The sequence below is a fragment of the Rhipicephalus microplus genome, unplaced genomic scaffold (genome assembly GCF_043290135.1).
Source record: "Rhipicephalus microplus isolate Deutch F79 unplaced genomic scaffold, USDA_Rmic scaffold_241, whole genome shotgun sequence".
Taxonomy (NCBI): domain Eukaryota; kingdom Metazoa; phylum Arthropoda; class Arachnida; order Ixodida; family Ixodidae; genus Rhipicephalus; species Rhipicephalus microplus.
Genome location: NW_027464812.1, coordinates 37885 through 109973, shown reverse-complemented (window position 1 = coordinate 109973; position 72089 = coordinate 37885). Strand labels below are relative to the sequence as shown.

At 45.2% G+C, this 72089-nt stretch overlaps 1 protein-coding gene across 2 annotated transcripts; it reads right to left on the bottom strand.

The window, feature by feature from the left end:
• Nucleotides 1-26033: 26033 nt before the first annotated feature.
• Nucleotides 26034-67065, bottom strand: LOC119171904 (Zona pelucida superfamily protein qsm). Of its 2 annotated transcripts, none has more exons than XM_075885679.1 (8): nucleotides 66964-67065; nucleotides 50689-50786; nucleotides 47855-48015; nucleotides 46312-46466; nucleotides 45317-45395; nucleotides 43193-43343; nucleotides 40354-40504; nucleotides 26034-26229 (listed from the first exon to the last, which is right to left on the bottom strand). In XM_075885679.1, the coding sequence occupies exons 1-8, from the start codon at nucleotides 67031-67033 to the stop codon at nucleotides 26165-26167; spliced, it is 930 nt and encodes a 309-aa protein (XP_075741794.1). In that variant the 5' UTR covers nucleotides 67034-67065; the 3' UTR covers nucleotides 26034-26164. The 2 variants fall into 2 exon arrangements, with proteins under 2 accessions (XP_075741794.1, XP_075741793.1); XM_075885678.1 differs by lacking the exon at nucleotides 26034-26229 and adding an exon at nucleotides 31213-31950.
• Nucleotides 67066-72089: the final 5024 nt, after the last annotated feature.

The following is a 72089-nucleotide window of genomic DNA, read 5'->3' as shown; positions in this document are numbered from 1 at the left end:
AATTTTACGAGATTATACCGTAAACAATAGAGGATATTCTATTAGCCGCGCCTGCTGTTACCGAGTTAATCGGCTTTCTTCTCAGACTCCATGGCCTGATCGCACCTCAGTATAAGCATGAAGTTGTAACAGTGGGACCGTAATTTGAACGAGAAAATTGGAGGATTTTGTACTACTTCATTTAAGCAAACTGTTCGTCCTTACTTTTCAGATCTCATATTTATTATGGGTAATATCTGCTGTATTCAAAAGCTGTCAAATTCACAGCCAACCGGAGGCGTAACGCGCCATGAGTACTAGCAGAGTGAGGATGAAAATGTTGAAGCGCTTTATAATCTTTTACTTAAGTAGGTTTTTTTGGCTTGCATTTTATATTTTCGATGAATGCCATCTAACATTCTCTCTGATTAGCCGACTTTGTTCGTCATTAATTAACACAGTGTTTGTTAATGTGATTTAGTTCTAGTCATCTCGTAATTACCTTCACGTAATGATGAGACGATGAGAACTAACAGTGTGTGGTAACGTATAAACTTGAAAAACCATAAAATTAGGCGTACGCAGTTAAACCTCATCTCATACCGTTCCTTTTGTTCTATTCCTTAGACTAAGCTCCGCTTGGAAACATCAAGTTGCACAAACTGGGGAAACAAATATTTTTTCACAAAGGACCCATGAAAGCTGCGGCCTGCTATTCTGCATCGCGTGCTATCAACGTGTATATAAAGTGGAGTGGTTAACTTTAATCACACACGTGGGCGTGGCTTACCATGTCCAGTGTTCGTAACTCGGTTCCAGCTTATAGGCTGTTCCAGAAAGCAGATTTTTTTTGCGAGAATTTAGAAACCGCTGTGAACCCCCAAGTATGGTGATTGTTGAGACCGCATGTGCAATAATCCGCTTAGTAAATTTGATTGCAGTCCCCACGCTCTTGTATTGGTTAAAATAGTTTTTGCTAACGGGCAATCACTTTAACCCATAACTAGAGCAACAGACACGACAGAAGAAAAACAGCTGTGCGGTGTACCACACTTCGTGGTAGCTCCCGTATGACCCATTTCTGGTATGGTAACGCGCACGACGGCAGTTCACCTATGACTCACCGAATGAAAGCTATATTCCTGCGACCTACTACATGAACACACAACATTTATGTAAGAACTGAATGGGTGGAGTTCGGTGATTGTTCAGTCAAGGATGATATAATATCAAGCCAATCGGCAGCAATGCACGTTACACAAAGACAAGAGTGAAATTGTGGTCGCGGTATGAAACGTAAAGGACGCCACGTGGGTTGGTTATTAATCTTTTGTCCTATTTCTTGCACCCGTGGGAAGGAAGACGAGGTGCTTTTCTTGAGGAACACATCTTGCCGTCTATGCTGTATTTTCTCCGTTCCACAGCGCAACAGTGGGGTCTTTCGCCCCCTACATCGCAGCGATGCATGTACAATCCCCACAGATCCCGCCCGGTACTGGTTCATCCGTGGACATTGCTTCAAGAAATCGTGGTAATGCATCTAGTGAGAGCGAGGACACCTAGCTGTACTCCGCATCAGAAAACGAGTCCTCGGAAGACGGCTTCGAACCTGTGCTCTACCGCAAGGCCAAACGAAGAATCATGAACACATCATCGGCATCAAGCCCAGCCACTGTGAGGACAGCGCCCCAGCAATGACTTCACTCCATTCTGTTTATGCCGCAGACCACTACTGACAATCTACGCGTCCTCAACAGGCAAGCACTTTTTTTGTATCTTGAAAACATTGTGCCTAACTAGATTAAGGACAGCAGGATAAACACGAGGAAGAATATTTTGGCAATCAACGTGGGGAGCCCGAGTGCACTGACAACGCTACAGCTTGCGTCGGAGCTGGGAAACATCAAAGTCCGATCCATCATACCAGCAAATAGCGACACCGTAGCAGGAGTTTTCTATGATATAGACACTGAAATCGCCAATGAGGATTTTCCTGTACTGATAAAACCAGTGAGGGAAAACAACGTCATTGTGCAGGCTGGTCGCCTAGACAACTCTCGTTGTGTGCGAATAACTTTCAAGGTAGATGGTCTTCTCTACTATGTGAAGGTCGGCCATTTTCCTCACCAGGTTCGCCCATTTATTCCGAAGCGTGTGCAGTGTTTCAAGTGCTAGAAGATTGGTCATGTAAAGGGTGTTGGCAGAAATTCCGCCATGTGCCCCGATGCGCTGAACACCACTTAAAAGACAACTGCAGTGAAACTACGTTGAAATGCCCCAACTGCGACGGTGCTCACAATGCTTCCTCCAAGGAGTGTCCTCAGATTAAGAAGGACCTTTCTTATCTAAGGAAATGGGGCGAGGCAACTCGACTCACAGAGAAGCTGCGAAAAAAGTGAGGCGAAGACACCATCATCGTTGAAGGTCCTCACGAAGTACAGTGCAAAATAACACGAGAAAGTCAGAAACTCAAATGAAATCGAAAGGTGCGGCTCCTAGCACGGCAAACATCTGCGCCGAAAGGGACGAAACTGAGACATCTCTCTCACCAAAAGAATGACCACCCCTTCAGCCTACACGATCTGTTGAGCCTCAACAGAAGCTGCCTGCACGACCTGTTGAGCCTCAACAGAAGCCGCCTCAAGAACAAGCACAAGATGCTGCAACGGCCGGGAAGCCAGATCATCGCGTGTTGGTGATGCTGCTTTCCTTAGTGGACACCATTCACGTGTTGTTAAGCAACATGAATACACCTTCATCCAAAAGTGCCCTTCAAGTACTGGACGTGCTGAGTCCAGTGCTTGCAGCCCTAGAGATAGACCATGACTATCCTGCCACTGTCTTTCAGGGATGAGGTTCGTAAAGCAGCAATACTGCAGTGGAATTCCAGGGGATTAAAATCGCACATTGTTCATTTTCGTCGATTTCTGTACGTCTGTACGTTTCCCGTAACCGTCATCTGTGAGCCGAACCTATAGAGTGCAATAAGACTCTTGGGATACGAAACTTTTATGTCGTCTACTCTTACTGAAAGCAGCAAGGTTCTGGTGTTCATTTGCCGAGACCTCACTTGCATCCTTCAACCTGTACCACCTCATCACGGAAACCAATACGTATGCTTAAGAGTGAAAAAGGGGAGGCTCAACATCACTGTGGTTGGTGCATACCTATCACCATCAAGTAGGTTCGATCAAAGACTGCGAGACATCATAGCGTCAACACCTGACCCGTGTGTTATCATCGGGGACTTTAACGCTCATCATACATTATGGGGAAGTCAGAAGACTAACAATAAAGGCAGAAACTAGTAGTCTTCTACGTCTGACAATGAACTTTGCTTACTGAACGATGGCAGTCCTACATTTTCACGCGGCTCCACATACAGCAGATGTCTCGACTTGGCTTTCATGTCTCGAAGCCTAGTGAAGTATGCTGAATGGTTTACGGATATAGAAACGCATGGGAGTGATCACGCTCCAACATACTTGAGAGAGAGAGAGAGAGAGAGAGAGAGAGAGAGAGAGATAAAGATACAAGGAAAGGCAGGGAGGTTAACCAGACGCACATCCGGTTTGCTACCCTGCACTGGGGAAGGGATAAAGGGGACAAAAGAGGTTGCAGAAAGATGAGAAGGGTACAGAAAGATGAGATGAGAAGAAAGCTGAGAACATACTTCAAGATCAGCGAATTGTCGCCTCCTAAAATTCACGACACGGTTAAAAGAGTGGACTGGAAAAAAATCAGTCTCGTATGGAAGACCAATGCCAAGAACACATATCAGATTTATAAGAGACCATCAAGAGCAATGTACAAGAGACTGTGTGTACGATCCCGTGCTCTGTAAAAGTCACGGACATCGACATAAACCTGGAGCGGCTTCGAGCCTTACGACGACAAGCTGAAAGAAGGTACCAGCGCACTAAGGGCATACAAGATTTACGGACTGCTAGACGTATGCAGAAAAAGATCGAACGTTGGTTGGAGAAGATAGAATTCCAAAGCTCGATCACTGCAGACGGGTCACTCGACCTTCGTAATCCTTTATCACAGTTATGGAGGATTGTACGAGGTTTAAGGTCATCCCCCATTTAGAGGTCACCATTCAAAGCCTTAGCCCTTTACCAAAACCAACCAGATGTTCACGTTGCTGAAGAGTTCTGTGCCGGATTATCAGGGCAAACTACAGCACTTCAGAGCTAAAAAACTTTCGAGCAGTCGTCCGCCACCTCGTGATTCCTGTATTGACCTCCTGTTCACCATTCATAAGCTCAAGGCAGCACAGGCTTCATGCAAACGTACCTCCGCACCAGGACCTGACGGAATCTCCTACAGAGCCAGTGTCATCTGGGTGAGCGTGCGAAAATAGCTCTGCTTCAACTATATGATAATTGTTGGCTAGAGGGCGCTGTCCCCTTAAGTTGGAAAACTAGTATTACTGCTAAAACCTGGCAAGTCACCATTGGATCTGTCTTCCTAACGCCCGATCGCATTGGCTAGTTGTGTGGGTAAAGTGATAGAGAGAATGATCTTCGACCCCCTGGAGTGGTACTTGGAGTATCATGAGATCTACCCAAGCCGTGGCTGGCTTTCTTAGTGGTCCATCATCGATCGATAGCGTCGTCGACCTAATCAAATACGTTGAACATGCAAAATGCCATAAGCGTCATTGCGCCTCTCTATTCCTTGATGTCAAAAGGAACCTATGATAACGTTACTCATGAAGTCGTCCTTGCCGCACTAAAAGAGATTGGAGTGGGTGGCCGAATGTTTAAGTGGATTAGTAGCAACCTCCAAATGCGATTCTTTTTCGTGAGTACGGAGGCCGGGAACACCTCTGCCCATTTATGTTGTCGTGGCGTCCGTCAGGGTGGTGTATTGAGCCCCGTGCTATTCAATGTAACGCTGATCGCACTCCATACACACCTAGCAAACAATATTTGTATATCAATATACGCAAATGACATCTGCATCTGGACATCTGCGGTAACTCGCCTGCAGTTACGAGCGAGAATACAGAAAGCTGCTACTGCAACTGCTTTGTATCTCCGCAATCGAGGCCTGGAAATTTCCTCCGGAAAGTGCGCTCTTCTGGCATTTACGCGCAAACCCATGACGAATTACAGGGTGTCGATTACTGGTTAAAATACACCATATTGTCGATCTCACAAATTTTTGGTGTCGAATTTCGACAGAGACGTATTTCGACATGTGTTGTATTTGAAAAAGCGATTGACGGGCATATGCCATCTTTTCAAGTTTCTCGCTTGAAAGACTTGGGGGAATGCAGCCCAATGCTATGTTACCACTGTACAGGGTGCCTTTCTTTGGCTTCCCAGGATACAGTCTGTCCGCATTATCAAACGCCAGCAAAACATGTCGACGCATGATACAAAGCGTTCAGGCACAGGCGCTTCGAATCTGTCTAGGTCTGAGTCAGGGTGCCTCAACATTGACAACTATAGCTTCAGCTGAAGACCACCTCGTGCAGACCCATATTGAAATTGAAGATCTGACAACACACATAAGGCATGTGGCCCGGACTCCCCGTCACCACCTAGCCTCTCTACCAGCGGATAGGCCTCATACTTTCTTTTGTCGAGCAGTAACTTCCCATTGTGACTCTCTACAAACTGGTTTTACGCCCGCGCCGAGACCTTCAGTTCCTCCATGATGCCTGTAACAGCCACTCATCAACCTAACAATACCAGGCATCTAGAAAAAAAAACGATATTTGTCAATACCAGCTCTCAAGCAGCTCACCTTGCTTCTGCTGTACGGGAAGTACCAAGACTGCACCCACGTCTACACCGACGGCTCCGTCCTGCCAAACAGCTGAACGGTGGTGGTCGTTATTCCAACGCACGCCACAACCATCAAACTCAGGACAGCTCATACAACCACATCAACGGCAGCAGAGCTTGCAGCGCTTCATCTGCGTTGATTTTCATTAACGACCAAAGCACGCAACGGTGGACGCTCTTCTGCATGCGACTGCAAGGTGGCACTGCAGTCACCTCTGTCAAATCTATGCCATGGTCCACAAGAGTAGTTGGTATTTGAGACAGCACAAATGCTACATTATGTAACAGAGAAAGAGCACCACGTTATTATTCAGTGGTTTCCAGGCCATTGTGGAATTATCGATAATGAACGGGCTGATCAAGCTGCCCGTTCAGCTCATACAGAAGACAACGATCATTCGATACCCCTCTCTAGGACGGACGCTGCTAGGAGGCTCTGCGCACTTGCTCGCCAACGCTTCTAGTCAATTTGCATTAGGCTCTTTTTACGCATGCAGGATTGCGATCCCTTGATCCTACGTAAAGCTTGCAGCTTCCAACAAAACTTCAACGAGGTGACGCTACTGCACTTTTTGCAGACTATGGTTTGGAGTCTCGTTTACCCGTGCATACGCGTTCCGCATGGGGATGGCCGACACCACTGCCTGTGCACACTGCGGAGACGAAGAGACAATTCGACACGTCCTGTGGCAGTGCCCAGAATATAACCTAGAAAGACAACACCCTTCTAATATACTAAACAAGTTAGATGACCAGCTGCGTCAGAAGAAAGTATACTGCGCTATAGTCATGACTCATCATCACGGAAAAAGGCCGTGCAAGCGCTACTAGGCTTTTTGCGAACTACTGGCCTGTCGGAGCCCCTCTGAGTGGACTGATTTTGTGTGTGCGTGTGTGTCCGTGTTTTTTTTCTTATTTATTTTGAACTCTCTTTCTCTCTCTCTTTCAACCCCCTATTCCCTGACCGTAGTGTATTGTAGCATACTGGATACTAGCATCTGGTTAACATCTCTGCCTTCCTTCTTTCTTGTTTCTTGCATTCATGTTTTCACATCTTGCCTTATAAATATGCTGCTGCAAGCCTTAAAATTGCCATATCTTTGTACCTTTCTGCGGTGTTCTGTTTCATTTGGATTCCACCCGTGCGCGTTTTATATGTAATATGGTAACTGTTATGTCGGTGCTCGTAAAGTGAATGAGAGAGCCACCGCTAACGTAGCTCAACCTTTAAGATCAGATGGAGCATTGAAACTGGTCTGTCCCCGAAACCCTTACATTCAAAATTAAATTAAACCTTCATAATTCAACCTTCACAGCTGGCATTATGCTTGAACCACTATTCACTGGTCTTCCTTCTGAAAAGATCGTCATTTACGAAGAGAACAGAAATGTTACTCTTAGCAAATAAGCTTTCCCGGGGCTTAATCCGCCACTCTTATATAGCAGGGTGATCTTGGACGAGGGAGGAAGCGAGGTGACAGAAAAGCCCCTGAGACTTGTTTGCTCAGCCGAATCTCGGTCGCTGCGTTCACGTGGACGCAAAGTACGCCGCAAGATGAAGACATGGTTGTCCTCATCGCCGTCCAAGCCCGGGTTAAGCACTAAGGGGCCCACTGACGTCGTTTGCGAGAACGTTCTTGGCTGGTCCACCTCATTGCGGCCTCTTCCTTTTATTGTTTTTTATTATTACCGGGTACTTCCATCCTCTCATTCCGGCGAACTTCGTTGGGTGGGTGAGTGTAATCTCAACTTCGCGGTTCTTCGCTTGTGTTCCACTCACGATCGCTTCACTCCCGGGAAGCTATGAGATCTCTCGTAAGCTCCCTAAAAGCGATGAATGGCGTCTTTGAACAAATGCTGAAGGCTTCATCGTAGTTGACGAGCGTGGAAATCAATGTTGTGTGCCAAGTCTTTCTTCTCCGTGTCACGCATAAACTACTGTCGTAGTTCCTCTCTCTTCTTGGCTACGTGTGGTCCTACATCACTTTCATTGTAGTGCTTGTATGCGACTTTACGAAAGTATGCAGCATGACTCAACCGTTGAATGGAAATTGAGTGAAGAAGACATTGCAATAACGTTGAACTTTCCTCACCTTTTTGACATCACTTCCTGTTTACAGATATTACTTCTGCATAACACCTAGCTTGCGTTATGCTGCTTCCAGTTTTTAGTTCGCTTCCGCTTTGATCTTTCAAATATAGGCACCTTTTGCTGACATCTATTGAAGGTTCTTTAAACACCCGTTAGAACACGACATCAAATGCACTTGGAAGGGAGAATACTTTATAAACTAGATGTGAATAAACCGTCATGGAATAGAAAACCTCATCTCAGTATCCTATTCTGTATAATTGAACGTATACAGGACTCGTGACAGCCCAACCGAGAAAAAGGTTACGAAAATTGAATAATTTTGTTCATTCACATATCACCAAACTAATCGCTGCAAAACAATGCATATACGACATCGTTAAGTAGGATACGATACAAATTATTTGCGAAGTTGTTTGCCAGCAGGTCGCTAGTGTTAATGAGTGCTGGATATATGTACCAAATATACTAAACAATCAAAGGACGAATCAACTAAGAGCAAGGCATACAGCTACTCTCTTTTCTAAATGGTAACGGCTATCATTTACCCTAAACGATGGAGACCAGTAATAACATGCTTGGCCGGAAACTGGGTTGCCGAGAAAAATATAGCTACCATAACGCACATCTGTATTCGAGACAGCGCAAACATTGCGAGCTGCTCATCAATCTTTCGGGTGCAATACAAAGCGCGGCCACCTAATGGTTTCTACGACGGTGCATCACAGTCATTTGCAGCTAAAAAGGAACGCGTAGAAATAACAAAAGAAAAGAGAATGAGGTATAAAGCGAGAAACAATGGACAGTAACAGATGGCAGTAAATTATAGACTGTATTCTAGCCCCGCCACGGTGGTCTACTGGGTAAGATACTCGGCTGCTGACCCACAGGTCGCGGGATCGAATCCCGGCTGCGACGGCTGCGTTTCCGATGGAGGCGGTAATGTTGTAGGCCCGTGTGCTCAGTCAGATATGGGTGCACGATAAAGAACCCCAGGTAGTCAAAATTTCCGGAGCCCTCCACTACGGCGTCTCTCATAATCACATGGTGGTTTTGGGACGTTAAACCCCACATATCTATCTAGACTCTGTGTTATAAACAAGATACCCATGCACGGCGTGTTCTGAAAATAGTTTTTCAGCCGAATCTGTTCAACGTTTTGCGAAGTTGGTGCCTTTAACGCCAGAAACTGCTGAGATAAACCACTGGGCATCTAAGCTTTGTAGCTTACGTAAGATAAGAGAGTGAATAAAAGGATTGATTGATTTATTGATTTTTGGGGTTAAACGTCCCAAAACCACGATATCATTATGAGAGACGCCGTAGTGGAGGGCTCGGGGAATTTTGACCACCTGGGGTTCTTTATAGTGCACCTAAATCTGAGCACATGGGCCTACAACATTTCCGCCTCCATCGAAAATGCAGCCGCCACAGCTGGGATTTGATCCCGTGACCTGCGGATCAGCAGCTGAGTACCTTAGCCACTAGACCACCATGGTGAGGCGTGAAGGGAATAAAATGAGAGAAAGGCAGAGGGTTAACCAGAAATTTTAGCATCCGGATGGCTACCCTGCACTAAGAGAACGGGGAATGGGGAATAAAGATGGGAAAGAAAGCGAAAAGCGAAATAGACGCGCGAAAAAGAAAAGAAAAAAAAGTCAGCTGGAGTGCTATAGCCTATTCAATAGGCCACTATTACGCAAAAAGTTCAATAACACCTTCACTGATTTTCTGTGCGAAGACAGATTACGTAAGACAAAAGCGTACAAACAGCTTATGTGATCTTCAAAGTAAAATGAAACAGCACACAGGGAAGTACTGCAGATCGCTGTATTATTAAATTATATCCACGATATCTTTTTCCGTATTATGCATGCCGAAATCAACTACACGCGAAAGTAACTAGAAATAAGGAGTCTCGTTGAAAGGTCCTGTAACCCTATTCAAGCTCGCATTCTTTACGTGCGGGATGCGTAGACTTAAGGGTGGCCCTGACAGGGCACACAATCAGAAGTTATTCAGACTAGAAAATTTAAATGGCGAAAAAATAATCCCTACCCTCAACTCGACTTTAATGAGATCCCGTGACCCCAATTCACTCTTCACTGATGGTGCGAAGTGCTGCCAGTAGAACGTGTTGACAGGTTCTACTGTAATACGGAAAGCTTGCACATCTTTGCACATAAGATGTGTTCGACAGCCCCTTTCAAGCCATGTTTTAGCTTTTGGTGGTTGTATGATAAAATGCATATATAAAACTAACAACGATCTAGTTTAGTGCTGTTATAGCAATGAACGGGTTATTCACTCAAACACAAAACAACAAATGCACATAACGGCAAACCAAAGAAGCAAGTTATCAAAACAGAAACAATGCACGCTTATTATATTCTTTCACTACCGAAGTTGAAAGTACCTCAGTACCAAAAAAAATTAAAAATGACACTTCTCTTCGTTGAATAGTGGCACACTTAGGTTGGAAGGAAGACGAACAAACATTTTTGAAGCCGGGGAGGTTAACCAGGCAGATGCCTGCTTTGCTACGTTACGCTTGTGGAAGGAGAAAGAGAAGTATAAATATGAAAGATACGGAGAAAGAGATGCAAAAAGAATTTTCAGTCAATGGGCTGACGCGTATGCAGCGTTAGTACTACACAAAATTAAAGGCGTTCACATATTTTCCCGTAATCCTCAAAATGCGCAAGAAAACTTTGACTGCATTTTGATACAATTAATGAAAGATGACAGCGCTTCAGCAGCATCTGTACAAGATAATGGCCGATCCTCCAATGGCCACAACCCGACACAAAGTCTTTGTCTCTCCGAGGTGAATCGAGGGCAACGGCACAGCAGATAGTCCATGTCTTCTTCGGGGCCACAGACGTCGCTTTGTGCACTGTCTGTCACTCTCAAGAGGGTTGTACATGCTTTTGTGAAGGCGATTTTCAACCAAAGCCGACAGAGAAACGAAGCTTCACGTCAACGAAGTCCGGATGGAGGTCGAAGTTCCAGTTGAAGGTATATTTCATGGAGTCTGGTATGTATTATGCTTGCGGCGTTCCTATATGGGAGACACAGACTACGTGCCAGGTGATAAAGTTGACTTGCAGCGTCTCTACTTGACAGAGGAATCAAAAGGTGCGCTCTTTTTGGTGGGATGTGTGAGCCGTGTTGTCTGCGGAACCATTGCCACTTATCCCACAAAGATCAGGACGCCGCTGAAAATTTATCTCGTCGTCTCTTTCTGTGACTCGGTGAAGAAGCTTTACAACCTCTTACGTTAGCTGTTCGCGCAACATCTTCGAAGCTTGACTGCATGTTCTCTTAGGCAGGTTCTGAGTCTGAAAACAAACAGCCCATATACTCGGGCTCTGGAATGTGGTGTGCTCTAGAGCACCAGGCAGAGTCACCAGTTTTGCCTCCGTAGACGTAGTGACATGTGACAGCTTGATTCGCAGGATTATTCCTCGAGCTGGTTTACCACCACGCTGCCAGAATAGACTCTGTGGTTGAACCATCGGTGTATATGTGCACGTGCTTACTGTGCATCTCTTGCAAGAGGAGCCGGCTCAATTGTTTTATGGCTGACTAACACCAATTTGATTTCGTCTGCATTTCTGTAATTGTAAGGTACTTGTAGAACAGTCATGCACCACTGAAGATACACCGGCTTCTCCGCAGGCGTATAACTTGACGTAAACAATGCGCGCAGACAATCCGCAAAATATTCTGCGAGGCCTTTCAGTAGCGAGGCTCGCCAAAGGGTGAGAAGGGTTTCTAGCACATAGCCTGAGGCACATACGCATCGTTTCAATGGTGATGTGCGTCATCATTGGGCAGTCCTGTGCAAAAACAATAGGGTTTCAGCCGTCGATGCACAGCGGGGTAAAACATATATCCTAAAAGCCTGGGCTAGAATGTTTTGGACTGTGCAAAACTAACCTGCGCACTTCGGCAGTATTCCGAAACATAGTTAGAATGTTCCGACTCCCACTTCCTTACAAACGCAAATTAACATGGCCCGAACAAACTAAGTTCCTGTAAAACTATCGCCAAGAAATAACACAACTGAATGTAAATGGAGTACAACCCGCCGGAAGTCAGCGCTCTGACGAAAAGCAAGGGAATAAAAAGTGCCAAAGTCATTTCATTAGCGCTTAGTGACGCTGAGCTTGTGCACGGCGGCTATTTTTATCAAGCGCAACATGGGAATAACGATGCCCAAGAACAAGGATAAAAAAGAAAAAAAAGACTTTTGTCATTTGGAGCTTTTTGAGTGTTCAGAAAGTTCAAATATCCCGCTTGACAGCACGTGGCTTGAAATGGCATTAAAAAAGTAACAACGAAGTAAGACTAATACCAAAACAAACAATGCGTCGCCAAAAAAGCAGTCCTCGAAATGCGTAGCGCTTGTGCTGGCGCAGTGATGCGACTGGAAATACAGCGACGCATGGCTGACGGCAGGTAATTAGAATTGAGGGTTGTATTCGGTGAACGGCAGCCGACACAGATTCGGCCATGCTCGGACACGGGCGCACACACGCGGACGCACGCACATGTCCGCAAGCTGCACCGACTGTGCAGGCAAATCGAGTTTCCGCGAGCGTTCAGCAGCCGTCAGCATCTACGGTGCGCAAGCTATTACGGTCCTTCGCGAAATACGCACGTAACCAAAGTAAAACTAGCGGGTCAGTAAGAGCTCGATTTCTTAATGCCTTTTTTTCATATATATGCAAGATGTCACGATGAAATGGTTGTTTTGATTGCCATGGTATGTGAACGTGTAATTCAAGCGTACTGAAAACGATGCTATCAAAACATTTTTTGTGGTTTTTATTCATCTTTTTTTTAAGTTTCTTGTGTTTTCATGAAGGCAGAGGAGAGTGGAGGAGGGGAGAAGGAGGAGAGAAGCAGATATGGGGCTCCTTAGATTGGGTTAAGGAGAGAGAAGTGGTCTGGTGAGCACAATTCGAGATCTCCGGCCACTATAATAATTATAGCTAACGGAATATTCGCAAGAGAATGCAGCGCTGCTGCTTTCGTCGTTCTATTTTGTTGTCGTCGTCGTCGTCGTCGTCGTCGTTGTTGTTGTTGTTGATGATGATGATGATGATGATGATGATGTTGTTGTTGTTGTTGTTGTTGTTGTTGTTGTTGTTGTTGTTGTTGTTGTTGTTGTTGTTGTTGTTGTTGTTGTTGTTGTTGTTGTTGTTGTTGTTGTTGTTGTTGTAAGCCTCACCAGAGACAGCAGTCGAACTTAAATCAACCGTAAGAATTGACGTAGTTCCAATGTGGGGCGTATAGAAGTAGAAAGATGTATTTCGACTTTCACATGAATAAAGACGGCTGAGAGTCGCTACACAACTTGTGCTTGATTTTTTAACTTAATCAAAACTCTTTATAGACGTTTTAGGTGGTTATCTTCTACACTCCAAACATAATTATGGCAATGAACTAACATATGTAGAGCGTGCTTGCTAAAATATGCATGGTATGCTGACAAGTTTCAATGAAATAAAAATATTACTGCAAGTTGTGCGTCGTGTTTTCACTGTACTAAGCAACATTTTGAGGCACTCAACTCCGTGTAGCATATATCTGGTACGCTAGCATTTCGTGGTTAGCCCTGCATTGAGCAGCGAGAGAACAGCTTCGAGTGTATGAATTTACTACAAGGTAACTAAAAATGTGTTTCCACTTCGCCATCACACATTTAGAACTCATAAAATTGAATAAAATAACAAAAATATAGTGAAATTTCTAAGTCGAATGTAGCAGCAATAAAGGCCACCTACACACCACCATTGTTTATTTATCTAGCTTGTGCTACTGCGTCGCCAACAAAAGAAGATTTCGGCATTGTTTCTCCAGCCTACTTTGTTTTCCTTGTGGAAAAAGTCACGCGCACCCTGGTGGGTCCAAGCTTCTGGGACAGCACTTAATTAATTGATCGATTGATTAATACACTGACCAACTGATCCCGACCATGAGAGGGAGGGACGCACCTCCCCCCCCCCTACAAACACACGCACCAAAATTTGCCATTCAACCTCAACACACGCACCCTAAAATTTTGCCATTAAGTTTCTTCAGGACATTATGTAGCTATCATATAACATTCTTGTGAAGTAGCAGCAAAAATTTGAAAAATGAAATAAAGCAGCCATTCGTTCTAAACACATGCCACGCGCTAAGCCCTAAACGACTAGCTTCTTTAGCATATCACGTTTTCTGGGCAGCCGTCGCTCATTGAGGGCGCGCCTCCTTCCAAGCTTCGAGTGCGGAGAGGGGAGGAGGAGATACAATATTATGTGGGTAGAACAGAATCACTAGGACAATTCAAACGCACCGCTCGAAAATTGATCTTCAGCGGGGCGTCGTTACGCGAACGGGCTGAAAGTGCACCTTATACGGCCTAAAATCTCCTCCCTTTTCGCACAATTTTCCTTCTTTACTCGCTCGTGGTTTCTCGTATTTTACGGTCACTGCTGAACGGAGTCAGTGGCCTCAATCGCCCGCCATATTAGCCATGCCTCATGCAGGCCCAATTGCCAGCTTTTGTGGTAGTAACGGCGGAAATAAATAAATAAATAAATTATAACGTGTCTGAGAAAAGTTGTGCAAAAATAAAAACGTTGCACAACTCTCGTTTAAGTTTGCCTCCAGGTTTTTCGAGTGAGTATACGGTTCAGAGAGACGATTGAGGCGCCCATTTCTGGCTCATTGCAGCAGTGGTTACGAAGGAAATGAAAGCTGTGTTATCAAGTTCGAATTACTCGTGTATAAGTGCTGCTGCCATTATGTGACCTTCCCAGTGGTCTAGGCACAGTTAGCTGAACAAATGAAAATAAAAGCGTGTTTTTCAATGCAAAGACTCTCTTTTGCTATCTATCCCTTCGTATTTGGTATATTTCAGTAAAATGCAAATTTATTTATGTGTTCTTTTTCCATAATACCAAATTTTGCCTGGCTCGGTAGGGCCTACGGTTGTGCGTGACGCTTCCATAGGCGGCCTGGCCCTGACGCGGTTGTGGAAAAAAGTATTTCTTTACGCTATCGAGAGCATTTCTTAGCCGATTTCACAATTGAAATTGTAACTATGGCTAATTATGAAATCGATAGTCTCCCGTTCATCAACATCTGCGAGATTAACTGGCAAATCACACTATAGGCACTGGAATGTATTTGGAACCGCACGCACACGAAGCAGATATCTCACCCATTGCACCACAATGCCGCCGCATGATGGCAAGCCTTACTTTGCGGAGGTGACAAGATTTATTATAGATACGTGCGTCAACGTGCAAAGGTCTTTGAGAGAAACACCCGGATATTCGTGCGTTCTTGTTCGTGAAAGGAGCAAATGGCGAAGCTTCCCATTCGTCGTTTTTACAGCACAAGCAATCAATGTAGCCCATCGGTACGTTGGCGCGCGGTGGAGATTGTGGTTGTGAAGATGCAGCAGGTGGGGTTAGCATGGGCTACAAGTCTGAAAATCGTTACGCCCAAACATCTAATGAATTTTACAGGCGTCTGTCACCACGCGTTCAACAGCGCGGTTTTTCGCAGGAACGCCGTCAAAACTCGTCTCACGCTCCTCCTCGTTGCAGCGGGCCCTTCAGGACAAAGACACAACGATGTTCCGCTTCGCGCACACCCACGACACGGCGAAGCTGGTTGCGTTGTCGAAGTTAAGTGAGTGCATTTCTGTGTTCTGTAAGTCCTCCAGATGTGTTGCCTCACTCGTCTTTGTTAAACGCTCTTTGTTAAGCTTGAAGGTGATAGTACAGTTTTATTGCATCGTGGACCCACCACTTATATAGAGGGGTTTACAAAGAAGCTTAAGATTATCCGATATGCTGTATAACTGTGCTTTATTAAACACTGATAGTCTTTGAGGTGGTAGCATAGCCACTACCTCTTATAACCACCAAGTCTCCCGTGACTATACTAGCGCGCACGCCAGTTGCTGGGTGGTTAACTTCTTCCTATTCAGTGCAAGTCGTGCGCAGTGCGATTGACCCCATTTCTTTGGCTCATACGCATTCATGATTATGATGCTTTATGATAGGCCTCGCAGATATCTGTGGCGCATACCTGTTTGCTGGGCTAATTGTTGCCTTGATTTTTAGTACCTCTCTCTCTCTCTCTACTTATCTCTCTCCTTACGGCTGGCCTATAGACCAGCCGTAAGTAGAGAAGTTTACCCAATGTCTGTGACGCCTACCGGTTTACGTATCTCGAACATGAAAGGCTCGGCCAGGGTCAAGTCAGCTCTTAAAATGAGATCTTCAGTTGTCTAGGGCCTATGACGACTCCTTTTAAAGCTGCGTACCATCGCCGGTTTTTCTATACTGGGCTGCAATCGCCGCGCGCTGCATCTACCACAAAGCAATAGCGATTACGGACTGACCGACAGGCTCGGATTAGAGACAGGCTTGAACCTGAATATACCTAAGTGGTGTGTTCGTTATGCTGCGCAAACACATCGTGTGCTCAGTTAGCTCCTAATTGAAGGTAATCAATGAAAATAAGTCTGATCAACTGTACTATTCGACTTACGCGCTCGTTTGTGAGATAGAATGTTTTACGATAATAATAATAATATTAATAATAATAATAATATGCAGCAAGGTTTCTTTGATGATGACAATAAAGATAACAATATAACAAAGACGGGGAGGTAGGCTATGGGCTGAGAAGAGTAGGTTAACTTCCACCAGAGGGAAGAAAAAGGGAACGGAAATTTTGAATGGAAAGAAGGTCGCATCGTTGCCACAGACTTAATAACAGCTCCTTGTCACCGCAAACGGTCATTCAGTTTGGGCACCTTCAAGGAAACATACCAACTGGTTTCTTCAATGGCAACCAATTTACCTACAAAAGCAGCGAAGTAGAAAGTTAGTGCCTATGGGGTACTTGCAACTTCGTCATCGAATTAAAAGCGACAGCCTGCACTACTAAACGAACATTTTACCCGACCCCATCTACTTTTTCTTCATTAGTGATTCCGCTCCATTTCTGCTTCATTCAAAAGCTCGACGCAAAGAAAAAATGAATAAATGAATAGGGATCCGCACATGTTTGGTCAAGATTCAGTGACACGGAAGTGCTTATGCCGGGGCTACTTCGAGCGCAATTTGCGCACTTATACATTACGGAAAATTATATATCCAATGCAACACTCATTCACTATATGATAAAAGTTCAGAGAACAGCGAGTCGCTATTACTGGTGAATTAGTCGATCACAAGCGTACAAGCCATGGTCTGCGAGAAAATTGAATGGCCAAAGGTGCGGGGGAATATAATTTACGCAGGAGAGCGTCTTTTCTTATAATGAGTCTTCACTTTTTTAATTACCTTTTCCAATTGTTTCAGGAATACTTTCGAGGCATGAAGATTTTTTTTGTGCGGTGGTCTGCGTCTTGATCCCTCATTAAGGTTTCGGTAATTTCATCCTAACTTTCCCTTTGTACTTTCATCCTTCTTACCTTCAATAATTTTTTGTCTCTTTTGTCACTTGGTCTGGAGTCAGCTGAAGCAATCATTTTGACCGCAGGCGCCTAGGCCAGCTAAGCTACTTAATGACCGACTCGGTGCGAATCCCACAAATTCGGCGTTTTCGTTTGGGGACCATTAGTTCAAACCTAAGATAAAATTTCGGCGTTCTAGCACAGTCGTATTACGCACAACACAGACACAGAAGAGTTATTTACCATAGTTTCACATTTATGCACGCCCGGCAGCTATAAAACGATGCCTAACAATAGCAGTGGCGATGCCGACTTTTTGCAATGCTGCAGTTTTCTATGGGGGGGGGGGGGTACTGGAAGGGCCTGTAATAAAAGCGCCTGTAATCTTACTTGTGTGCATTATGTATGTCGTTTAGAGGGGCGTTCACATCATTCATTACCCGATCAATAGGGCCAAATGCGCGCTGGACCAATGCTCTGGACTAATAATGCTGCTAGGAATGATTATGGAAATGGTTTGCAGGAAATCGTTCTGCTTGCTATAAAGAGCCGAGAAAGACGCAAATGTACGCTGGCTTGTCCGTGCGTACATTCGATGGAGAATATTCCCGGTTTTCCGAGTACACAATTCACCAACCTGTACCCAACACTTATACTTCAAATGTCATCGGAAGTATCCCGATCGAAAGAATCATTCTCTGCCGCGTGTTACTTCGAGTGTTAACTCTATATTGCGTGCGTGCGTGTGTTTGTGTGTGTGCGTGTCTGTGCGTGTGTGTGTATTTGCACGTGTGCGTGCGCGCGCGTGTGTGTATTTGGGCGTGTGTGTGCATGTGTGTGTGCGTGTTTGTGTGAGCGTCTCTGTGCGTGTGTGCGTATGTGTGCGTGCGTGTGTGTGTGCGTGCGTTTTTGTGTGTGCGTCTGTGTGTGTGCGTGCGTGTGTGTGCGTTCGTGCGTGCGTGTGTGTGTGTGTGTGTGTGTGTGCGTGTGTGTGTATTTGCGCGTGCGCGTGCGCGCGCGCGCGTGTGTGTGTGTATTTCGGCGTGTGTGTGTGTGCATGCGTGCCTGTGTGTGTGCGTGTTTGTGTGTTTGTGTGAGCGTCTCTGTGCGTGTGTGCGTATGTGTGCGCGCGTGTGTGTGTGCGTGCGTTTTTGTGTGTGCGTGTGTGCGTGCGTTTTTGTGTGTGCGTCTCCATGTGTGTGTGTGTGTGTGTGTGTGTGTGTGTGTGTGTGTGTGTTGCGAAATTTTTGATGTAGCTTTTCACAAAAACAAGTCACCCTGTCTTGCTTTCAATTTCATTGAATCTTCGTGGTCATTTTAGAAAAAATTATCCTTAACACGCACAAGGCGGACTGATGGCACGAAATATGGTGGTGAACCAACGTTTCGGGATTTCTTGTATTATTTGAGGAGAGCCGCAGTCACTCGTACACTTTCTAGGAACTATAACTGCAAAGACAGCAATTATTAAGCCACTGCTGGTCACTCGAACACCTCGATATTTTGTTAGCTTCAAACTTTTCTGAATTTGTAATGTTCATTGAGTTCGTAGCATGATTTTTCCACTCTCATAAGACAAGAGAGAGAGAGAGAAACGAGAAAAAAAAAGAAGGCAGGGAGGTTAACCAGATGCTAGTATTCGGTATGCTACCCTACACTGGGGTTGGGGAATAGGGGGTTGAAAGAGAAAGAGAGAGTTTAAAAAACACCGACACACACGCACACAAAAAATCAGTCCACTCAGAGGCGTTCCGACAGGCCAGCAATTCGCAAGAAGCCCAGCTAGTAGCGCTTGCACGGCTTTCTTCTGTGGTGATGAGTCATGACGATGGCGCAGTATACTTTCTTCTGACAGCGGCTGGTCATCTAACCTGTTTAGTGTATTAGAAAGGTGTTGTCTTTCCAGGACGCCGAAGTAGATTTCGGGCTGTTATTTCAAACAAGTCTACGAGACCACATCACGAATCGTATGCAGAAATGTAGTTGCCTAGGAAGGGGGTGAACTTGTCTTCACACACAAAAGAAATTCGGGCGAGAACTTATGTGGTTCAAATTAATATATTGATCCTGCTGCCAGCTTCTTCATTCGCGAGGCACACTTTCTGAGTTAAAAGTTTTCTCAAGTCGGCTTGTGGCGTGCCTGTAGCTACTGCTTCAAGCATTGATGTCTGAATCAAAAATTTAACATATCTTCAATAAACCTCACGTGCCTAATTAGGAGTAGTAGAAATTAGAAACACGTGCTCATGAAGACTAAAGATAATGACAGCGACATAAATACATATGAAATACATATGAAACAATGTCCTTGTGGTGAGACGATGGTAATATTGGCTTCGTTATGCCACAACGTCTACATTCTGCCCTGAATGTTTTCAAAATTGGTGTATCTAGTAGAGTACAAGTTGAAACTTCAAAGTGTGGTATGAAAGAAGCTGGCATTTGTTATGCACGCGCCATTCATACAACAGGGCGGCTTCCGATTGCACTGTATGTTGATAAGCTACTTACATATAAACCACCTACTGACATCACTTCGTTTACGACAGTGCAGCGCACACAAGCGTGGCATGCGTCAACCGTCTTTCTACATCTCATATGTCCGTGCCTTCTTTATGAATAATTGATTAAACATTAAGGCTGCGCCAACGTTCAATCGTTACGTAGACTAGGAGTGTTTCAGTGCCGCGGCATATTGTGTTGTAAAACATTACTGGATATTCAATGGCGTTGAGTAAGACCCGTATTTAACCATGTATGTTAGCTGATATGCGGTAAATGTAACGGCGTTGCGGCCTGTGTGAACAATGCTAAGTGTAATTTTATTGTTTGCTCATAACGCAAACAATAAAATTACACTTAGCATTGACTTAGACTTGACGCTGCTAACGAGTGCCTCCGTACGCACGACCTCGGCTACAAAGGCGGAGACGATGGCCATAGCCTTAGCCTTAAGGTTTCAGGAGCGTAGAGGGGAGCCATCAGTTATTTTATCCGACTCCCAGGAAGCCTGCCGGCTCTTTTTAAGGGGCCGCCTTCCAGCAATGGGGCTGAGGCTGCTAGGATCCAAACTCACTCACCACCATCGCTTGATCTGGTGCCCGGGACACGCAGGTCTCGAAGGCAATGAAAGGGCGGACGCTCTAGCTCGTGCGTTTTGTAACCGAGCGGAGAATCCATCTCTTTCATTGACCATGCCAATTTTACCTAGGGAGATTCTAGCTCACCAGCGCTTCACGCGTCAAAAATGTGGAACACCTCACAGATCCCTTAATGGGGAAGAGGCCACTGACCTTAGAAAAATTCAAACGGATGTATTTCCGCACCTACTGAAGTTACACGCGATACATCCAACTCTTTACCCGGCTGTATGTCCGTGGTGCGGCGGAAGACCGACTCTCTACCACATATCGTGGGGGTGCGATCGTAAACCAAGCGACATAACCAATTTTCTCGGCGAACCTTTAACACCTAGTATGGAGCAGTGGGAGGCACACCTCGCTAGCTCGGACCCAGGAGTGCAGCTCGCACTACTGGATCAAGTCCGGCGGGCGGCTAAGGCCAGTGGAGCCCTGGACGTAGGGCCCCAACCATAAAGGCTCTAAAACGCCCCTCTCCCTTTCCCCTTCAATAAAGTTTTACTCTCTCTCTCATAACGAACGTCGTAGCAACGAATAGAAATGTCACACGAAGTAAGCCTTGAGGCTCACTCTTCTCGATTCCATCTCGCATTACTCTACCTAGCTCTTTGAGCCTTGTTCAGCTTCGGTGCTAAAGAGTTCGTACTCGCGCGCAGAACATACAATGTGTATGGGCCGATATTTGCATATTGGGTCAATATACGGAGCACGGCGGTCACGGAGACGACGAAGACCCGCCGACAGTCTCCACATGATCGCTATCACAATAGAATGTTGAAAACAGTATACCATCAACTGCATAGCATCTTTATTTCGACCGTGCAGCTATATGAGATCAGTTGATTCCCGTTAGTTGCGAACACAAATTATTATAATCATAAACCGGCACGTGATCTCTTCATCTTGTTCTACTCGTTCATCCTCTTCTTAATTTCCTGCTTCGCTACGAGAACCCGTGTGCTAATTAGTCCGGCGTGAGATGCAATAACTCTGATAGGTGAGAGAACGACTACACAAAGAGAGAGAAAGCAACAGAAAGGAAGAAAAATTTATAAATTTTTTAGCGAAAAAAAATGAATATTTGGCGAGGCGTTATTCCAGCCGGTGTAACAACAATCCGGACTGTAGCGTCGGCACCCCCTTCGACTATAACGGTGTGCTAGCAGACCATAGCATAGCTTTGTTATTGTATAGAGATCTGTTGAAAGAACGAGCATATAAAGAGTAGAAGAAATATGCAAATAGAGATAAAAGGAAGAGTGAAAGAAAAAAACGACAGAAAGATAGAAAAAGATATAAGAGAAATAAACACAAAAAGATATAGAAAAACTAAGCAATAGAGAAAGAGAGTGAGAGGCTAATATACATAATCGAAGAAAGACAGAGATAGAAATAGAAACAAAGAAAAATGGAGAAATAGAAAAGAGAAAAGATAAAATACAGAAAGAGAAAGAAATGAAGAAAGAGTGAGGAGGATAAACAAATTAATAAAGAAAGAGAAATATATGAGCAGAGACAAACGAAGAAATTGAAACATATGAAGACAGACAGAAAAAAATATACATATACAAGGGAGGACGTTCAGCTGCACGCATCATGAAAGCTTAGTACCATAAGTGTGAAGCTGCTGTAATTTTCTTTTAGTAGCAACACCAACCGCATCGCTCAGCCTACAGAAAGAACAATTTTGCGTGTTTTCTAGTAATATTACTGGTCTGCTTCTTGTTGCGAACACGCTACAGCAAATTCCGCTATAGCATCTACGACGCTGAAAGCTAGTTGAGAAACACAGTACAGCTCTGCCATGATTCACATCTTTGTAAGCGCTTGAACAAAAAACAAAAAAATCAGTTTTGTGCGAAATGCGAAGCATTGTTAGCGATAGACACGAGATGCTATCACAGCTAAAAAACGCCCGTAGTTTTATCGGCCCTATATACTGCACTGAAAATGATCAAACTTAATCGAACTAACGATGGTAACTAGCTCCTTTTTTTCAGTGTAAATGAACACCTGTCACTCGATAACACTTAACACTTTCATTACACTCCCGGAATTATTTACGCCAACTTAAGAGAGTAGTGTGGCAGTATTCTCCCCGCGCCATATAGTAGCGCACCTCGCTGGGGCCTGCACCGTACTCTGCGTAAATGGGGGGCGACAAGTTATATGCGATGCGTAAGGCTCTAAAAATAACTTCGCGAGATGAAGTAGTGACTGTCACGACGATTCTACCCAAGTAACCACATCATAACAGACTCTCTCCATGTTCTATATTAAGTGACACAAAAGAACAGACTATGGTATCAAGTACCACGTTAGGAATGTCATTTTCGAAGATCTAATGATCATGAAGAAAAAAAAGATAAAATAATTTTTAGTTTTCACTCCTGACATTTCTTATGCAATAATGAGAACTACTGTCGCGAACAAAGTTTTTTTTTTATATTTCTATTCCACAGAGGTTTAGTGCCGTGTATACTTTATCTAATAATCCTATATGCAAACATATACAGCAGATTTACAAGAGAGAAGATGGCCACAACGAATAGTCTGAGGTCTTCTTCCTCTTCTTCTTCGATGGAAAGTGGCAGGTAGTTATTCGGTGCGGCAGGATGTCAGGCTCCAATCCGACTGCGGCTAATAGAATTTGGCAGGACTGTACTAGCTTCAGGCCGCGATAAAATGCAGCCCCCTTAGCGTAGACGTATGAACTGAAAGAAAACGAAAATTCATGCAGCCGTCTTGCTGCTGTTCCTAGTGGTTCGCCAATTAGTGTCAACGTAAATTATTAGAAAGACTTACAAAAAAGAGAGAGAAACGAAAACAAGTGAGATGACAGCAACACGAAATTAGTTCCCAATGAGATTATTCTGAAATGTTGGCTTCCAGCACCCACTAGTACATCTATTAGTTAGGTTTTGCCTATAAAAGCGGAAAAGGGTGCAACAAGACTTTTCAGAGCAAGCACGAAAATGAAGTTTTAACTTAACAGCGGGGACTTGCAGATAAGCCCCTGCCGCACCACTTTATTTATTTATAAACTGTGCTGTCCTGAGGAATATGCAGGAGTATGTCATAAAAGTATGCCACTGCTAACCGGGTACTTGATAACTCTCATTCTTCGTGGCACAGACAATGCTAAGGACAAAAAATACTGGCATAAGGGAGCAAGACAAGAAGTCCGCGGTCATCCTCTGCGCGCAAGGCATCTCGCACAACCTGGCAAAAATGGGCAGCTGAAATGGGATACACGTTTTTTTTTTCAGCTCGTAATTGCTCGTCAAGCATTTGCAAACAAATGAATCAGATGTGTCGTACGAATGTAGGCTGCACCACAAATCATTGCGATCAGTTGGTACCATGCATTGAGGGCGTCGCTTATTCTATTCCCCCGTTCGGTGGCCACACCCAACTCATCCAAACGGGCATATGACTTCATAAAAGTTGTTAGAGCATAAGGACATTGTGACCATGTGCAATTCAGGGCATCTGAGCATCCACTGCTGAGATTGTGAATGCTCGCCTCAAGCAGCAGCACGAGCGTACTACGCAGGTCTGGTGAAAAATTAATTTCACAAATCGTTAAAGCCCGAAACATCGCTAACCTAGAAGACAACGAAAAGACGGGACTGAAGCGGAGAAACACACTGTTTCTCCACTTCAGCCCTGTTTTTTTTTTTTCACTGCTCATTCGCAGTATAGAGCACCAACTCGTCCTTCGGCACACCCGTCTGCTCTAGAAGACATCGGCGTTAGTACCCCTTCCAGGTGCCACAGATGAGCGCTCAAGAAAGCTCGCGCCTCCGATTTCTAACGGCTACGTGAAAAGCAGGCGCCGGCGCAACAAAGAAGCATCAAAAGATTCCACGTGCGCGTCTCGTCTCCCCCTCGAAAAGCCGCCGCCACGCCGTCGAAATCGCGGATGATATGCCCAGTGAACTCTAGAAATATCAATAACAAAGGAATAAGTCACTCCCTAGTTGCGTCACGGGCCATGAAAATCACGGAGAAGGGTCCCACCCCTTCCCAAACCTTGGCTGTGCGGTGCGCCAACGAAAAGCCTGGAAACTTCTAGAACTCGGGGCGAACGTATAAGCAGCTGGCGAAGAAGATGAAGTGAGTTATTCGCCAGTGAGCGGAGGCTTGTCCGACAGGCACGAAGCAGGTGAAATCAGAGTGCATATTCCGCCAGTGGGCAAATACGTGTCCTGAAGTAGTAGAGCATAAGATGGCCGACTTGTCAGTGGCGAAGAAGTTTGGTTATTGAAGTGCGGTCAGTTTGCGAGGCGAGAGTTTTCTGGAAGAGAAATCTCGGACGTGGCGAGACGACGACCGGCGCTGGATATAGTGTGAGCGTTTCCTTTTAGAGAAGCATGTAAGCTTGATTCCGAGAACTTTAGAGTAAATACGTTTCGCGAACGTTTTATAATTGTCTTGGTTGGTTAATGCATGGAACTGCATATTAACGCGAGTGTTCGTTTGCGTGTATTGTAGTACCTTGCGAGTTGTATTGAATTTGATAACTGCCGCATGTGCACGTTTGTGTGTTGTTTGTTCTGCTTTCTCCGAGAATATTATTTTGTTTTGTTATCAACTCTCGGCTCTTCCTCATTCTTTGAACCACAGCTGGTGCTCGCTCAAGCGCCAAAAGGACCGATACTGAATTGTCCGCGCTTTCGTGGTGCAATTCCAAGGGCCGACACGTCAGCCCTTGGAATTAGTCCAGCGATTGCTTGTTATTAACGGGACCAGTGACACCAGGGCAATTTTAGATAAAACGGTGGCCTTCCTATCGCGGCTAGATAATCATAGTTCTCTTTTGTTAATCTACTTTGAGTGTGTATCTGTCAGGATTTGCTCCTTTTTGCTGTGCCTATTTTTGTCGTTGTTTGTTGCTGTTGTTGTTGTTGTCGTCGTCGTCGTCGTTGTTGTTGTCGTTGTTGTTGTTGATACCGTGACGTATATTTATCATGGCGTATGAGCAATAAGTGCTTTGTTGTTAGTCAGATCCCGTGTCCTGTGTTTCCTCTGCCCGTACACGTCAGGTGCGCGCTTTGTTTCGAGGAGGAGGAGGAGGAGGAGGAGGAAAGTTTAGGAGGAAGGACAGGGAGGTTAGCCAGTTCTTAAACCGGCTGGCTACCCAGTGCTGGGGAAAGGGGTGAGGGGAATAAAATATGATAAAAAGAAATCTTGCAAAGAGAGCGAGATAAATTGCAAAAAAAATCGGCAGAGGAAAGACAACATCAAAGAGTATAAGGCACTTAATATCCATATTGAAGTCGGTTAATATTTCCAAATGTGAACCATGCTGAAGCCGATTTGAGTGTGTGCGAGGCATCGGTAGAAGTAGTCGTTTCATTTCAGGGCCGATGCTTGTCGAAGAGGAGACGTTCGATGTCTACTCTTTGAAAACAAGAGTAGGTGGGAAAGAGGAGTGGACATGCGTTCATTGAAGCGAGCTAGTTCTTGCAAAAACAGGAAGCATCCTTTTTTAATCTTGTATCCCAAATACGGGTCAATAGAACTCAGACAAACACTGCACGTACAAATGTTAAGGCGTTTCTTTATTATTTCACATGGCTACTGGCTTTTTAGTTGCCAGCACCACTAAAACGCTACACTCTTTTGGAACATCCAAAGTATGTACATTAGTAATGTCAGCAGGATGTAAACGCTACTGCAATTTCACGTGGCCGACGCGCGTGCTTTCATTCTGGCGTCCTTCATTCAACAAAACGCCTGAAAAAAATAGAGGGAAAATAGACAAGCATAGAAATGCGCACAGAACAAACCAGTGAACATTTACAGTACAAAGGCAGTGAACTACAACACATCGCCTATGCTCCGTTTCATGCATATAGTGCAACACTGCGGAGGCTGGCATGACTTGGATTTGCGCTGTAGCTGCCTCCGCACCAATAAATATTTCATAGTTTTCCCCAGTCATTGCTTCATTTTGTTCTAAACTTAGGCTGAGCAATAAATGAGGGCGTTTTCGTAGCTCGATAATGCACAAGCTGTTGAAAACGGCTGATGATACACCATCGCTAACCAATAAGCGCTTCGTTACTTTTATGGGAAATTTTTTTTTATTCCCATTCGTAGCCCTTTGGGGTGCGTCCTCTCAGCGTTACGCCGCCATTTGCAACCACGATTGCTGACGACGAGATGCGGCCAGCCAAACATTTCCATAATCGAACTTCTTGTGCACGCTTCCGCTGCAGCGTACGCTAAAGAGTAATAATCATTGTTCTACGTCCCAAAACGAAGATTTGATTATGAGGGACGCCATATAGGAGGGCTCCGGAAATTTCGACCAGCTTCTTTAAAGTGCCCCCAAATCAAAGTTCGCAGGCCTTTAGCACTTCGGCTCCAATAAAATGCGGCCATAGTGGTCTAGATTCGAACCCGCGACCTTCGGTATAGCAGTCAGGAGCCATAACCACTAGACCGCAGCATCGGGTGCGTAGCGCACTATGTATGAAACAGAGCATATATCTCTAAACATAAACAAAGAAGTCACGCAAATCAGTCGCTATTAAAACGCACTTGAACACCACACTTATTTTGAAGACATAGAAACAGGTAAACAGTAATGACGACTGTTACAGAAATAAAGAGACACAGTAGAGGAAATAGACAGGTACAACTAACTATTCGTACAAGTGTTAAAGGAGAACAGTCATGAGTGAGGATGTCGAGAGACCAACACTCGAAAAAAAAAAAACAATGACCACACACAAAACGCTCTTAATAGCTCAAAGGTTAGCGCGCTGTCTCCACAATGAACACAAACAAACAGCACGTGACGCGCTCGTTATTTGGCAATGCGCTGTGCCGATGACTCAGTTATGCCTGATGATGATGACACTGGCCGATGATAATGATGGAACGCACGCAATGGCACAATGTCCCTGTTTTCACGGACGCGAGTTGCTTGAATGCGAGTCAACAATGTCACGAAGCGACGCCAGAAGCTGCTTCATTATGTAGGTCGAGCTGAAATAGCATTGCGTGTTCGTTTTCTTATATTTAATGGAGGTAGTTTCAGTCAACCACATGTCTGTTTTTTTTTTTCTGCCTTGCCTTCAAGAGGGTGAGTGAAAAAGCTTATTTAACTACGAGGCGAAAAAATAATGCACGTTCAGTTCCAACAAAAGATGTGCAGGTCATTTTTTTTTCGTGTCAATATAACTGTCTTTTCTTTTCGTCCCATGAAATAAAAGAATACATTTAAGAAGCAGATGTTATCGCGAATAATGTCATGCACATTATAACAGTAGTGTACATCCCAAGTATTTCACAATTATTTGAGATTTTTTTCTTTGTGGCTTCCTTCGCACATTCGGGAGCTTTTTTTTTTCAAATCCATAGTATTTACTTTTACATGCTAAATAACCTGTCTTTTGTATGCGCAACCATTTCTTAACATTTTGTGACGTCGTGGATTGTTTACTTGTATGTGATAACAAAAACTGCGTGTTGAACTTCCTCGAAAGAGACAGAAATAGAGAGCAAAGACAGGCAGGTTAACCAAGCTTGAATCGGTTGGCTACCCTACATTTGAGTTCGGGGAGGGAGAATAACACAAAGGAGAGAGAGAAAAAGATGAGAGTCAGAAAGAGATGGTTAAATAGTCAGCTCGAGACGTCCTAATTACCAATATATCCATTCTGGAGACGGCTCCAAATTTGTGCATCAAGATTTTCCTTGTACCAACTAACAAAAAACACATGCGCGTATTTTGCTGCTTTTTGCCGGTGGATAAACAAACTCTTTGCAGGATTTTCTTTTTCGCACGCCAAGAGCTGCGCGAGAACTTTGGTCGATTTCATCAGCTATAGTCTGCATATCGCGCCGCAGCAACTTCGGACATGACTTCGTGACAGGTGATCGAAGGCCGAGACAAATGTATAGAGAGGGCAGGCTTTAAAAAGTCATTTTTTGTGCGTTCACGAAGTGGTGGGATTGTGAGTCGTGGCATCCAATAACGTCAAATGTGCAGATAACATTTCCAGTTCAATCATAAACTTCGCAAAGCTCATACCACACTCGTTTGTTCAACGGTCATTGAAAACACTGACGTTCTACGCAGGCATGAATCTGCTGTAAAACCTTCGGATACACCCTTTTCACCTGTACTTTTCCAAGAGAACTTAAAAGCAAGCCTGAGCTCTGGGAAAACTCCCACATCCATGTATCACTACACGCGAATGCAGATACAGCCTCGCCGAACAATTGATGAACAAATTTTATAGCATTCGAGAGGAAGCAGACTAGCTTTTGTGAGTCAACTTCCCATGTCTCAAACATATATCGAGGCGGCCCATAGCTGCAACTAGCAGCTTAACAGACGCGTTTGAGCACGCGTCAAACGCACCCATGAACCCATCTTGGCACCACTAGACAACCACTCCTGATCAAATAAGTTGCGTTCAAGATGTTAAAGTCTGCAAACTGGTTGAGACTTTAAGAGGAGCACCCGGGCTTTACCAAATCTATCCTTGAGTAGCTCACGGTATCAATGCACTAACTCATGACAGTAACCCCAAGGATTTCTGCCAACTTTCTTGAAAGTATTCGTTCGTTCCAAGCATCTTGTCCCCGTCACTGTTGTGTGCTGCCGCGGCAAAGCTTCAGAATCCCATTGCTGAACATTTTCTAGCAAACGGCGGACTATTCACAGACCATGGTTCACACATTAAGCACTGTTCTGGCGACTGTACTTGATGACAACCCAAGGTAGAGCTCTGTTTGCTTCATGATTTGGCCTCAGAGCTGATGAATTCAGAAATCAACGAAACACAACACCTAATATGTGCTGATGGGCTAGTTTATCAGCCATGAGCTCTTTGAAGCAGTGTGTGTGTATTTTTTTTTGTGCGATGCTTCATCAAAAGAAACAAATTGCACAAAGAAATTGTGCACGTGAGGCAAGTAAGTTCAAGAAAACAGAACCATGAAAACGTGTTTTTTAACGACGTGCCATATATCAGCGTCTACAGGTGAGTGATGAGACAGAGATCAAAAACAAAACTCGATGAAAATAAAAAGGCATTACGCAAAGCGGTGGGTGATAGTCAAATGATTTACCAGCTTCCCGATTCGTTTTTTGTTTTTTAGAAAACTGTACAAGTTCTTGGCTACAGTCTGTACAGGGACGGGAACGCTTGTTATAGACACGCAATCACAGAAATAAGCAAAACAAATGTTGTTCTACCTTTTACTTGATGCAGTAGCGTCGTGAATAAGCGCTGAAGAGGTGCTGAAGAGATACGAAATAGGAACGACTTAAATTATGAAGTGCTAGCGATAGAATCCCATCGGGAGGAGTTCACCAAGTATTCCATTCGTAATAACTCTTTGTTATTGGTCAACTTCCACTCCAGATGGCGAGCCACTTGGTGACATCCTATCAACATGTCTTTGTGTTGATAGGATGGCGGAGCATGATGCCACAGAGTAAAAAGATAACAAAGGAAGACAAATCGCGAATGCTTGCTTCCTTGAGAGCTAGTGGCAATTATGAGAAGCCGCAAGCTATTGCAAGATTTCTTCGGCTTATAGCGTCTCATACATTTTTACTTGTGTATAAAATTTGGGTGAGTATCGCAATTTTTAGCAACTTGCGCTTCCATTTCTTCAAGAACTGTTTCTCTCGTGGTGCACTAACGTTATTGTGTTGTAATAGTGCTCACGTGTGCGTTTTTTTTAGGCTACTTGTCTTTGTCGTCACATAAAAAGGGGTGCCGTTACAGTGCCTAAAGAGTCTGATTTTCGAAATAGAAGTCCATAAACGGCAATATAAATATATGAAAAAATATTTCCACACTTGTGAAATGGGCGAACCACGTCTTTTTGCTTATTCCGTAGACGCCATGCCTGCTATTGATAATAGCATTGATATTTACTAAATGTGGTGCCATAGGTCTGGAAATATCTTTTGAATGAAACGAGCCATGTGACTGAACTTTGTGGCGAAAAGCTGCAAATTAAATTATGAGCAAGAACGGCACGAAAAACACAGTAGAAATCTCACACTTCGTACAAGTGCAATATAGCTGCCTCCGATGTGACGCAGTGGCGTACTTTCGCCGCGCTTGGAAGGACGTGAACAAACAGAACAGATACACAAACAATCAGCGCATGTCGAATTGTCACACGGTGAGCACAAACAAAAAAGGCAATGGTACAGTTCGGGAACAAAGCTATCTATAATTAATTCCACACACACTCACATCAACTGACTTTTGTTTTTCATTTCTTGACAAAAAACGTTCAATTTGTTGACCCTGACGGCGTAAGAACTACGAGTGGTACAAAAAAAATATCTTATGGTCTCTATCTTTTGTTTTTGTAAACTTTGACTACACATAAACTATTAAAATACACTACAGACCGTTACAGTGAATAATAATAATTAGGTATGCGCTAGTCATACACCGAAGTGCCTCGTGTAAGGTTTCAAGATACTGCAAATGAAATGAACACGTGGAATTGAAGATCACTGTCATGCAGTGTCAAATATGCATTACGTTTGGCGACTAATTCTTATAACGCAATATTTTGCTAAGGTCCTGGAGGACAGCAGAACTACTTCAGTTAATGGCTTCTAGTTTTGCTCAATCATTAAATGAAAACCATTAAATTGCAGTTACCTTACTTTTTCGACTCTCCCAAGGGGCCGCCTAGCCAATTCCAACTAACTTGCATCTTTCTAGGTTTCTTTTTTTCTTGTTTATTATATATAGAAGAACGAGTAAACAAAACCTAGTTCAAACATATTTTTCTTACCACTGAGCTCACCGAATGAGTAGTTATCGCGAGACGCTGGCAACGTTGCTTTCTGTAAGGTCTTTCGGAGAGCTGACAGGCATCCTAACGCTCATGTGTGCATGACTTGAAAAAAGGGGGTGCAATTTTCAACGATCGCAGTACGTGACACTAGCGCGATACAAACGGGACAAGCAGGCGAGATGCAGACGCCCCAACCGCAAATATCACCATAGCCCGGGCCGTCTACTACTTCTCCTTGTGTTCTGTTTACACTGCGCTAGTAAACCCAAGAGACAAATATAGGGATCAACGAGCCCCGTTTAACGACGGTACTTTCACACTTCCCGTCTTTCTCTCAAATACGGTCGACAGGACGATGCTTTCTCGGGAACATAATTCGTTTTGTTCTTCGGTGCGACGGGAGTCACCGGAAACTAAAGGTCGGTGGCTCGAAGCGCAGTTTTCGGCATGTATTAGTGGCCAGCGAATCGCCACGTGATCAGAACGAAAGCCTGAGCGTCGCCCGCGAGTAAGCGAGAACCAGGCCAAGCAGAGGAAGCGCGCAGAAGCAGCAGCAGCCGCGACGACCGGCGGCAGCAGAGCGATCCTGGAAGGACGCGTCCCCGTCCTGCTTGAGCGGCAGCTGGTTGGCCGTCCGAGCGTCGAACTCGCCCGATATGGACCCTGCAAACGCCAAGCAACGCGCCAAGCCCATAAGATAGATTTACCAGCGCAAAACAAAAAAAGCAGCACTCTTAGCGAAGCCCATAAGCTTTGGTCCGGTACAGGAGTGCGCCGATATCTGCTTTGCGTTTCAAAACCCGCTTCTAAGCCTACACTTTGCGGACAGCTTTTCCTAGCAATGAAGAGAATGCTACACAGCCAAACTATATCGCAAATTATTGCGGTCTGACAAATTTGTCCAATGTTTTATAAATAATAATTATTACGTAACCCTCATTTTATATAGATTCTTTGAGACCAGATACCGCACACGTCAGTGAGGTATTCATATTTGTTTAATTTTAAACGTTGCCCTTTCATGCTCTTGCGCGCGTGAGGAAGTCGCACCTTTTCTTTTTTTTTGCATCTTCAGGTGATTATCGGTACCATTGTCGCTCTTCCGTGTACTTGCCTAAAAACTTGAGATAAATATTACCTGCAAGTGATCGTCCAAGAAGATACCTGAAATACTATGAATCTCTCACGTGGTGCACCGATATCTTCCAACATTTGTACAAAACGCGTGTCAAACAATACCACTTGGCGTAAACGTGCATGTGTTGTCCGCGAAAATAGTGCAGTGTATTTTGAACGCGCAGTTATTTTATTGCGATAGCAATTATATTGTGGGCTTTTAGTATACCAATCCTCTTCATCTGTACATTATCATCATTATCATGTATTGCTTATGCATCCTCATCGTTGTCACGTATCATCATCATCTTGGTTCGTGCATCTCCGCTGTCGGCTGCCGGTTCCTCGGGCCTAATAAAGGTCTTCCAAACCAAGACTTCATACGTGGTGGAGGTGCTGTTAGATCCCTCGTCATCCTCTCGACCACTCTACCCCCTGGAGCTACGTTCAGGTCGCCGCTTGGGCCAGGTGTCTGGAAATATGTCGCACCAAGAAGAGGTCGATGCTGCAACCGTTACCACTCCGCCGCCGCGTGCCGCGCCTTTTCACGTCATTAACAGCCCCCAGCGTGAGCCCCATCCCTTCGCTGGTATGCGCGGGGAAGATGTGGAGTAATGGCTGGACGATTTCGAACGTGTCGGCGCTGCTAACCGGTGGGATAACACCTACAAACTCGCTTACGTGTCATTCTACCTCACGGGTGTCGCGAAGACGTGGTTCCTCAACCACTACATCGACATCCCCGACTGGTCCGCCTTCAAAGATCAGCTTCGGCATGTCTTTGGCACACCGACTGTTCGTTCGGCTCTCGCAAAGAAAGCTCTCGCGGCTCGGAAACAGCACATCGGCGAGTCGTATACATCCTACATCGAGGATGTCCTTTCACTTTGCCGCCGGGTTGAAACCCCAATGACAGAGTCAGACAAGGTACGCCAGCTTCTTAAGGGGATTGCACCCGTCGCATTCAATGCCCTTGCAATCCAGAATCCAGCTACTGTTGCTGACGTTGCGACAACCTGTCAGCGCCTCGAAGAACTCGAGTCTATGCGCCTACAACCGGACAGTGACGCGGCCCGTATTACGGCAGATCCAAACCTACGAGACACAATAAGGGTGATTATACGCGAAGAGTTAGAATCAATGGGATTCACACTACCTTCAGTGTGTCCCATGCAGTCTTCTTCAACGTCATTGCGGGATGTCATCAGGGAGGAGCTCACGTCCATGACCCACATGGCCCACCTGCAGCCCACTGTCGCTCGTACTCTCCCATCGTTCTCGCATGCCGTCGCCGCACCATCAGGCACCGTCAGCTCGACGCCGCCGCCACCAACGTACGCGTCGGTTTCTGCCGCACCTCCCAGAAGCTTTCCCACGAGCTTTCCATCACCACCGCCTGAGCCATCATCTGTCCCTCTCACTGCTATCTCTCCCGGGGCATCTAACACAAGCTACTACCCTTCTTATCGATCGACTCGCCCTACGTGCTATTATTGTGGCTATCGTGGTCACATTTCACGCTTTTGCCGCAAGCGCCAGCAAGATGAGCGCCGAGGGTACGACATACGCGAACGAGACTATACCGCAGGAGCCTTGTACCAGGGCCGTCGTTATTCGTCACCGCCGCGTCGGTCTCCATCTCCGCCAGCATCCGGTGAACTGCGCAGTAGTCATCGATCAACCAGACGCCGTTCACCATCACCCTACCGTCGCTCCTCTTCTCCTCTTCAGCCTGCTTCCCTCGCTTCTGATCGGCGTCCGGAAAACTAAGCGATGCAGTTTTTGGAGGACAAACTGCATTCCAACACAGTACTCCAATTCCTCCAGCGCGCCCTTACAATATGATTGCAGTCTCAGTTGAGGGAGTGGACGTTGATGCTTTGGTGGACACTGGGGCTGGGTTTTCTATTATTTGTGCTGATTTGTGTACCCGTCTTCGAAAAGTCATGACGCCTCATGATGGACCAACACTGGTTACAGCCCAGGGAACAATGATTCGCCCTTCCGCTCTCTGTACTGCCCGTGTGCTAATCGACGACATTCTTCATTATATACAATTCGCTGTGCTATCCCCGTGCTCCCACGAACTCATTTTAGGCTGGGACTTTCTTTCATCTGCTTCCGCGGCTATTTATTGTGCACAACGTGTCGTCCATCTTACTGACACAGACCACTTGCTTAGTGACGAAACCTACAGGCCCTTTCGACTCGTCGCTGCTGTAGACATCGAGTTACCCCCAAATGAACATCAATTAGTCACTGTTTTGTCCAACGACGTTGACTCTGGTGACATTTTGGTCACTCCATCGCCCCGTTGCCTCAATAAAGGCATAGCTCTCGCATCAGGTGTGGCTCGCTTCAACAATGGATCAGCTGTCCTCGCTGCTACGAACACCACACCAGATAAAAGTTTACTGCCGCGGGGCACTACTGTCGCCTGCGTTGCCGATCTGGAGCCTGTGTGCGTCGTGCCTCTTACCCCTGCCTCCCCTAAAGGCCATCTTGGAGATCATACTGCTTCCTCGGCCTTTACAGCAGCCGTCAACAAGGACTTGACAGACTCACAGAAGCAGCAGCTGCTTGATTTGTTGCAAAAACATGCAAACTCTTTTGACATTCATTCATCCAGCCTGGGTCAGACAACTGCTACAGCACATCGTATTCAGACCGACGGAACATCCATTGTGTATCGTCGTCCTTACCGCGTCTCCCTAGCCGAACGGAAAATCATTGAGGAAAACGTAGACGATATGCTGCAACGGGAGATAATCCGACCCTCAACCAGTCCTTGGTCGTCTCCAGTGGTTCTGGTGCGTAAAAAAGACGGTTCCGTACGATTTTGCGTCGATTACCGAGCACTCAATAAGATCACTAGGAAGGACGTATACCCCATGCCACGTATCGACGACGCCCTCGATTCCTTACAAGGTGCTGAATTCTTTTCAAGCCTCGACTTGCATTCCGGCTATTGGCAAATCCCCATGCACGAAGATGACAAAGAAAAAACGGCGTTTGCAACCCCGGACGGCCTATACGAATTCAATGTTATGCCGTTTGGTCTATGCAATGCACCCGCAACTTTTTAGCGCTTGATTGACACCGTGCTGCGTGGCCTGAAATGGAAGACTTGCCTATGTTACCTCGATGACATTGTTGTCTTTTCGTCGACGTTTCCTCAACATCTGCAACGCTTGGACGAGATCCTGACTTGCCTTGCGGGCGCTGGTCTTCAAATTAACACCAAGAAGTGCCATTTCGCCAGCAGATCTATCAAGGTCCTTGGTCATGTTGTGAGCAAGGACGGAATTCGTCCAGACCCTGAGAAAACTGCTGCGGTGCTTCGCTTCCCTCGCCCTGAGAAGCCGAAAGATTTGCGAAGTTTCCTTGGTCTCGCCTCCTACTTTCGGCGATTCATACAAAATTTTGCCTCCATAGCCGCACCACTCCATAAGCTACTTGCTTCTGGTACGCCCTTTCAGTGGTCTCAGGAATGTGAATCGGCTTTCGACAGGTTGAAGAGTGCCCTCACGACCGATCCTGTACTTTCTCATTTTCACGATGGTGCACCGACCTTCCTCCATACGGACGCTAGCGGCCACGGTTTAGGAGCCGTCCTCCTCCAGCGCGACAACTCTTCGCGAGAGCGAGTCGTTGCGTACGCCAGCCGCGTCCTCTCCGCAGCCGAGAGGAACTACACGATCACCGAGAAGGAGTGCCTCGCCGTCGTTTGGTCAGTGCAGAAATTTCGTCCCTATCTTCACGGCCGCCATTTCACAATTGTGACCGACCACCATGCTCTATGTTGGCTTTCGACACTCAAGAACTTGTCGGGACGCCTCGGCCGCTGGATTCTACGCCTACAAGAGTGTGATTTTGCCATCGTATACAAGTGTGGCAGGAAACATAGTGACGCCGACGCTCTTTCTCGCTGCCCACTACCAGCGACTCCACTCGGGGTTTCCGCAATCAATTCGCACAACACGCCCTCGGAGTCCACGTCTACGGCGGTTTCCTCTCTCGCCTCTATGGACCAGCTGCCTTCGGACGACCCGCACGATTTTTCTTCTCGACAGCTGGCTGACCCATACTGTCGACGTATTATAGGCTACCTCACTGGCAGTTCCCGTCCACCTAATGCGAGGCTCCGTCGCCAACTCTCGCAATTTAAGCTGGACAACTCGGTGCTGTACCGCAAAATTTACCATCCTGACGGTCAGCGCTGGGTTCCCGTTCTACCCCGATCGCTTCGGTCCGAAGTCCTCAGAGCACTTCATGACCATCCGACGGCTGGTCACCTTGGTTACCACAAAACCTATGATCGCCTTCGAAGTCGGTTTTATTGGCCAGGTATTACCACTAGTGTAGCTCGGTACGCTGGGTCCTGCACTACCTGCCAATGTAGAAAACTACCCACATCTGCTCCAGCCGGTACACTACAGCCTCTTCCATGCCCAGCCACACCATTCGAAGTTGTAGGCATCGATCTTTATGGCCCCCTTCCAGTCAGTGCTGCTGGAAACCGATGGATAGTAACAGCCGTTGACCATTTGACGCGCTACGCCGAGACGGCATCTGTCACTACCGGTTCAGCTTCTGAAATTGCCGACTTCATCCTCCGAGCCATTATACTGCGTCATGGTGCTCCACGTGTATTGCTCAGCGACCGTGGAAGGGCCTTCCTTTCACAACTAGTGAACGAACTTCTTCGCGCCTCTGGTACAACTCACAAGACTGCCTCTAGTTATCATCCCCAAACTAACGGCCTCACTGAGCGATTCCACCGCACTCTTGCTGACATGATCGCCGCCTACATTCAACCAGACCACAAGAACTTAGATGTAGTTCTACCATTCGTCACTTTCGCCTACAATACGGCTATTCAGCGGACAACCGGCTACTCACCATTTTACCTAGTTTATGGACGCTCCCCTACTTCTTTGCTGGACGTCCCCTTCTTTACCTGCCATGCGGATTCATCTCCATCCTCTTCAGAGGAATACGTTTTGCGGCTCGCAGAGAGCCACAAACGTGCTCGTATAAACACTGAAGCCCGACAGCAAGACAGAAAGCTGGTTTATGATGAATCACATCGTGCTGTATCCTTTCAACCTGGAGACGAAGTGCTCCTTTTGACGCCTATTCGCACATCTGGTTTGTGCGACAAGTTGCAGCCACGATTTATCGGCCGTACACAGTTCTTGAAGAAACTTCACCAGTAAATTATCGCGTGACGCCACTTGTAGCCCCAGCAGATCGCCGTTATCGAACTACTGAAGTCGTCCATGTCTCCCGTATGAAGCCCTTCATGCGACGTTCTTTGTCCCCTTAACTTGCCGCGGCCAGGCTGGCCGCTCTCACGTGGGGGGAATCAGTGTGGGCATTTAGTATACCAATCCTCTTCATCTGTACATTATCATCATTATCATGTATTGCTTATGCATCCTCATCGTTGTCACGTATCATCATCATCTTGGTTCGTGCATCTCCGCTGTCGGCTGCCGGTTCCTCGGGCCTAATAAAGGTCTTCCAAACCAAGACTTCATAATATGGACACTCTTGGCTGGATTTTGCCGCCGGCTTCAACGTCACTCACAGTATATATAGAATAAGAAAACGCACGAAAAAAATTCAGAAAAAGACTCCATCCGGCGCACGGAATCGAACGTCGGACCTCTAAATTGTGAGTGTGCCACTGAGTCACGAAGGAGCACCTCTTTTAACATTCAAACAGCTAGCTATTTATATCTACCACTTACTGCTGGTGATGGGCATCTCGGTGGTAACTGTAGTGTTTTCATCATTACCAGCAAGATGGTGCCTTTGAGCGCGCGTCGCCACATCTTCACAACGCGGCGGCGCGCACTCTCATCTTCCACGCGTACTTTGCCTTGCGGAGAGGGGGCAGGGTGGACTCTCACGCGTGCGCTTGCTTATCTCGCAGAAGGAACAATCTTACGCCTTGCGCTTTCACCAGAACAATTCTGTTGTAGTTACCGGGAGCACAAAGGTCACTGCAATCATCGCACAGTCTCTGTTTGCGAAAAGGGCGCACATTCCATACACAGCGAAGTGAAAACTGAGACGCTTGTTGGCGTTCGTCTGTACCAGTGAGTACGTTTCGTCTGCAATTTGTGCGTGGGAAACGCGGGGCATGTTCTGATCTGCTTGCAATTCTGCGCGTGACCTTCCAATTTGCTGCTATCGCGTTCATTGCTTCGCCTTATCGGCAAAGCTGTGACTTTTCTTTTCATATCATTTTTTTTTCTTCTTTTTTGAACAATATTTGTACCTCACTGCACGGAATTGCGGGACTTGAGCAGCGACCTCCTATTTAGTCCAGATAATACGTATATTCACGAGGAAAGTGGTAACACCAACCCCCTGTTGCAAAAATGATGAGGACCACTATATTTCTATATCAATCATTTCGCGTCGGTGCTTATGATTCTTTCTGTAATTTATTTAGATCGTACCTCAAGCTAGAAGCGACAGTATTACAGACTGTTAACCTAAAAGCGTGTAGACTAATTTTTGATAGAAAACAATAACCTATTACGAGTCCCAATAGTTATTGAAATTTACCAAAAGTACTGCAACATAAAAAGTATTCCAATATCCATAGTATTCGGAAAAATGGCACCCAGTCTTGGCTTTGGAATAAATTTATACTGACTGTTTATGTTACCCATTGCTTTACGGTCACTTTGTTTGGCTGGGCTTCATATAAACTCACAAAAGCAATGGAGTGCGTTATTATGAAGACAAGCAAAGCGACGTTGCGGAAGGACCAGTTAGAAAAGCATGGAAGAGTGCTGAGCATGGTTAAAAGCAGAGGCAGCGCATAATAGTAGTGTCACAATTAATGACTCTAATACAATAAGATCCAGTACTTGTGGTGCCCTCATATTCAAGTTAGGAATGTCGAATGAAGAATGAGAATGAATCAAAAATTTTTACAAGATGGTTTCTCTTTGCGAAAAATTTCAAACTAAGTGGGCAAAGCGACAGAAAGTTTCATGTGAAGCTCACTTTGTGACTTAGGAATAGGTCTGTGATATGCATACGAATTACTGAAAGTTGAATCACACAGATGTTATCTGAACCTTAATTTCACATGTTTAAGGGAAACGTATATCTGAGATAATTCCCGCTAATGATGATAATCACTCTTTTGTTGATGAGTGATAAATTTCAGGTATGTGCGGCTTTACAACATCCGTGCATAAAATATGAGCGCATAGCAGAGAACCACACACACAGAATGAATGTGTTCCAAACGCGAGTTACGCTTTATGCAAAAGTGAAAACAAGTTTCAAGCCTGGCCTCAATTTCTTCACCATGAATTTTTTCATCGGAGAAATATTGCTGTGCTACCTACATATCATTGCTTAGAACTACTTCTTGTATTGATAATTATGTTTAATGAAAACAGTTCTAAACATAGTTGCACCTTTGCGATAAACAAATTCAGATACCACCATCCCTCTGCGGTAACCAAGTGATAACAGTGTGATTCCTTATTAAAATAGGACGCCTCGGCCGAAACGTTATTATTCCACAAACAGCAAATGTGCGTGTGTTCCTTCTGTGTAGCGAAGGTTAGTGAAATAAATCAGCAAAGGTTTTTGAATGAGAAGTCCTAACCTTATATCCTTGCTCGTGATGTTACCAATTTTGGGGCTGTAGCTAGTGAAATTTAATGAGTAGGTTTTGAAAAGCGCATCTGTGCACCTGCACCTCCGTCAATTTGCGTTTGCTATCTTCAATACCATAGTGGTAATACAACTTTATTCTGTTCCTTGGAATATACTTGCCCGTTTCACGTCAATCGACGTGTTCATACAACAAATCACAGCTTTAATTAAAAAGTAACTCTAGAAAACGACATCAACAACCAACAACACAAAAAAACGACAACTTTTGTTCGACATTTTGAGCGATGGGCTTACCTTTTTTGAGCGTGAAAAGGTCGTCCCTGTATTGAACTTTGAGGAACGTGGTGAGTTCCACTTCGAACACTTTGTTCGGATCGTTCGGAATCTCCGGAGGGATGGAACGCCTCCTCCTGCCAAAGCCGTATTGATCGTTGCCACACGGAACCTGATAAAGGTAAAGCGAATGAACCACGTTGCACTTCGAGCTATCAGTTATGTAAGCACTATTCAGCGACTCTTTAAAGAAAAGAATGAACGAATGTCATTAACAGAACTGGCAAATAATGTTGTTTCATTCCACGCAACTAAGTAAGTTCGGCTCAACTGCGAAAATAGAAGTGATCCAATGTGCTTCACAGTGGCCGAGGCTCGGTAACCGTTAACTGTTAAGGAAACAATATTATTTTATAGATATTGTAGAGTTAGCTACACTGGCCTTGCTGAGCCAATTTCGCCTGGAACTGGTCCGCGCATGCGCAATGATACTCCGCCGCCACCGCGCGCGGCTCGCCGCCGGTGTGCGCGCAATTCGATGCGCTGCGCAGACGATCAGTGGTGTCACGCACCGGAGCCGGCACCTCCCTCGCACTCGATCGCACGCGACTCACCGCCGCCGATGTGCGCTTTCCTGAGGAGTGCCGTCATAGTCTTGGTAGACATATGGACGCCGACGCGCGCGCCTTCCCTGTGCAGTCGCCATCTGAAACTGCGCTGGAGCCGCTTGATAGCGCCTCTGACTGGCGTTTGCCGCTGTGGTATAACCATGGAGAAGGAGAGTGCAAATGCTGCTCAACGGTGCAGTAGAGCGGAGAAGCTTAACTCATCAAATCCCGAAGTAGTTGCCCGGCAATATAAATATACGTGTGTCATTGCAGCAGCAGTAAGCATGATAATCAAGCTAATCCTAGACACTCTGGAAAGCTAAGAATAATCAGATGTACCTTTGCTAACGCTACGTATATCCTAGCATAGCTGAGCTAAGCCACTGCCACTTTTTGTGAACTTATTACGAGTCGTGCGACCAGGACTTATAACCACGCCCCTTCGCTCCACAGCACGACATGCTAAACGGCTTTGTCTTGCTGCGTACGTTCTCCGGCATGCCACCGGCAGCTTTTAAGCACACCGTCTACCACTAGAAGCACGCAGAGCTCTGATATGCTTCAGCGCGGCAGAAGCTCGTTCGCTATTTCTTCGCACAATGGCTCAAAGGGCGTGCTTTGAAGTTTGTCACCCAGCTTGTCTTTCGCCGGAGTTAGGATGCTCACCTCCACCTGGTACATTGACCAGCAAGGCGCAGTGGAGCGTGCTACCACGCTTATCTATTAGGGTTAGGTTTGCGCGTGTCGTGCTTTCAGCACAAAGTCTGCGTTGATGCTATGGACCGCGAAGAAGTAGTTATCTCGCTGCAGTGATCGTGTTTGCGAAACAAGTAGCCGTTCGCTGAATGAGTCAAAGTAGGGGCTAATTGGTTATGCACAGTCGACAGGGGTAGGGTTGCTGCTTAAACACAAGAAGGATTCATGAGCTGGTAGTTCGCTTAGCGCGAACTACCAACCGACAAAATTAATAGTTCACGCTCGTCTAGTTTACGCCTGTGCGTTCTAGAGACCTTTATTGTATTAACAATTATATGGACCGTCTCAGCTGTTTTTCTTTTTTTTTTGCCGTCGTCGCCGCCACCGTCTTTCACGTATACTTAAATGTATGTATAATATACGGGGAAGGATGCCCTATCCTTCCCTTTCTGCAGAGCGAACATCGCCTTTCCGGCCGGGGTCGTCTGCGCGCGCCTATCTCGTGAGCGAACAAGGTTGGGGGAGTGGGGAGAAGAGCGTTTATGGTTGCTGCGCTATCATGGCAACGATCAACGCGCGCCTTGTGCCGCCATAGCAGGCGGGAGCTTCTGCGGGCTGCGCCCTCAACATGAAAAAAAAAAACGGGACGAAGAGTGTATCTGGAGCGGTTGTGTTCTCTTATACCAGCGTTTTGTCGAGTTTCGTGAGATCGGATCTGAATGAGTTGACTGCCAGCCTGACTTCGTATAACATTGCCATTTGTCACTATCACATTCATTGCTTCACCTTTTCTGTTCATCTGATTTAGTGCAATCATCGTCCCTTCCACAGACAGCCCTTAGTACCAGCATGCGCTGCCCACGGGGGGCGCTTCTCGTCAACGCCGTCGCTACGCACCAGCCTTGTTGTGGTCATCTGCTGTGGCTGCGCCGCAAAAAAACTTGGTTACTTAGCAAGCGCATGTTTACTACAATTACCTTTGCTCCTAAAAATGCTAGCCTTACTTCGTAAAACATTAGAATATGTTGCTATCACATTCAGTGCTTCGCCCGTCTGGCAAAACTGTGACTTTTTTTATGCTTCTTCTGTAACTCTCCTTTTATTCTCCCTTCTGAACTTTTTATTCTCCTTCTCCTTTATGCAGGGTAGCCTACTGGATTCAGCCATCGTTAGCCTCTCTGTCTTTCTTTTATTGTTGTTCTCTCCCTGCGTCTTTTTTTTATGCATCCTTTGTGTTCGAGCAGCACGCGGTATGTTTCGAGCTGCTAGACTTTCTGCCTATGACATTTGAATTTCCCGCACCCGCATTGGTTGCTCCCCCTTGGGATGCAACAGCGACATTTTTTTTTTCGTAAGTAGCGCGACATTAGTGCTACTTAAATGAAAAGTGTGAACTCACAATGACAAGGCCATCAAAGCCTAAGCCTTAGCATTTTAATGACACTCGCCCACTGTGATAACTACCAACAGGTATCGTTTAGAGGTCCACAAAGTCTTCAATTGGGTCCCAGAGAGTACGCGATAAAAAATTGAGGCATGTGGGAAGTTTTGCTTACGCCTTTACATTCCTTGATGCACACGTTGACGGTGCCGACAAAGAGCACATAATTCGACTCAGGGAACTTGAAGGCCCTGAACTTGGCTGAAAGTGTGTCACCACCGTCGAGAGTCTCGAAGTTGCCGAAAATGTACGGGTCGATGGAGCACCTGAAACGCAGTAAAGGTAAAGCCACTCTTATTATCCTTACTTCGAAGGTTCCTTGGTGTAACGTTCCATCCGGCCCTATTTAACACTCAAGCAGGGCTCGCTGGGCTTCATCAGTTATAAAATAATATTGGTGTTTATAAAACCTGCATTGTTCCCGGTATTTATGCCCTTGATATCACGCACACACTTTTCTCAGAAATACCGCACATTTATCATTTCCTAGAAAAAATTTTCTTGTTTCATTTGTAGATATCGCCCAAATCGTGGATATTGGGGGTCCCATAGCTAGGAAACCACCCCGCCTCATGCCTGTTTGTACTACCTAAGTAGTTTGGGCTGAATAAAAGTTAATTCTTCATCATCATCACCATCATCATCATCAAAACGTGGATACTAAAGTTAGTTGAAATTGTCATAAGCCTACTTAGCAACATGGCTTTTGTCGATCTCTTTTACTGTACACCATTGTGAGAAGCAAAAAAAAAGCAATGCCCATGGTATGACGCAAAAAAGCCTACCTTTTTTGCTTTAACAGAAGTAATCAGTTTCCCTGTTATAGCAAAAAAACGAATAAGCATTCTTCAATGCATACCATGTAAATTGTAGACTTCTATCTGGCTTTCTTTCTTCTTTCTATGTGCACGTTATTAGAATTGTTGATACTTTATCTGTATTATAGAATGATTTCATTAGTTTAGACCATATTACACGTGACTTAATGCTCAATTTTCAATTTGAATCATCATGCTTACTCTCCTACGGACTGGTGAAAATCTTCAGTCTATGCAATTCGATTATGCATATGTAATCTTCCACTTGTAATTACGCTTTTAAATATGTATCAGACCAATCTGCAGGGGCAGCAGAGTCCATTATTAACTTTTTGACGGTGACTGTGCCAATACTTCTTTTTTTAATATACACATTCCACTTACAATTCTAACGAGTGCACGCTTCGCAATATCAGACGCTGACCCCAGAGCTCTGAGCTAACCTTATTACAAGCAGTCACAGGCGAAAAGCACATGACGGAAGACGCTTGCGCCACGAACTAATCCGAGTGGGAGTGTGCAACGCGTACGAAAAGGCAAGGTCTCGGTGGCTTAACCACGATGTCATTAAACATGGCAGGTGCTGTTCTTGAGAAACCTGAGTTCCCCTAAATCGCACATTCAAGCTACGCGTCCCCAGATCTTTATCAACAATGAATATATGTTGTCTTTTCATCCCACTGCGACGACACAAAGCATGCAAGCTTTCAGCAACCATAAAAAGTTGGCTCAGGCAACGTGCTTTTCTGTCGAAAGCACAAGCGTTGTTGTAGAAGCAATATCAAGCTTTTTCATTTTTTAGCAGCTCATTTTATTTGCATCTGGGTAACTAAAGTGATGGGCTGGACAAAGTTACATTGATGGACAATGTTTAGGTGATACTGGCAAAGACCATCATTGTTTCAAAGCAAATCAGTCAGTAGAGAAATATTCCAGTTATCTATTTTGTCCTAACAAGTGGGTCCAGCCTTCTTGACTTGAAATTAACTTTAGTAAGCTATAAAATATTTTGTTGCACCGTCTAGATTTGGTGCACCTTGCGCAAGAGTTTCAGACCACCTCGAAAAAATTCAACTGATATTCATTCTAAAAATTGATATATCTACAAAAAACAATTAAGAATTCATGTCTTGAATCACGTGACAAGGTGCCACAGTAAGCGTAACCTGCACAGCCACACTTGTTCGCTGATTGATATGTGGGGTTTAACGTCCCAAAACCACTATATGATTATGAGAGACGCCGTAGTGGAGGGCTCCGGAAATTTAGACCACCTGGGGTTCTTTAACGTGCACCCAAATCTGAGTACACGGGCCTACAACATTTCCGCCTCCATCGGAAATGCAGCCGCCGCAGCCGGGATTCGAACCCGCGCCCTGCGGGTCAGCCACACTTGTTCGCATCTCGCACGCTGTGCTCACCCATTCATGACGATCACTTCTTCCTGCTTGTTGGCGCTGTCTGTGACTTTCAGGTAACTGGTTAAGATGCCATAGGTGCCTGCACAAAACATTCAATCACGCATGCAGTGCGCATACATCTAGACAATATTCAAGTATACCTGTCCCAGATGTAAATTTCGCCCTGCAAGTCCTATGTAGCAGTGGACGTAAGTATGATATTGTTACAGTGGGTTAAATCTAGTGAACGAACAGCAGCGGCAGCAACAACAACAGAACGGTGAAGAGGAGAGCGGCGCGCAGTACCGGCATGCACTGGCGGTCCATCCCCTGTGAACAAACATCTGTTCGACCTCGTTTACAAGTCTCGTGACAGTATCGCAACACGGTTTCGCAATGCAAGTACCCATGAGTGACCTACAGTACTTTGAATAGGGTTTCACATTCACACATGAGTTTCAAATAGATTAAATATTACGATACCGACCATATTTACGGGAATTTCAGGCAAATTGTTGCCATCTCTGTCACCGTTGGGCATCTCATATTCATACGTACGCTCTATGCAAATGTATGGCGGATACACTATTCAATCGTTGATGTTTCTAGAGCAGCTGTTCTAAAGTCCGGAACATTTCCTGTAAGCTTACCCGCAAATAAAATCTTTCCTTCACAACTTACGCTATTATAACGACCAACGTCGAAGCATTTATTGGTATGGTCCCACATGCGCATGTTTAGAACACCGTCCGTGAATCGAATCTCAATGCTACACCTAGCCAGTGGTTTCACCTTTGAGGTGAAGCTGCAGATTAGTAACAGTTTGACCCCAAATATAAATAAATGCAAAAAAAAAACGGTGTTATGACGCTAAGTGATTAGCCTCCAGCGATAAGCGTGCTGACTAGCCCACACATTTGTGTGCCTAATAAAATAAACGTCTAAACTGAAGACTTAAAATTCGGCCGACTTCTTGCGATTTAAGACAGGCGCAAGTAATTAGGCAGTAGTCATACCTCTGCTCTTTGGGTCCAAAAATACAAGCATTTCTAGCGGCGTTCCGGGCTGTACGTTGAGGGTAGTGTCCAGCACGCGACCATTTTGCCGGATCGCCACGTCAAGGTAGGGTACAGGTGCCCGGGCCTCGATATACTCAGTGATGTTCAGGTGCCTGCAATAGGGGATCATTAATTAGCTCAAATCTGATAAAATAGCATATAAGCAAAAGCAACGTCACAAAGCGCTGTTTTTTCGCGCTTAGCAGTCAACGAAAAACATCGCAAGAACACGGTCCATGTGAAAGTTCCACGAACCGTAGTACTGACACAACGAGTGCGCCATACTATAAAAAATAATGTTCGCCCCAGTGACTCGCAAAGATCGCATGATTCAGCTGGTCACAAAGCAATCGGAAGCATACATAGTCCCCCCAAACGTATACGCTTCGCTGGGCAAGCAGCTCTCTTTTATAGCTATACAGCGTATGATACAGGCGAAGATTACACGGTCGAGTAGAAAGCCCCCAACTCGTCCTTGTCCTGGTCGCCAGCATATGGCACGTACATAGCTGTTACCAAAACCAACTAGTCCCGCTGTCTACGAATTAACAGCTTTATTTTGTCACTTTAAAAGTGCATCTTCATTCCAGTGTCATGAGTCAGCTGCGATTATATCGCAGCATAGGCAGGGCGTTTTCGTTTATCGTTTTATAAAGTCACCCTGATGGTTGGGCATTCAACGAGACGCCCGTTGCGCTTTTTTTTTAGTCGCAATTCTACTGAACATGTCTGTGGTGCACAAGCAAGGTGTGTGCTGACCAAGAGCGAATCTCTTATAGCTTGAATGAAAACGTAGGGTGTCGACAGGATACCCTCCGCGCCACTGCTGCTCACGCGCGCCCACCGACAGGGACAGTATGCGTAGCCACCGCGCCGATTTTGCCCGCCACGTGAGCCGACTACGAGCAAAGAAAAGCCTGCGTTTCTACGAGGGGTGTCCCAGCCAGCCAGGCACGTTAGTACTGGCGCTGGAGTTCAGGCCTTCTAGCTTGATCTGTGACAGGCTGTTCTTCAACTCTCTTTTGCCCACGCCGAGGAAAGACCATCGGCGAACAAGGCCACGTTAATGCCCTTATGGTCAACTAGCTTCACTGATTCTTAAGCTTTACACGGCTAGTGTAAACTTATTTTTCTTTTGTTTTTTTTTTCTTGGTGACAAGCCTGTCGCCCTTGCCGATGGCAGCATTGGTCAGTTTGAGTAACCGAAAGTGGAGAGTTGGGCGGGCTGGGGTAAAGCTGCATGTTGGCTCGTTGACTAGCGCTAAAAAAAAGGGGGGGGGCAAAAAGTTGGAAGTGGCACAAATAAATGTGTGTTTCAAACCAGCGCATTTTACGAATATCTTTTTTAAGTCTTTTTTTTTTTTGCGCTATTCAATATGTAACCACTTCGACGCAGGTCGCTGTCAGTCGCACGACCTCTGTCACTAGCAGGTGTTAACACAATAGGAGCAAAGAATGTTCTAGAGTCTACGCTGACTAAGTCGACTCGATCACCACTTACTCGGGCTCGATGAGGTCGAATGGAAGCGATTCTCGACGAGAGCGTCCGCGAGACGTGATGCTTTGGTTGAAACCCCCTGGAAGGACGCACTTGGCGAGAATGACTTGCGTCTCCTCACCGGGCGTCTCCACCATTATTCGGTGGTAGTAGATCCATTGGCCCTGCATAAACAAGTGCAGTCAGCATGATTTGGTGGCATTATCACAGCGAAGTTTTATATGAAAAGGTGGAACTAAAATTATTCAGTCCGATGTGCACGGAAACGCCTTCCCACCACCGTGAAAAGTGCAATTTTGCGAAATGAATTTGTATCTCTCTATCTCTCTATCTCCTAGCTCATATCTGTCAGAGCACTGGGCGAGCTTCCCTGCCCAACACAAGTCCACTAAAGATGAAGAAGAAAAGGAGCAAATATAGAGAAATTGCTAACTAATGAAATGGAAATTTGAGCACGCCATTTGGTGCACCGTTTACAACGTCATTCTCCATTTATTAAAGGAAGAGAAAGACTACTGAACAATTGATATTAAGCTAGTGATAAACACCTGAGACGCACGTTTGAGCTACACTGGCTAACCATATGAACAGAGTGCTGAGTCGCTGAATTTTATTATGAGTTTGATGTTCTCCAACAACCATCCGTGCACTACTGCAATGCGTATATTTGTGCACATGGAATAGAAAATCAATATACGTGAGTGCGTTGCTTCAGGGGTCCCGCTTTTTCAAAATAAAGATGCGCTGTGGAGTGAGACAGAAACGAAAAAATACTGCACACACATGAGCAAACTAACCGGAAACCACTCATCGCATGTCGGTTAGACTACCTGCATTTGTGCGCAATTACCGAATGAGCCAAATAATACAGCAACCCAAAACCACCCTGCGCGTCCATATGGTTTCAGGTTGCTGTGTTTACCCGACCTCTAAATGCGAGTAGTTCACCAATATAAATCTACCTGCGCCTTTAAATGTCTCACTGTTGGTCTTCCTGTGGACGCGAGCCTTGTTGTCATCTCAGAACAGCTTTCGCTGTAAAACCGAAAACACACAAGACATAGTAACATCTGTAACCCCCCCTGTGCAAATAATGTTACTTCTACGGCTTAGTTCACCAGTTAACTTCTGCACAGAGATCGGGCAGCCCAACGAGCAAGCACTTCCCCCAAAGTTAACCTAATTTCCTATGTAACAGCTTTAACTCCAACACTATATTTACACGTACAAAAGCTTCAACTACCGCTCCTTGTGGCTCATTGCGGTGCCCTTCGCGCTGTCACAGCTTTCGCAAAAGTGCACGTAACTAGCGTAACAATGAATGCAGCCCTATTGGTCAGGGAATCTGCGCCTACAAGGCGGAGCAGTGTCTCGTGTCGCGCTGGCGAGACGAGTCGAGTCCACTTACAAAGCAGACAGGAAGGGCCACTATACTTAAAACATTGACAGACAAACCGCTTCTGTCGTCTCCGTTTTGTACGGTATGTCACTGAGTTCCTCGCTCGTCACCTTGCAGGTGATTTGGCAACGATGGTGGTGCATCATACTTTATTTCTTTTCTTTCTTTTCTTCTTCGAAATTACCGTTTCACTGTTGTCTTATTCATTTTTTTTTTGTTTAAATCGGTAGCGCAACAGGTACTTCAGTGCAGCAGGCAGGGTATTATTTGTTGTTTTATTTTTATTTCTTAAATTTCGCCCCCACAAATCTTCCTGACGTCTCAGTTTCAACGTGGGCCGGCAGAGCTCTGCGAAAAAGATTTTTCGCGTGGGTGGCACACTATCCAAGATAAGGGCGAAAGCGCGTCACCCTTTAAGAACGTTTTTACAAATGAGATTTCGACGGGTGTTTACGAAAGAGAGACCCTCCGTTACAACACGCACGGTCAACATTGATTCATGTACGTGTGCCTGCGTTGCCTCCCGTAAACAGTCTTCCGTGCAATAACGCCTGACAAACTCAAACAAGGCAACGCCATAGATTGGAAGTGTGTCCTCGCTGCTCGTCGTCTATCAGGCTCGATACAAAAGGGCTGCGTCGCGAGATTGTCAACAACGCTGCAAGCGGGAGCTTAACTTGAGGGTACAGCTATGAATTCGAGCGATAAAGGAGTGAGCGATAGTTTGAGTAAGCATCGCTAAGAATATGCCTCATACAAATTCACGTTGATTCGGCAGGCTTTGCTCTTCGAGTTTTGCTATTTAATGATTAGGTATAGTACGCTTCTTACAAATATGAATAAAATCCATCAATAAACTTCAATTGCTTTTTTCAATAAAAAAAAAACTCCCTGAAGTCACACTTGTCTATGCATAACATAAGAAGGCATACTTCAACAATGCTCGACAGGCAATAAAGCTTGCCTATTTTCCTTGTTAATTTAGTGATAAATACCATTTTATCTTTATGTAGTTCTTCACGCATAACCGCTACCCCTTCTGCCTTTTTTCATTATTATTGAGCTTCACTCGCTGAGCTTCTTCATTTCAATCGTCATTTTATTTCTGAATCATTATTGTTTTTGAAGAATAAGAAGAAGTAGTAGTAGTAGTAGTAGTAGTAGTAGTAGTAGTAGTAGTAGTAGTAGTAGTAGTAGTAGCAGTAGTAGTAGTAGTAGTGGTAGAACAAGAACAACTACAAGAAGAAGAAGTATGCACAGAGGCGAGAAAAGTTAGCGTTTTTAAGAAGCAACTGCCTGTTCACACTTTTAAATTTTCATGTTAAGGATTCAGGAAGGAAAATAGGAGAAAAAGAACGGCAGGGAGGTTAACCAGCCCATAGGCAGCCGGTTTGCTACCCTGCGCAGCCATGCCAATTTGGCAGGCGAGGTCACTTACCGTGAGCTTGTTGTGCATTCTTGTTGTTCCGCAAGCATAGATGTTGTCTAAGGGCAGGATGAACGTTGCTTTTCCTGGCGACACTCGTGGCTGACAATCTGCGGTGTAAATTTAAGAAAAGTTACGCCAATCGACGAGCAAGAGCGTGTCTGAAAAGCGTACAAAAAATGCTGCCCCTGATTTCTCCCCGTTACAGTGTTTCAAGGTGGGGCCGAGCTTGCATGCTACAGTTCAACAAACTAACTTGGCCCTTTTAAAGACGATAGTCTTTCTTGGGGACCTTCGACGGAAAAATGTTGGTCTGTCTGTCTGCCTGTACGTTTGTCTGTTTGTCTGCTCTTAACAATAACCAAAACGGCTGATCTCATCCGCAGCGCCCACTTATGTTCTCAAGGTTGAGAGTTCATGCTTGTGCAATTGTCAACGAAAAAGCAGTTATTGCGCATGTCTAGGGCACCATAACAACACGTATATATTCTGCATGTGCATCTCTTACTAGAAAAGGCATACATAAGTAATTTTAAGGACCGTAGCACTTATCACGCTGCGCTGACGATGCAACGCTTGCCCGGAACGCGGAGTGTTTCCAACGCTTTGCTAAGACGAGATGGTGGTGGCACCTACCCGTCGCCTCGCGTTCTACAGCTTATCACCTCTGAGACGGGCGCACACAGCCGTCTCAGAGCCACGCACTTTGTTTCCTAAGACAACTGCCAGGTGGCGTTCATGTCTCACGTGTTACGTAACTTGATGCGCTCATTCGCCTCCGCTGCAAGCTCGAGGCACTCTAACGCAGCGTCTCCAGAATACCATTCACTAATTTTCTTGCGCAAAACATCAAATAAATGTCTTGTTCACTCTCTCCACACGCAAGACTATCGTCTTTCGACGACATTTGCAGATTACATGCAGATACGGGGCCAATTTTTTTCCTATTCAGCGCTTCTCGCGAGGTGTCGCTACTCGCGCTGACTAAAAACTTTGTCATTAGAACGAATCGCTGCATCTTCTCACGCTATCCTTGGCCAGTGAACAAAAAGAAAAATACTTTGCGCCTCCGTAGTGCGAGAACGTCATTTTCAAGTCTGTTTAATAACAATCGCATCGAAAGTTAAGAGAGATGCAAATGCGCAACATTCATGAAATTCCCGATAAAACAAAACTACTCTCAATATCATAGTGTTGATAAAACTTGTATTTCATACAGATCTGAGATATCAATATCAAGGTCATGTCTTAAAGGTCTAGCTCGTTTTTTTTTTTTTGTAATTTCAGATACCTCGCACGTTTTTACAGCGAAAGCTGTTATGAGATCACAACTGAAAGCTATTATGAGATCACGCGCCACTGTAGTTGTCTACCACCGCCGCCGCCGGTGTCCGTAACCACATCGCGCGAAATTACAAAAAAAAAGAACTTGCACCAATGAGACAGTGGTGCTCGAACCCAGGTCCGCTGGGTGCCAGTCCAGTATTCTACAACTGAGCCACACCGTTGTTTTTTCCTTGATTGAAAAAGAGGATGCCATCAGCACTCGGCGTGCCCAGGTGGTCTCCCTACCAAGTTCTGATCTTGGGTTGACACCCAGCAGACAGACACACTGGTTTTTGGGGCTTGTTGACAAACTGGCCTTAGGTAGGCTTGATGTCAGGAAAGCGATCACGTTAATACGACTTATAAAGTGTTATAAAACGGCGAAAGAACAACCTGTCGTCTCACAGTGCGAATAGCCTAACCAGTGGGTCGTCCAGTGCTCCAGCCCATTACAAAAGCTTGTTCTTGTTCACATATTAACTGTGGCGCATACCCACTTCAGGCATAATTCCTCATCGTCGTCGGCCACTGCATGAACAATTCGCAGAAAATTCCTTGCAAGTGTTCAGCGAATATCACACTTTTCAGGTTATGAAAAATCGAAAAATAGCTTAGAGAATGCCGGCCTTGTACCAAAACATTTTACTAATGATGCCGTAGTGGCTATCAAGCAAGTCTACTTGCAGTAATTACCCCGTGAGTGTTTAGAAAATGTTCTGAAAGGCCGCTCTTCCAGCTTTCGCTGTGACTGTGCTGCGCCTTACGCGCAGGCCTGGCGTTTTTATCTGCGCAACCTCATCCATATCTAATTCACAACGTATGAACTGCATTCGTTCCCTGCACAGACAATGACAAGCTATTTCAACCGACGGAGCTTAGAATAATAATATTATCTGGCGTTTAACGTCCCAAAACCGCCACATGATTATGAGAGACGCCGTAGTGGAGGGCACCGAAAATTTTGAACACCTGGGGTTCTTCAAGGTGCACCCAAATCTCACAACACGGGCATACCGCGCCCCACCGTGGTGGTCTAGTGGCTAAGGTATTCGGCTGCTAACCCGCAGGTAGCGGGTTCAAATCCCGGCTGTGGTGGCTGCATTTTCGATGGAGGCGGAAATGGTGTAGGCCCGTGTGCTCAGATTTGGGCGCACGTTAAAGAATCCCAGGTGGTCAAAATTTCCGTAGCCCTCCACCATGACGTCTCTCATAATCATATGGTGGTTTTGGGACGTTAAACCCCACATATCATCACGGGCCTACCGCATTTTCGACAGCATCAAAAATGCAGCAGCCACCGCAGGGATTCGGTCCTGCGACCTGCGGGGCAGCAACCGAGGGTCTTGGTCACTGGATCACCACGGCGGCACAACTGACAGAGTTTTACAATATGTAGTGTTATTTAAAATGAGCGCTGTGTACTTGTTTAGCTCATCTATATTCTTTCTAATTAATAAGTGAGATTTAAAAATTATTGAAACCTCAGTATAGATCCGCTATCAGACACCTACATACATACTAAAATGTGTGCACAATATTTTTCACTTTTTATTGTACAATTTGAATGTCAACTGAATGTATCAGCACCAATACCACAAGTCTATATTCCCTGCAGCGCCGCCGGTATTATTACAATGGCTAAGTGTATCAACGTCCACGTGCCAATTTCTGCGTGCGCATTAATAGAACGCGCAAGATTAAGGATTCATTCTCGGCTCTGCCCAGCCAGCGAAGCCCTTGTTGCTTCGAAGTGTTAATTCACGCCAATCAATCAACCCTTGAAACAACCATGCTAAGCAGACCTGAGGCAAGTTTCATTGCACCTAATCCTACTTCCAAATTCACACACGAAGCGCCTTCCATAGCATTAAAACACAATCAAACAAATCCAGATGGGGGCAGTAGTTTCTAAACTCCTGCGTGAGTATATCGAGAGGACGCGCGTGTCTTAAATTCAGCATCTCGGTAGTCCTGTTCCATTAACTTTATCTTAATCCCTAGCCGAGCTATGCACCGGAATAGGCTCAAGCTACAGAAACGTGCAGTAAGGTCAGGTTCTCGCTTCCATAGCAGCGGCACGTGGCACCTCCTCTTTCAATGTCAGGTTTGCTCATCGCGAAATTATTGAAGCAACGCGAGAGAAAGCGCAGGCGAATGCTGGTTCAATCCACGAGGAGGGGGAGGTTCGGCATCAATCACCCGTCTAATCCCATGCCTCGTATAGTCGGCGTTCGTACGTAATGTCCTCCGAGAGGAGCGTGAAAAACGAGCTCTCCTCAGGGACCACTCGTCGTACGAAAATTGTTTGCTTGCGGTCGGTCGACTAGAGTGTTATACTTCGTTCACCGTTTCTTCTTGTGCGCCGACCGGAACCCCCCAATCCCTCACGGCAGCCGAGGCGCACGACGCTCGAGACACTCGAGCACGCTTGGTCACGGAGTCGGGAAGCTGCCGCGGCGGGTCGCCTGGCGAACGCTGATACGTAGTCGTCGACCTCGAAGCAAGCGATGGGAATCCTGTCAAATGTTGATCACGGCTCCATAGTCAGCGTGAGAGGCCTCCGAAAAAGTCTTAAAGGAAATCCTCTCGACGTGCATCCTGTGAGTGCCGCGAGCTGAAATGCAAGTTCGATGAAGGAGAAGGGAAGCGCCTTACGCGAGACATGCCACTGTAGCCTTAGTAAGTTAACACAATTGTGTTCGAAGATATTTCTCAGCTAAACGAAATGAGCCAAGCCTCAAATCAATGTCCCAAAACAGACGCCAGAACCTAGTCATCGGAGACGGCAACAGTGTCGTGTCGCAACTCGAAATGGATCTATGTAACTACAGATTAAGTGTCAATGTGGAGGTCGCGATTGGAGAATGCTGAACTGAATGAACGGTAAATTTAGGTCACTACAAGCTAAGTTATTCGAACAACGCAGACGCGATGACATTATTGTAAAGCATGCGATGAATACATGTTCTAACGCAAAAGATGAGAGGAACTGAAAGAGGGCGGATGTAGAAAACTCATCATGATTGCTCCTCGGTATAATGCAAACATATGTAAACACATTGGTTCATTCATTCATTCATTCATTTGCTCTCAGGAGTAATGAATATGTAGATAGAAAGAGAAAAGCCACAGCCTCTGAATACTTGTTCCAAATGGTTTTCGTTTATCTGAAAGACTTGAATAACTGACAAGATGCACCATAAGTACCTGCAAGATTTTTTCTTGCTCTTATACATATTATGCCACCTGCCACTAGAAGGGCTGGTTGTACTGGTTATCTAAAACAGCAGAAGTGTAAACCGATGGTAATGACAATTGAGTCATTCACACACACACACACACACACACACACACACACACACACACATATATATATATATATATATATATATATATATATATATATATATATATATATATATATATATATATATATATATGTGTGTATATATATATATATATATATATATATATATATATATATATATATATGTATATATATATATATATATATATATATATATATATATATATATATATATATATATATATATATATATATATATATATATATATATATATATATTGCAACGAGCAAGGTTGCGTAAAAACACAGGTTATTATTCCAGAAACGTTAGCCGCAACAAGCTGGTACAGGCAGGAACCCGGCAAGCACGAGCCACACACGGACGTCAACGTCTTCTTTCACGCTGGCACAGAGCTGGCGCCACTATGCTTCGGTACAATTACTCCCCGCGCAGAAAGGAGCCAACCTGGCGACCTAGGGAAAGGGCACGACAAGGGGGTCATAGCACGGTTTGAGGCGTGATACGTGTACTGTTTCACGCCCACGGCAGCGTTGGTTCGAGGGTGGATCAATGGGCTCAACTTCATAGTTGACAGGAGATGTTTGCCGCACCACACGGTAGGGGCCATGGTATTTCGACGAAAGCTTCGGGGAAAGACCGGGAGGGGTAGACGGGACCCAGAGCCAAACCAGCATTCCTGGGTTATAGTGTACAGTAGACGCAGAGGAATCGTGGTCAGTTTTCTGGCGCCATTGGTCTTGTGCGGTAAATGAGCGAGCGAGTTGACGACACTCTTCGGCATAAGCAGCTGCTTCGGAAACAGGCGTCGCTCCGGAAACATCAGGCCTGTAAGGGAGAATGGTGTCCATGGAGCATGATGGCTCACGTCCGTACAGAAGGAAGAAAGGAGAAAAGCCAGTGGTTGTTTGTGGCGCAGAGTTGTACGCGTACGTGACAAAAGGGAGCACTTGGTCCCAATTAGTGTGGTCGTCAGAGGCGTACATGGCAAGCATATCTCCAAGGGTACGGTTAAAGCGTTCTGTCATGCCATTGGTTTGGGGATGGTATGCCGAGGATTTCCTATGGACAGTGCGACATGCCTTGAGTAGCTCGTCGACGGCGTTCGAGAGAAACACGCGTCCACGGTCACTGAGTAATTCACGAGGTGCACCGTGTCGCAAAATGAGATGGTGAAGAAGAAAGGACGCAACGTCTTTCGCAGTGGTAGCAGGCAGCGCAGATGTTTCAGCGTAGCGTGTTAAATGATCCACGGCGACGATAATCCACCGGTTGCCTCGAAGAGAGTTGGGTAGAGGACCATAAATATCAATTCCGACGCGGTCGAATGGTCTCGCTGGGCAGGTTAAGGGTTGCAAAGGGCCAGCAGTGCTGTGAGAAGGCGTCTTGCGTCGTTGACACGTGGTGCATGACCGAACGTACTGGCGAACGTGCCGATACATGCCGCGCCAGTAGTATCTTAGACGAAGGCGAGAGTAAGTCTTAAATACTCCAGCGTGGCCACACTGGGGGTCATCGTGAAAGGCAGCGCAGATGTCCGAACGCAAATGACGAGGGATGACAAGGAGCCACCTACGGCCATCCGTCACGTAATTGCGGCGATACAACAAGCCTTCACGGACAGCAAAGTGTCTTGCTTGACGAGACAGGGAGCGTGAAGTCGTTTCTGACGAACTGTGAGAGAGGACGTCGAGCAAAGAATTGATCCAGGGATCCTTGCGCTGTTCGGATGGCATGTCAGTGATGCTCAACGATGACGAATCGAAAATGGCAGTTGATAAGCAGGCAAGGTCAGGAGGCAGTGGAGAACGGGATAGTGCATCAGCGTCTGAATGTCTGCGTCCTGAGCGATAAACAACACGGATATCGTATTCCTGAAGGCGTAAAGCCCAACGAGCGAGGCGGCCAGTAGGATCTTTCATGGACGCTAACCAGCATAAGGCATGGTGATCTGTGACAACATCAAACTGGCGTCCGTAAAGGTAGGTGCGAAATTTTCCTATAGCCCAAATGATAGCCAAGCACTCCTTTTCCGTGACGGAATAGTTGGACTCTGCCTTCGTTAATGTACGGCTGGCATAGGCGACAACGTACTCGTCGCAGCCATCCTTGCGTTGAGCGAGAATGGCACCGAGGCCGACACCGCTTGCATCCGTGTGAATTTCAGTGGGTGCATTGGGATCGAAGTGGCGGAGAACTGGCGGAGAGATGAGTAGCCGGCGTAGCGCCGTGAATGCCTCATCGCAGTGGGAATTCGAGCCAGAGAGGTCCGTGCTATGGGAGAGAAGCTGAGTCAGAGGGGCAATTATAGAGGCAAAATTGTGAATGAAACGCCGAAAATAGGAACACTAGCCTATGAAACTACGAAGCTCCTTTAGGGTAGTAGGCTTGGGGTACTCGGCAACGGCACGCAGTTTGGCAGGATCTGGCGATATTCCTTCTTTTGAAACGACGTGGCCGAGAATTGTGAGTTTGCGGGCGCCAAAACGACATTTCTTGAAGTTAAGTTGCAACCCGGCTGCCGTAAGGCACTGGAGAACTTGTTCCAGACGGGAAAGATGAGTTTCGAAATTCGCCGAGAATACAACTATGTCGTCTAAATAGCAAAGACAGATGTGCCATTTAAGTCCCCTGAGGACACTGTCCATCATTCTTTCAAAAGTCGCAGGCGCATTGCAAAGACCGAAGGGCATTACATTAAATTCATATAAGCCGTCAGGGGTCACAAACGCCGTTTTTGGACGGTCTGGTTCAGCCATTGGTACTTGCCAATATCCAGAGCGCAGATCCAGTGAAGAGAAAAACTCCGCACCTTGAAGGCAATCCAAGGCGTCATCAATGCGTGGCAGGGGATAAACATCCTTGCGTGTGATGTTGTTTAGTCGACGATAATCCACGCAAAACCTGATGGAGCCATCCTTTTTTCGCACGAGGACCACTGGCGAAGCCCAAGGACTGTGTGAGTGCTGAATAACACCACGTTGCAGCCTCTCGTCGACGTGTTGAGTGATGACGTCACGCTCGGCCTGCGAGACGCGGTAAGGGCGCTGACGAAGTGGAGTATGATGACCGGTGTCGATATGGTGAGCGACAACTGACGTGCGTCCCAAGGGAGGTTGTCCGTGGTCGAAGGAGGCGCGGAAACGGTCAAGTAGTTGAATGAGCTGATTGCGCTGGTCTTGCGTAAGGCCGGTGTCTACGCTGCGCAACAGAACGTCTTCGTCAGGTAGTGAGGGTGCGGTGCCAGCTGTGACAGCATCCACTGACATCGGTGTCGTATCAGAACGGGCATCGAAAGGAAAGATGTCATCATAAGTGTCAAGACTCCCAATGCATTCGCCATGCAATAAGGTAGCGGGACAAGGGAACGGATTGCACTCGTACACGGCACTGGAGCCATCGGCAAGTGTTATGACGGCAAACGGGACGACAAGGTTCCGGCGACGAGCGCATTCTTGTGACGGCATAAATAGGGCAGTTGAATCGGAAACGGAGTTGCACAAAAGAGATACCGCGGTGACCGAAAAAGCAGAAATGACGACGTCAGCGGCGACGATCACCTTTTTGGGTGAGCGAGGGAGATCTATGAATGTCGTGCTGAATGGAAACAAAACGAGTTGAGCACGAGCGCAGTCGACAACCGCATGATTAGCGGAAAGAAAGTTCCATCCCAGGATGATTTCATGAGACGCATGCGGAAGGACGACAAATTCTACGATGTAAAGCACTCCTTGAATCACAACACGAGCAGTGCATGTGGCAGAAGGTTGGACGTGTTGCGAACTCGCCGTGCGTAAAGAAATTTCAACCAGTGGAGTCGTCACTTTGTGCAGTTTGCGGCATAACACTTCACTGATTATACAAATAGCGGCACCTGTGTCGACAAGAGCAGTTGTGGCGAAACCGTCCACAAACACGGCAATCTCGTTAGGGGGCGATAGATGAGGCCTTGGAAATTTCGTCGGTGGCGCAGCTCTTGCCTCAGGAACTGCGACTGTTAGTTTTCCTCCTGGGCGTGGTTGGAACGGCGAAGCATGGGGGAAGGAGACCGAAGACGGGGTGAAGGAGATCGACGTCGGCTGAAGTCAGGTCGACGTGAGCGGGGGTCATGCGAATCAGGTGTCACATGGGATTCTGATGGCCGAGGTATGTTGCCGGAATGCTGCACATCATTAAAATAGAATCCACGGCGACGACAGTAGCGCGCGACATGTCCTGGAATACCACAGTTGTAGCAGATGGGCCGGTTATCCAGAGTACGCCAAGAGTTGACAGGTGCTCGAGGTGGTGGAATGGGCCGATTTACCGGATAAACTGAAACTGGTGACCTGTAGTAGTTGGTGGCTGGACTGTATGAAGGGAGCGGCGGTTGGGCAGAAGGTCGGCGGACGGCTTCTGCATAAGTCAGCGGTGCAGCCACTGATATTGGGGATGTGGGCGAAGGGAGAGCCTCGGCAACTTGCGTCTGAATAGCACGGCGAAGTGAGTGGTCCAGTGTTGTGGGGGTCTCGTTGATGGTGGCGACAAGAGAGAGCTGTCGAGCAACTTCCTCCCGGATGTACTGTTGAATTTGAGGCATTAACACGCTGTAGTCGGGGCCACTGCTTTTGCACTCCAAGGCCGAAATATCAGCTGTCTGCGTATTAGCGCGACGTGTAGAAACTCATTGCTTGCGCAGCTCATCGAAACTTTGACATAACTGAATCAAGGCCGTGACGGTCTGTGGGTCTTTGGCCACAAGCATATGAAAAGCGTCGTCATCAATGCCTTTCATTATGTTCTTTATTCTGTCAGCCTCCGTCATCCTGGCATCAACTCGCCTACAGAGGCTGATCACATCCTCAATGTAGCTTGTGAAGCTCTCACCATTTCGCTGAAATCGTCCCCGCAGTCCCAGTTCAGCGCGAAGCTTACGCATGGCTGGACGACCGAAAAACGAGGTGACGGCCTCTTTGAAAACCGACCAGGTGGAGATGTCGGCTTGGTGGTTGGTGAACCATAGGTTGGCCAAATCCGTCAAGTAGAAGATGACGTGAATCAGCTTCGCAGGGTCATCCCACTTGTTAATCGCGCTGGCATGCTCGTACTCTGCCAGCCAGTCCTCGACATCTTGATCTTCAGTGCCGTTGTATACTGGTGGGTCACGCAGACGAAGTACACCAGAACACATGACGGGTGGCAGCGTGGAAGAGCCTCGTGGGGGATCGACGCGCTCGGTCATCGTGGACTGAGATGGTAGCTTACGGCTGCGGAGCTCCAGGACGTTACCCAGCACGTTTCCACCAAATGCAACGAGCAAGGTTGCGACACAGGTTATTATTCCAGAAACGTTAGCCGCAACAAGCTGGTACAGGCAGGAACCCGGCAAGCACGAGCCACACACGGACGTCAACGTCTTCTTTCACGCTGGCACAGAGCTGGCGCCACTATGCTTCGGTACAATATATATATATATATATATATATATATATAGAGAGAGAGAGAGAGAGAGAGAGAGAGCATCGAACGCGTTATTCGAAGGTGGCAGGTTCGGTTCCTGTGTAAGGCAAGTAATCTTTTCACCCACTTTTTGTTCTTCCTAGTTACATTACAATTCGGTCTAATTTCTTCCCCTATACTTTCCTTGGCTTTATTGGCTGTTACATCTGAATAATATCGTGTGAAACACAGAAAACTAGCCCTCATATACACTTCTTTCCGCCGTATCTATCTATATATATATATATATATATATATATATATATATATATATATATATATATATATATATATATATATATATATATATATATATATATATATATATATATATATATATATATATATATATATATATATATATATATATATATATATATATATATATATATATACATCACTCTAGAAGTCCATAGGTCTATGACTGCTGTCGATGTGCAGTGTGTTGGGCCAGGTTGATCTTTTGAGTTTTTTTTTAGTTAACACTTAGCTACATATATTGCATTCATTGACACTCACATTGCTTTATTCTTCGCAAACCACTTCATGTTATCTCTCAAATAGAGCAGAAGTGCGGAAAAAGGTCGAAGTTTTAAGAGATAAAAAGCTTCTGAGCACGAAGTTCGGCTAGGCACATGCGACACTCTGTGTTCAAGAACGTTTCACCACGTCCAAAAACCCACAATACCAATAGCGGATTATGTGCACTAACACGATAGCAACTTCGTCCTGCCTCGCTTTCTTCCCCTTACTAAGAAAGCCATTAAAAACTCGCAAGCATATGCTGTCTGTTATAAACATGTATCCCTTAATTCGGAGAAACAAATGTCCTCACTATAAGTGGATAGGCAGGTATAGTGAACAATGGCATGCTTATTTAAATTATTTTACAAGGAGTATTTATTCAGCAGTACGCGGTCAGCATTAGAAAGGCTAACGCTTCCCTGAGCACACAGGTTTTGTTTTGCTTTGCTCTGTACTGTTAACTATAAGGGAAAGTATCTCATATCCACAAGGAAAATTGGCGACGCCATAGATTATAAAACACAGATGTTCAAGCCAACTTGGTTGCTCGAGACTGGATCTCACATCGATGTCGTTGCCATCTTTCTTTATTAGGTGGCATTTCCATACTCGTGACATTCTCCGGTCGTCTAATGCTGTTCAATGCGCTCCTAATATTTGCATTACACGCTTGCAGCGTAAGCAAACTTGTCTTCGCTAAAGCGTTTTGCAAACAAAAAAAAACAGTCTCACTGCATAATGGGCTTTACTTTGCCATTCAAGGAACACCGTTTAGTTTAACGCGCTACCTTTAAAATACCAGGTAGAAGCATTTAATCAATCCTTAAAGAAAAAGCAGTGACACGGAAAGAGTTCGCGTTCAGGATGAAACTTTTTATACTTGATTGCATACAACGAATAATTTGAGTCGACACGATTAAAAACAGAAACGTGTCTCCAAGTTAGATGCTGCTCAAAAAAATCAAAGGAAGGACTCTAATTAGGCACCTAATGAGTTTAAGCTTCGTTTCTCATTCAAAAAGAGAATAAAGCGGTTGGTTTTATTTTGCGTTTCAATGACTGAGGCTCTTAATTATTCTAAGACACAGCACTGTATCATTTATCTACAGTTTCTTTTTTCCTCTCAAGCTAGCTTAAACATGTTACCTGAAAGACCGTAACAGTGAACCCTTTCCAATTAAGTCAATCTGAGAACAGAGATGGCCTGCTACAGTTTCAAAAGTATACACAGCGAGGAGGCACCATGAACACTGCCGCATCCATTCTAGATCAAAGGCAGCAATTTTCAATCTTTCGAACATTGACGCGATTTGCCATCTGCCTTGATTTTCTTCATGCTAGTGCCTCAACATCAGTGATTCAAGAAACAAGGGCCAAAGACTGTGAGCTGTATCATCCTGCTGTACGAGGCACACCTGATCGTTTCAAGCCCGTTTCCTCTTACGTGCAACGATGCAGCTTTACAACTAGACAGCCTGACACACCGTCCAGGTGTACGTATAAAAGGAAGTACATTGTTCAAAGACACCGATCTGATCCAAAAAGACGAAGCAGTGGCAGGTTAGCAAAGGTACGAGTGTATCACCCGCTGCATGTATTATGTATTAAGAGGCAAATCAATGCAACGAACTGGAACTCACACAATAAATTGGATCAAACATAAGCGCTTGCCTTCATTTCTTGTGTGATTGACTTTTTTGCATCACTTTGCTTCTTCACTAATACCTCCAAAGCTGACCAACCAAGCAGTTTCTTCTAGCTGCATGTATTACCTTGAAAAGCAGTTTTTTAAACAATTTGTACAATATAGCGCTATACCCGCAGCAGTCTTTCCATGCTACACTAATTTCTCATTACTATTCTGTTTCTTTGTAATCATCGTACGCTGTCATGTTGTTTCTCTATTGTATTTTGTTCACTTCTTTGTACCGCTAAACTTTCTGTTCCATCCTTCCTGTAGGGCCGGCGCACATAATGCGCCTCATAGTAGCCGTTACTAGGTGCTGCTTAGTTCCCTTTTCTCCCATTTAGTGTATATATATCGTGGAACGTAATAACATTGCTGCTACAAACAACAATGTTCAGCTGCTTTATTCACAATAAGCCACCTACTCAAAGGTAAAAAGTAAGTATGTGATAGCGCCTGGCGAGGGCGCGCTTAGCAGAGGCTTTCATGCTAACCTTACACGCTACAAGCTTTCTTCTTTTCTTTATACTTTAATGGGTGGAAGACAATGATATGGAAGTTCTATTCATCCTCTGAAACTCATTCGTTCGCGTCCCAACGTAACTGCGATGATACTGCTTCTATATAGGAACCCATATCGCAATACGGTTAAGTGCTTATGCTGTTCTTAGACTTAAGGCTAAGTCGCATTCAGTTCCGTTCTCGGTTATTCTTCCAGTTACAAGCATGATTGTTTTAGTGCAGTGACAACAATGCACGAATATGTGTCTGATATCTTGGCTCCAGATAATAAAGCTATACTCTTGTGTACTTCGACATCACGGCTTTTAAAACCTCACTTGCTAAATTAGGCGATTGGACTCACACGGAAGCTGAAATTTTAGAATCTGAACAGGAAGGCGTCACATAGTTCGATATCCGGCGACACCGTGCGAAAGAACTGAGTGAAATGTAATGTAATGTATTAGACCTATAAAAATGAACGCATATTATTTGTTTGTCAATGTAATGAAAATGAAGTTGCAGTTGCATTCAGATATATTCTTTCGGCATCAGTGGATCCCTTCTATTTCTGAAACACATTAGAAATAAGTTTAGAAAGTTGTAGGTAGACGGCAGGCCTAGCCTTGCGAAATTTGCAAGTTTACTCTTTTCCCATCATATTGAACTAATGTTTTTTTTTATAGGTAAGCGTGGGCATGCTGCCAGGAAAACACACAATTCGCTAATAAGCGTTATCTGTATGCGGTATTTACGTTCGTTAATTTGCGTACCCATGCTAATGAACACGTTCGAAACAGTGTGACTTACATCAAGGAAGGTAGAAAAGTCTTTCGCGTTTGTTTTGCAAATGTAAACGAAAAAGTCATTTCAGAACGACGCATAGCCTAGCTATATTACCGCCAGAAGTAACAATATGTAGAAGTACAAGATGTAAGAGATACATATAGTATGTACCCTGAACTTCTTTAATTACCGACTAATATTATCTTGCTAGGACAACTGTGTGTCACACCGCTCATTTGTTTACTTCATTATCTCTTTCCCCGAAGCTTTTTTTGTTCCGTCTATGCTAACGCTTTCCTAATGCAGAGCACGTAAGTGTTTCTCTGAACCTGTCCGAGCAAAGTGTAAACTATAGGTGTCTCGTATGCAGTGCGTTCTTCACACCGTACAGAAAACTTCGAAATCATTTCTTACATGCAAGCAACGCATCACCACATCTTACCTTAACTCCTCAGCCCAAGTACAGAATTTTTTGTAAAGCTGGCTTTTTTGCAGTAATACCCTAATTGAGGTAGTGAAAGCTTTACAGGAGTAAGGGGGGGACAGGCAGAGAAGTCTTGTTTTCAGAATTTGTTGAGTCCGAGCCCTCTTAATACGAAGTGAGTAATGGCCACCATGGTGACTGCGGGGTTATAGTGCTGCTCGGCTGCTTGTTCATAAAATTTGTGTTACGCACCAAGGCTGCCACCCGCGCGCTAACTCACCGGGCATAGACCCATACGCAGTCCAGCTCCGGAACCCGATTTCAATCCAGCTGTCACCTTTAGAGATATTACATCTCTCTTTATCAATCCTCTCATAGTCTCTACCACCACCCCTCCCCCCTTTCCTGTAAAGGCATCGGCAGGGCGGAGGATCGCCGGCTTCTGCGTCTCTTTACCAATACTGTACTGTGCCCGGCAGTACTGGAGTACTTCAATTCGGCCTTTTCGGGTGCGTACCCGCTCTGTGCGGACGAGTCTTGGGACACCTATCACAAGGTGTGGGCATTCCCCTCAAATTCAATCTACCCACCCCATTCCTCCCTACACCCCAGAGGACTAGGAAGCTGTCCTGTTCGGCTTTTCTAATACATGCATTGGTGGCTAGAGCCCGGGCCAGCCCGGCAGCTACGGGATACCGGACTATAGAATCCCCTCCCACTATAGAATCCCCTCCAACTAATTGCTGAGGGCAGGCCCTTCAGACTCATCTCTTCCCATACCTCTCACTGTAAGTGTATTAATTATTATTTTCTACCCCCCCCCCCGCCCGGTTTCTTTTAGGGGCGAAACTCTTTATAACGGCACCCGTTCGTCCCTCGTAGCCGTTGTAGTATGTAACAAGTATAACATTTTGACCTCCAAGGTGGTGCCGGTGAGAGACTTCTTCTGTGCGGGTTTGAACAATAAAAAATAGTGCTCAATGTACATGTCAATGACTGCTAATGGGGGATGAGAGACAGGAGCATTCGGCTTTTAGTTAACGCGCAGGCTGCGATCACCATTAGCAGCCATTGGCATGTACATTGAGCACTATCTGACATGAGAGGGTTGCTACATTATACTCGCTGGGTGTAACGTCCTTAGCTTTAGAAAGGTTTAGCGAGCGTTGAGCCGCAGTGCCATGAATACAATGAACTTGTATATACCATGAATGAACTCGAGGTGGTTAAAGGTGGGAAGCAGATACGAAGCGCAAGCCGTAAAAAAGTAAAAGCCGAATTCTCCTGTCTTTCATTTCTCATTAGCAGCCATGGGCATGTACATTGACCACTATCTGACAGGAAACGGTTGCTACGTTATACTCGCTGGGCGTAACTTCCTTGGTTGTAGAAAGGTTTAGCGAGCGTTGGGCCGCAGTGCCATGAATACAGTGAACTAGTATATGCCATGAACTCGAGGTGGTTAAAGGTGGGAAGTAGACCCGGAGCGCAAGCCGTAAGAAAGTGTGCGTGTGCCACCTCTCGTTTAGTCGTTGGAATGTCCGCTAGATGACGGTGCTTCTATATGGGGAATATATAATGAAAAGATGCGAGATGGTGGTACTTGGAGTGTTGAATAGATGGACGAACGGACACACAGACAGATGCATGGATGGACGCATGAACGGACGCATGAACGGACGCAGGGTCGGATGCATGGACGAACGCAGGGACGAACGCACGAACAGACGCACGCATGGACGGGCGGATGGACGCATGGACGGTCACACAGACGGACGCATGAACGAACGGAAGCAAGAACGAATGGACGGACGAATGCTTCGCCCCACTCTCCATCATTCACTCCGTGGATATGCTGCCAATTGTTTTGTGCTATGCTATTCTCCCTTACAAATTAAAGAAATAATTGCCTTTTCTTACTTCAAATCACCAGTCAACCACTCCTTTTCTATCTCTCAATGAGTCCGAAAGGCAATTGCCAGCTCAGTATTACTTTTATAAGGTCACATCAGGAGGGCGCCTAAGTGGGCTGGTGGGCACATCATTATTACACGAGCGAAAAACGAGACGGTGATAAAATGACAGGCAAGGCTCTGATGTACGAAAAAACTACGGACTCAGTGCATTGTCTGTCGTGCTTTAACGATTCTCTGCCTATCGCTCTTTGTTGCCGGCCAATTAGAAACACGATTTCTTAAATAGCCTACCGATCACGCGCAGCAAATCTGACTTACGTGAGTAGGCCTTGAGCTTCTCGAGGTATGTGGCTGACGCTGAGTCGTTGAGGAAGACGACCACTTTCATCTCCGTGCTCGAACAGGTGACGTCATATTGAACTGCAAAAAAAAGAAAAAGAAAAATGCAAACCGTAAGCATCTTGAATAACTTCAGTGGTCAGACCACACTTGTTGAGATAGCTCGAGTTCGCTCTCAAATGTTACTCCACCGAAAAATTAGAAGCTAAGCATTAACAGCGTCGCAACAATTACACATGTTAAATAATACAATGTGCTTGAAGTTTTCGAAACCACAAACTAAAGTGCATCTCATATAACATATATATAAATATGTTGCTTTAGGATAGACAACAGCAAGATATATTAACTTTTCTTAGCACATGTTTCACATCTCCCAATGTAAGTAAAGCAGTTGTCTAAATTCATACACATGTACAATCTCTGGTTGTTCGTATAAATGCCTCCGGCTCTCTCGGCAACAAACATGTAGCCTGCAAAAAGTTATATTATGAGTAATACAACTAATAATTGCTCGGCTTTAACGTCCCCAAACCACCATAGGAATATGGGAGACGCCGTAGTGGAGGGCTTCGAAAATTTTGACCACCTGGACCGCCTGGCGACGTGCACCTAAATCTAAAATATTCGATGTGCGACATGCCATACAAAGAGATTGGGAGAAAGTAATTTATTCTACCAGATTTTTTATTTCTTTCAGCAAACGTCCATTCGCTCTCTGGGATTTCCAAGCTCTCTGTCTTCGTGGAAAACACCATAAATGAATCCCTTAATAGGCACTTATGCTCGCATTTTATTTACTTTGTGTATACTTTCTAGCCACTGCTAGTACGAAGTCCGGGATGTACTTGACAAGCACTTTAGAAGCACTGTCTATCTGACGTGTCCGTTCGGACGAAGCACCAATATATTACGCTACCTTTCATATATATAGAGCGTTCTATAAAGTGGTTGGAAGCCGAAGAATAAACAATCATTTAATCAAGAACATTATTAAAAGCTTGTGAAGATTTTAAGCCACCGTAGCGTCCACGAGGGACACGAAAATAATTTCTCAGGTTCGTCAGTAAATGTTGCTGTGATAAATTATTTCTGCGTGCTTTTTTTTTTTTTTGCTCCCATGATATGCGCTCTTCTTCACAGCTTGAGACGCATTGAAAAAAAAAAAACACTTCCCAATGCAACCTTTCTTTTGCATAAAATGTCTTCCCTGACACTCATAATGTTTTACTTCAAGAACATGTTCAATAATCAGTGAACCAACGATTTTTCATAAACTTTTTTATGTATTACCAATTGAGTTCGTTACAAAGACAGTTCCGGTATTTTCTTTTTTGTAATAGTTAAATTAGCTTTTCCCTGACTTAGGTTAATTATTCAAAAAACAATATTTTACATCCCAGTAATGATTATGCTTGCCTTTTCTTTCAATTATTGAATAGACTATTAAGTACCAAACTACGTTCAGCCGCTAGCTCATTTTGCTATGTTAGTGCATTCTGCCCTTCACGTGCTTTCACGCTGCCTCCGTTAACGGTACACTTTAGACCAAGCGAGGACGCCGTGTCATGATACCATCCCGCGACGCCACGTTATGTGGCGTCACTATGGCGCGACCAATCTGAACGATTTGCGACGTCATTGGTGCGTCATATGGTGATGCCACCAGCGGCGGTAACTTTTTTTTTTTTTGCACCACTCGTGTTGACGTTGTCAACGTGGGAAGCCGACGCCACCGGACGCCATCGGTGATTAATTTTGGCGTTGAATGAGACGTCTCAGGTTTCGGCCTATTATATATATATATATATATATATATATATATATATATATATATATATATATATATATATATATATTGATTTGATTGATTTGTGGGGTTTAACGTCCCAAAACCACCATATGATTATGAGAGACGCCGTAGTGGAGGGCTCCAGAAATTTTGACCACCTGGGGTTCTTTAACGTGCACCCAAATCTGAGCACACGGGCCTACGACATTTCCGCCTCCATCGGAAATGCAGCCGCCGCAGCCGGGATTTGAACCCGCGACATGCGGGTCAGCAGCCGAGTACCTTAGCCACTAGACTATTTTTTTTAATTATTAAGTACATGCTTCACCATAAGGCATTACAGCAGGGAGGGTACAGTACATATGATCAAACACAAAAAAAAAACATTCATAAAGCATGGAAAAAATCATCACTTGAATCAATAGAGAATATTTCCGGTGGCAGAGTGTTCCATTCTCTTATAGTGCGGACAAAGAAAGAGTAGCGAAAAGCGTTACCCCCAAAAGGAATCTCGCGTATTTTTAATTGATGATCGCGTCTTTGAGAAACATAGTTGGGTGGTTGAAAATACAATTGCCTGATGATCCCTGTTCTCAAACGATAAATGCTGTGAAAGAATTTTAATCTGAGGTTTTGACGACGGTATTCAAGTAGATCCCAATTTAATGTTTTTCTGCTCTCTGTCACACTAAGCATCCTGTCGTAATTTCCAAGGACAAATCAAATTGCTCTATTCTGCACTCTTTCAAGTTTACCTGTAAGTTCTTTAGTATATGGGTCCCAGCATACGCACGCATATTCCAGTATACTGCGGACGTGTGTAAAATAGAGCTACTCTCTAAGTTTTTGTGATAAACTACTGAAGTTACGTTTCAGAAAACTTAATGTTCCTACCGCCTTGTTCCTAACGTAAGTGACATGTTTATTCCATCTCAAATCAACAGTGAAAAATACGCCTAGGTATATATATTCTATGACATGTTGAAGATTAGCGTTATTAATCGTGTAATGATTTCTTCAGTGCGAGAGCTTCCTGGTAAAGGTGACGTGGACGCTTTTTTTTCACAATTAACGACATTTTTCATTTTCACACTATACAGCAATTAAATCTAAATCGTTTTGCAGTGCTTGTTTGTCAAGGTCGCTATTGATGGCCCTATATACTATACAGTCATCTGGAAACATTCTAAATGATGATGTGATACCGAAAGTGATGTCATTTATGAACACCGAAAATAAAAGCAGACCTAAGACTGATCCCTGTGGTACATCAGAGGTCACAACAACGTATGTAGAGGAACAACCGTTCAGAGCCACAGACATCTGCCTTGAGGGAAGATACTCAGCTATCCAAGCAATAATCCTATCATCCAATTTGTAATATCGAAGTTTAGCGATCAAGAGACTATGCGTAACGACGTCAAAAGCTTTTCTGAAATCCAAAAAGTATACAGTCAACACTTTGCTGCTTGTCGACAGCCGAGGCAAGGTCATGAGTAAATTCTACCAATCGCGTCGTACAAGAAAATCCCTGCCGAAACCCATGCTGACTAGAAAGAAGAAGGTTATTGGCAACAAGGTGAGACATGATGCTCCTATAAATCACAAGTTCCATCACTTTGCATACAATACTAGTTAACGACACTGGCCTATAATTCTCAACTCTGTCCCTCTGTCCACTTTTATGAATTGGTACCACGCGGGCCAACTTCCAGTCCCCAGGAACAATGCAGTCATTCAAGGAATTTTGAAATAAACGACAAAAATATAAACACAGATTGTCAGGACAGTTAATAAGAAACGATGCCGGGATATCATACGGACCACTCGCTTTCGTGTGTTTCGAGCCTTACAATAATCTCTCGACTCCCGTCGCACTAAACACAACCTCAGACATTTTGTCAACTTGGACAGAAAAACCATTGATTGTAACTGCACTAGCATCTGAAAAATCAGACTGAAATACCGATGAAAAGTGATTAACAAAAATTTCGACCTTACTCAAATCATCAATAATAATTCGGTCGGACCAGTGCAATGGTGGAACAGAAGTGTCCTCCTTACTGTTTCTTTTAACGTATTTCCGAAATTCCTTCGGATCGTCTACCAGCTTCTGGCCTAAGCTAGCGAAGTATGTTTGTTTGGCTGATCCAGCGAGCTTTCTAAAACTACGTTTTAACTCTGCTAACTGTACGTAGCAAATATCCGATTTCTGAGTCTTGCTAAGCCGATAGATTCTTCTCATTTTTCTTAATAAAGAACTGAGTTGCCTGTTAAACCACGGTTTATTTTTTGAACTTTTGGAAGAGAGTGTTCGAACGGGAACAAGTTTAGCACGAAGTTCAAAAAGTTTCTCTTTATGTACTCACCATAACTCTTCCCCGTTTTACTCATCTGTCAATGTGTCAAAAGTAGGACAGTAAGATTCAAGAGCTAGGTTTAGTGCAGCGTAGTTAGCCCTGTTATATGCATACACTGTTCTAGGGGCTTTCTTTTTTCGGTACACACACTTTTCGAAATGTAGCGTCGGCTACAATAACCTTATGATCACTTATGCCGGGCAAAGCAAATATATCTGAAATAATGTTCAGAGCATCACAAAGCAACAAATCAAGCACGTTACCAGTATCATCATAACGGTCAGTAATATGTCAGTAACTTTATCTACGCATGACGGAACGTTGTTTCGTGGAAACAGTAAATTGATCCGCGGAATTTCAATTCTTTTTCGGAAAGAAATATAGACGCAGTAAGGCAGTGGGAAGGTATTTTTAAATACACAGACGACGCACAAGCACTTGAACGCGTACCTAACTTTGCGTAGTAAGTACCGGCACTGCCTGACAATTTAGTCAGACAAACGTCAAAGAAGTTCACCAAAGACAGCACGGTGCAATGATTTACCGAAACCTAAAAGAAAATCCTGCAGATGTTTAGCTAACGTGGTAACACGGCAATAACCAAAAGTAATTTGCTATATAAAGCACAACAGAGCACTTGCAATAACTCCACGTGTGATTTTTTTTTCTGCCCCTAAAACTAGGCGCAGTCGGGTATTGCTGCTGCATCAGTTTAGCGCGGGAGCACCACCTACAGCACTGGACCCAATGTACATGCCGGCAGAGCCAGCTGGAATCAAGAGTAAGTACTTTAGAACTGCTTTCTTTTAAATATAGATAGTAATATATAAATACAATCATGGCATGATTTCAGTGCAGTGCACTTTGACAAGGCATCAAACTTAATTGAGCTTTTCTTTTCATATTACTGTTAACTCGAAAACGTATCAGGCAAAGCTTAAAATGAAAAAAAA

What these genes read in the sequence shown, in the direction of transcription:
- LOC119171904 (XM_075885678.1), bottom strand. Translation starts at nt 67,033, where the DNA reads ATGAAAGTGGTCGTCTTCCTCAACGACTCAGCGTCAGCCACATACCTC. An exon ending in TTCGACCTCATCGAGCCCGA is followed by an intron (nt 46,467 to 47,854) that starts GTAAGTGGTGAT and finishes CCCCTATTGCAG; the next exon opens with GCACCTGAACATCACTGAGT. An exon ending in TTTGGACCCAAAGAGCAGAG is followed by an intron (nt 45,396 to 46,311) that starts GTATGACTACTG and finishes TGTTTTGTGCAG; the next exon opens with GCACCTATGGCATCTTAACC.